At 55.4% G+C, this 62,180-nt stretch overlaps 2 protein-coding genes across 7 annotated transcripts; one reads left to right on the top strand and one right to left on the bottom strand.

Annotated features, from left to right (window-relative positions):
- Positions 1-23,723: 23,723 nt before the first annotated feature.
- LOC147373089 (uncharacterized) lies at positions 23,724-42,884 on the bottom strand. Its single transcript, XM_086402898.1, has 3 exons — positions 42,051-42,884; positions 24,878-24,950; positions 23,724-24,102 (listed from the first exon to the last, which is right to left on the bottom strand). Exons 1-3 carry the CDS (start codon positions 42,791-42,793, stop codon positions 23,908-23,910), a joined length of 1,011 nt encoding a protein of 336 aa, XP_086259024.1. The 5' UTR covers positions 42,794-42,884; the 3' UTR covers positions 23,724-23,907.
- PDGFB (platelet derived growth factor subunit B) lies at positions 39,487-60,491 on the top strand. Of its 6 annotated transcripts, none has more exons than XM_086402902.1 (7): positions 39,487-40,544; positions 48,818-48,914; positions 51,245-51,334; positions 52,473-52,681; positions 53,934-54,075; positions 58,411-58,561; positions 59,063-60,491. In XM_086402902.1, the coding sequence occupies exons 1-6, from the start codon at positions 40,482-40,484 to the stop codon at positions 58,533-58,535; spliced, it is 726 nt and encodes a 241-aa protein (XP_086259028.1). In that variant the 5' UTR covers positions 39,487-40,481; the 3' UTR covers positions 58,536-58,561; positions 59,063-60,491. The 6 variants fall into 6 exon arrangements, with proteins under 6 accessions (XP_086259028.1, XP_086259027.1, XP_086259026.1 ...); XM_086402901.1 differs by having other exon boundaries at positions 58,914-60,491; XM_086402900.1 differs by having other exon boundaries at positions 58,408-58,561.
- Positions 60,492-62,180: the final 1,689 nt, after the last annotated feature.

Below are 62,180 nucleotides of genomic sequence, written 5' to 3'. Positions count from 1 at the left end.
AGCGGGCGGGGCCAGGCGGGTGGCACAGTGGCTCCCCAGCAGGAATGTGCCAGCCTGTCTAGGAATGCAAGCATGTTGCTCCCCGCATGGCCTGCTCCCTGATGGGGGCTCCCACCCTGCAACACTCGGTGTGTAGCCCGGAATGGCCAAGGGAGCAGAAGGCCAAGGGAGGCAGGCTAGGAATTCCTGGGTCCGCATCTCCTGCAAGACAACCTCCTGGGCTTTGGAAGAGTGAGGGCGAGGGGAAGGTGGGGAGCTTCTCCATGCCATTGACTTGCTGGGTGACCTTGGACAAGCCCTTGCCTCCCTCTAGCCTCGTTTCCCCGTTTGGCAGATGGTCTCTGATGGCCCTGTAGGGATTTCCTTGGTTAAAACATTTCTCGTGGCCCAATCATGAGAATCCCTCTGCCTCATTCTGCTCCGTGGAGTGGGGACTTGGTCTGTCTGGGTCACCACTCTGTCCCCAGGCCCAGAACAAAGCCTGGCTGTGGCTGTGCTCAGGAAACGTTTGCTGAATGAAGCCGCATTCATATTATTTGGATTATTCTCTGCTTGTTGCCCCCAGGCCCTTTCTCTGCTCATCTCATCCTGCCTTTCAGCTGTCCCATCCTGTGGGTTCTCGGGGCAGTGGGTTTCTGGCTCAGCAGATTCCACTGGGTTTCAGCCAGTGGGAGGCGCTGGTGGGTGGGCAGGTGGGAGGATGGAGGAGGGGTATTTGTCCCCCCGTTCTCCTCCTTGGTCACAGCTGGTCCTGCCACAGCTGTAGCCCCTCTGTGTGTGGCCTGCGCCCTGCCTCCCCTCTCACCAGCTTGCAGACCCTCAGGCCTCCTTGTCCTTCCTCGGCTCTGGGGACGCTCACAACTCCTCGGACACTTTTCCAGGGGCTTCACATCTCATCTGCCTGTAGCTCAGAGGGGTCCCTTCCCCAAGATTTCCTCTCCTAAAGCCCCTATCTCTGTTTCCTGCCAGGACCTTGACACGTTCACTTGCTTTATCCTCCCAGCCACCAGGCCAGGTAGCTTCATGATCCCTATTTTAAGACGAGAAAACTGAGGCCCGGAGAGGGTTTATGAATGACTCCGAGGCTTGTGGCCAGAGAATGCCAAGATTTGAACCCCTGTCTCTGTTACTCCAGCGTCGAGGACTTTGGTCCTAGGCAACACATTATTGTCAGCTTTTTAGATGATCAGCTTTTTAGATGGTAGTTAAAGCTCAGAATGCTCAGCTGGAATGGCCAGCAAGTAATAAAAGAAACAGTCATGTGCCCTGACTCTTACGCGAGCACAGCCTGGAGTCCCTGGCCCACTGCCCATTCAAGGGGTCCACTTCTCTCTTCTCCCTGGCTGGGGTGAGGAAAGGAGCTGGGTGGGCGAGGAGGTTTGCAGTCAGGGCCAGTGGAGTCCAGGGCTGGGCGCTTCCTCCAGCAGGGCTATCTCCAACCTGTAGCCAGGGTGGACAGGAAAGGTGTGCAGACAGCCCTCTCCCAAGGGAACTCCCCGGCCGGTGAGTCCAAGGACCAGACAGGCTCCTGCACTCCGGAGGTGGCTGAGGCTGTTGGATGACTTCATGGGCCTTTCCCACCCCTGAGTCACCCACACCTAACTCACCCGCCCCTGGGCACCTTTGGAGGAAAGGAGGCGGCTGGCTGGGCTGGCGGACAGGGTGGGGCTCTATTACCTAACGGTGCGGGGCGAGATGGGGGAAAGGAGGAGGGGGTCCGCCCCTGGACACGGGGTGCTGCCTCTGTGTTGCCTCTGGTGCATCACAACGTCCCCTCGGGGGGTTCATCTAGAATCCCACCTTCCAGAGCAGGCTGGCCCGAACCGGCCACTTAAGGACTGTGGGTGCGGTTGCCTCAGTGCAAAGAATATGTCCCTGTCTGTCTGTCTGCCTGCCTGCCTCCTGTCTTGTACGCTGCACAGGTGTGAATCAGCCCAGGTGAGGAAGCTGATTCACCTTCCCCATCTGGCCCTGGAGAAAGGGCCACTTTCTCTTCCCTGGGGGTTGGAATTGAACTTCAACTTGACTGTTTTATAAAGACAGTGACTCTGCCATGGGGGATGGGGGGAGGACTCAGGGCCAGGACTTAGGGTGTCAGACCACTAGGAGAATGTCACGGGCACCTACTAAGCACCTGGCTTGTGACATCCGTTCAGCAGGCATTATTTCAGACAGTCCTCAAACCAGCCTGCTGGCCATGTCCTCATTTTGGCAGGTGAAGAAAGTGAGGCTCTGGGGTTGGGGGGAGTGACCCACCTAAGGTCACACTGCCCAGGTAAGTGCCTGTGGGTGGAGGAGGTCTGATCTAAGTCCAAGATTCCAGGGGTTTTTTTTGAGGGGTGTTGTACTGGGGGGTATGCATGAGGTGTGGGTAGGCTCTTAGTTCCCCAACCAAGAAGTCGCTAGCCCAGGGGTCTTGTCCTCGGAGGAACCCTCTTGCCCCAGGTAAGGCCGGGAGGGGCAGAGGCAGAGAAGGGCGGGGGTTCAGAGCCAGCCTCCTTTTCGCACCCCCACCCGTGTCTCTCGGTCCAGGGGTCGCCCGGGAAGGGCTGAGCTCCTCCTCCTCCTCTGTTCTGCTGTCGTTATCCTTTAAACAGCCTGATGGTTAATTAATTACCGCGACTCAGAGGGGCTCGGTCTAGTGCACTGGGTGCCTGTGACCCGGGAGCCCTCTCCCAGCCCCCAGGTGAGCAGGGGGACACACAGGCAGGGCCCGCCCAAGTCCCAGAGACAGTCAGAGGTCACTCTCACTGCTGTCGGGAACCCTGCTCGGCCCCTGGCCGAGGGTACCGCACAGCCAGCCGTCAGCAGCAGAGCAGGGCAGGGCAGGGGCTGTCGGAAGGAGGACAGACCCGAAAGGCCAGGCAGGGCAAGGAGGGCCGCTGCGCCCCGTCCTGGCTTCTGTTTCATGGGTCTGTTTGACCCCCGGCATGCCCTGCCCACCTCCGCGCCAGCTCTGAGGGCCCTCTGAGCCCAATCAGGGTCTGCCAACTGGACGGACCGTGCCCAGCTGGGTTCTGACCCCCTCTGACCCTTCGCTGGGCTGAACCTCAGTTTCCCTCGCCTACCTCGCTGCCCAGCTTGCCTCACAGGGTCACCTGGGAAGAATGACCCTCCAGTGGAAACGCTGGGGGCCGCAGTTGGTGGATGTGGAGAGTGGGGGGCAGGTCCTTGCTGAGACAGGATGGAACACATGACTCCTAACTCAAGGGCTGACCTTGGCCTAATCCTTTCTCCTTTTCCAGCCTCGGTTTCCCCATGTATAAAATGAGGGGTCGCATCAGTGAATGCCCAGGACCCTGGGGGGACTTTTAATGGGTGAATGAATGGGTTGTTGGTGCTATGCGGAGCCCCAAGCCCACTGCTCCCCTCCCTGCCCCCACCATGTACTGGGTGCTCAGCTCATTCTCCCAGGGAGGCACTGGGCTGTGAACACCAGCAGCCATCTCTCCAGTAACACGGGAGGCTCCTGATCTGGTCATCTGAGGACCCCTGGCGACTGTCAGCTTGGTCAGCCAGGGCCCGTGTGGAAGAGCTCAGTCCTGCCCACGGTGACAATTTACCTCATCGCTGAGGAGACTGGGCCTCCCGGGAAACCTGAGACGCTGACCCTGGGAGGCAAGGGATCTTGGAATACATCCGGTCTTCTGGGATTTTAGAATTGTTTTAAATTAAAATGAAATATGGGACTTCCCTGGCAGTCCGGTGGTTACAACGCCACACTTTCACTGCAGGTGGCACGGGTTCGATTAATTGGACACTAAGACTCCACAAGCTGAATGGCAGGGCCAAAAAAGAAAAACAACTAAAATGCAATAATACAAGTAAAACCAAAGTCCGTAAAGACACCTTCCGTGTAGGAAGGCACATTCACCTGCCCCCCTGCAGGGGTTGAAGAGTGTCCACTAGATTTTTGTCTACCCAGAACCTCAAATTGTGACCTTATTTGGAATAAGGTTTTTTTTTTTTTTTTTCAGATGCAATTAGAATAAGGATCTCAAAATAAGATCATCCTGGAATTGGGCAGGTCCTAAATCCAAGGACAATGTCCTTATAAGAGAAAGGAGAGGGATTTGAAAACAGAAACATGGAGAGAGGAAACAGGGACAGAACAGAGATGGGAGGGACGTGGCTGCAAGTCCAGGGTGGCGGGAGCCACCAGCAGCTGCGGGAGGGCAGGAAGGATTCTGCCCTAAGACTTTGGAGGGAGCCGGGCTCTCATGACACCTTGCTTTCGGACTTCCGGCCTCTGGAACTAAGAGAATAAATGTCTCTTGCTTTTAGCCGCTCAGTCTGTGGTTGGTTGTTACAGCAGCCCCAGGAAACCATTGCAGACTCATCCCAGAGCCCTTCCTAGTGCCCTGTCTGTCCCTCCACGGCTTCTCTCTGCTCCCCATGCAGAACTAACTTGTACACAAGAGACTGTGCTTTTCAAATAGACACACAGCCCACATCATGTCCTGTAAGTGGCTGTCACCCCTGTCCACTGTGTCTGGGGAGGGCTCCAGGTTCTTACTCCTACAGCTGACTTCATCATTTCTAGTATCTGCAGTTAGTCCGCCCCATGATTCTACACGGCTCATTTAACGAGCCCTTGCGGATGGATGTGCAGGTAGCTTCCATCTTTTCTCCGTGTGCACAGTGCCACCATGAGCATCTTTGCACTGTCTCTTTTGCACGTGCCTGATGATTTCTGGGGCACAGAAGATCCCTCAGAAGAAAAATTCCTGAATCAAAGGGTAAGCCCGTGTACAATTCTATTGGTTTTGTCAAATTGAGTTAAAATGTGTTAGAAACTTAGATACCTGAGGAGAGAAGCAATGGACATAGACTTTTCGGGTTTATCGTGTTGGATACTTCCAACCCCAGAATCGTGAGGGAGAGAGGAAAGGTCCTTGGAAAGGACATCTATGCTGGTGTCTCACTTGGGGTGACACAGGAGTGACCACTCTGAGTCCCTCTGGGGTGAGCAAGAAGAAAGCAGAGAAGATAGGGCCGGGGGTGGGGTGGGCCCTGGGAGAGCCCTGGTAGGAGCGAAGCACCTCCCCAGCCTGGGCACCCGGCTCCTCTGAGGCTGCCCCTTTCCAGCCAGGGTGCAGGGCCAGCTGGGTCCCTATGGCCACGCACACTGGTCCCTCTGAATGGAGGGCAGGGTGGGGACGGGGGAAATGGGGCCACCTGCTCTAGGACTGATCTGCTAGCTGTGGCTGGAGGTCTGGGCTCGGGCAGGGCTCAGGGGGTCTGGGATAGACAGTAGTTGCCCGCCTTGGGGCCACCTCTGTCTTCAATTTGGTGGTTTTAGAAGATGCCCTGCCCCTTGGTATCTGACAGTCTTCTTACAGAGAGGTGGGGGGAGGTGTCTGTGTTCCTTTCCCTTAAATCTGGGTTCTGGGGATGCTTGGGCAAAACGATGGAAGTGATGCTGTGAAAGACCCAGGCTGTAAGAAATGGCAGCTTCCACTACCCATAACCCGGGTTGCTCACGCTTGGAACTCAACCACCATGCTGTGACAAAGCCCACCAGCTCCATGGAAGGGCCATGTGGAGGAGAACAGAGGCCCCCACCCCCACAGAGCTAATGGATCCTCCAGTCCCCTATTGAGTTGCCCCATGCCTCCCGGAGCAAAACTGTGCCTTCCCCGATGAGCTCTGCTGAACTTGCAGATCTGCTTGCTCTTGTTTCAAGCCATCAAATTTGGGGGTCATTTGCTACACAGTGACAGCTAACTGAGACACCCCCACAGCCAAGAAAATCAGCACCAGTGCCTGAACACAGGCTTTGGGGTCAGTCCCATCAGTCTTATCCCAAGATCTCTCTCAGCCTCTGTTTCTTCCTCTGCAAACAGTGGTTGTAATAGCACTTGCCTTGAGAGGTGCTGAGAGGGTGGAATGAGATGAGGGGTGGAGGGGCTGGCAGAGTGCGAGCCACGATGCGTGGCAGCTTCTATGGCTGTTGCCCATTACTGTTATTTTCATAGGCACTAGAAAATGACCCACTCTAGGCTTCATTAAAATAGTCAGATCCTTCACTGATCATTCCTTTGGGGGCCTCCTCCTCCAGGAAGCCTTCCCTGACCATCCCAGGCTGAGCTGCTATCATCTTTGTGCACCTACAACCCCCTGTTTTCTCCCCACCATGACGTGGGTCCCACTGTGTGGTCATGGCCTGTTTATAGCTGCCAGGCTGGGAGCTCCTCAAGGGCATCAACAGAAGGGCTGGCAAGGGGTTGAAGAGCCCCATGGGAGGACGGTATGTGTGCACACAGGTGGGTGCCCTGGAGCTGCTTGCTGTGGCTGCGTGGCCCTCAGCCAGCCCATGCACCCTGAGTGTGCCCTTGCGTGAGTCTTGCGTGCAAGGCCTCTGAGTATTTTGGCCGGGTCGTGCTCACGAGGATCCGTGTACACATGTCTGTAGGTATACGTGGCGTGGGTATGTCTCAGTGCTTGTGCCCTGAGTGCACGCCTCTGTGCACAAGCATGTTTGTGTACATGTGCCCGTGGAGGGGCATGAGTGCCAAGTACACGGGTGTGTCCATGTGTGCGGGCGCGTGCTCCCGGAGGCAGGCTGCGGCAGTGAAAATGCTCCCTGGAGCAGCTGCTACATCCGGGTCTCACCATTCCTCATTTGGGAACTAAAAATAGCCCGGGCCCAGCCCTGTCCCAGCGGGCCGGGGGCGATGGGCAGCCCCACCGGGCACCCTAGCCAGGCTACTGCCCTCCCCCCTTCTTGGGCGACTGCCCCGCCTGCCAGTCCCTGCCTCGGGCTCCCATGAGCTCAGGCATGCCCTGTGCGGCCAGGGCAGTGAGGGGGTGGGGAGGTGCAGAGGCCCTGCCCACGTCCAGGCGCTGGACGCAACAAGGCCTGATAAGGTCAAGCGAGGCGTGGGGTCCGCCCCTCCCTCAGGCAAGGCCAGCCGGGCGGATATGAGTCAGCACAGGGGGCACTGGGCAGCCCAGGCTTGACCACTGGCTGGTGACGGGGAAGGCCCCCTGGGGTGGGCTCGCCTCCCTGGACAGGACAGGAACTGGCTAGAAGGAATCACCTGCTGGTGTTGGCCAAGCCCTGACCTCATTCTCCACCTTGAGGAACCCGACCTCCACTTCCGCCCAGAAAGCCCCACTCAGGGCCTTCCTGTTCTCGTCTGGTCATACCCTGGGTCTCCTGAGGGCTGCTCTGCCCCACAGCCTTCCATATGCCCCTTTCTCTGGAAGTCCTTACTGACCCCCAGGCTGGCCTCGGGCATCCCCTGGGCTCCCAGCTCCCTCTCTGAGTTCCTCACTCTCAGAGTCAAGCCTGTTTATTTGTCTCTGGAGCCTGAGCTTCTAAGGCCCGGGAAGCCTCTTTTCCATCTGTGTTCATATGTGGACCCCCACTTCTTCCCTTCATAGCCTAGGACGTGTCATTCTATCCTCCTCCACAGGGGAGGAAGCTGAGACCTGGCCAGGAAGTGACTGGCCCAAAGTCCCCATTTGCTGTGTGACTTTAGGCTGATGGCACAACCTTTCTGGCCTCCTTATCGGAGGAATCAGTGGGACACTAGCCTCTTGATGATGCTGTGTTGTCTAAGGGGACACTATGAATTCTTGAGGTATCCTGCCTACAAATCCCACCCTGGACAGGCTGCACTGGGGGGTCCCAGACACAGGCTCCACTGGGGTCTGTGTAGCCCCCAGCTAGATCGGCGGTTCAGGGGTAGAAATGCTTCTGGTTGGAATCCAGATGGTTTCCAGACCTGGGGTTGAGCCATTCCCGGAAGGAAACCAGCCGCTCTAAGCCCGGCTTGATGGGCAAGAGCATGAGGGTGTGTCTGGGGGCCCGGAACTGCCCTCGTAACTTTCAGGAAGGAGTCTGAAGAAGGCGCCAGGGGTCTGGGGCCTGGGTTGGGCCAAGAAGACCTCAGACGGTGGATCTTCAGTGGACAAAGGGAAAGGGAGGAGCAGGGACGCCGTGGGAACCTGGGCCCTGAGCTCTGAGCCACCTTCCACAACTTCTGGTCCTGCAGCTCAGTTTCCTCATCTGTAAAATGGGGTCATAATAGCCTCACCTCCCAGAGTTTTTGTGAGGACTGAAAGGCTCGCATGCTCAGGGCCTGGACACATATAGCAGGCCTCAGGGGGTAGCTCTCCTTTTCCATCCTCTCTAGCTCCCAGGGAGCTTGCCCCCGACCCCAGGACACCTGCAAATCCCCCTCCATGCTCCAGGTTCAGAGAGTGACAGGAGGGAAAGAAGAGGGGACAATGGAAACAAATAAAAAAATGATTCACTTGCTGAAGGCTGCTGCTCACGTGTCCAACAATTAAAATACATCACAGGAGTGGAGTGAACAGCTCCCACTCCATTCCCTAGTCCAGTTTCTAGAGTCTTCCAGGGATGACCTAGGCAGACACACGTCAAGAAATGTTCACATGCTTTCCTCTGCCTTAAACACACGCCCGTCGGTGGCCTAGCTCTTCCTCTCCTGCACCTTGGCGAGTGGCCCCGTAGGCCCCTTGCAGAGCTTCCTCGTTCTTTTCTTGCGGCCCTGCCTGCGGGTGTTCCAGCACTTGTTCAACCAGACCACAGATGGAAGCTGGTCTGCTTTCCCTTTCTCTCTTTCTTCCTCTCTTTCTTTTTTCCTCCTTTCTTTCTCTCTTTCTTCCTGTTTCTTTTCCCTCCCTCCCTTCTCTCTCTCTCAGCAAGGGGACAGTAGAATGGAAGTGTTTTCCTTTGGGAATCAGGGACGGGAGACGTGGGCTTGAGTGTGGCCTCTGATTCCCATCCCTCAGGGGGTCTTATCCATCTCGCTTCCCCTCCTTCAGCCTCAACTTCCTCCTCTGTCAAGGGGTGGTTGCTTCTATCAGTGAGACAGCATCGCGAACTGGTGGCCCACAGGCTGCATCTGTTTACGGACTGTCTTGCTCCCCTCAATTTTGCCCAGATCTAGAGATTTCGCATTAAAACACAGATATCTGGCTTCTCTTGAAAAACAAAACGTCTGGCAAAGGCTGCCTATAGTCAAGTAGCAGCGGCCTCCTTTGGACGGGCGGGGAGCTCCCTTAGCCCACATGGCTCACTGACCTTTCTGCCTGCTCCACAAGCAGGTTTGTGATGTTGGGGTTAGAGTCCTGCAAACATGGTGGTGGCTTTGTGAGCTCCCCGAGGGCATGGTCCTCAGTGCCCAGCACGGGCTCCAGCTTTACCTCTTGCCAGCTTCTCAGGCTGTCTGGGACTTTGTAGCCAGAGCCGTGAGCAATCCAGGCCTGAGGCCCCAGGCCTTGGGTGGGAGGCTCCAGAGCGTCTCCCCTACCAGAAGGGAAGCGGAAGCGCCGGCACCACGTCTGTCTGGGATGGGCTCCAGGCTCCAAGCCAGGCGGCTGTGTCCTGGGAGGCGGCAGCTGAGGCTTCTTCCCTAGGCTGGAGCCGGAAGCTAGGCTACGGGCACCTGGAGTTCCCATCTCCTGGTCCCCAGGATGTGGGTTCCTGCGCACAACCTCCCACAACTTCCTCTTCCCCACCTACAGGCAGTCACATCCTGTAGGGGTGGGCCAGGCCTGAAGGGGAGGCAAGGACGAGGGTGGAGTCCTGGTGGGACCTTGGGGGGATCCTTTCTCAGGGGCAGTTGAGATCTCTTCTTGGTCGCAGGGTACCTTGGAACACAGTTTGAGAACCACTGGTGGAGCCCTATAGACAGATGGAAAAACAGGCCTGGAGAGGAAAAGGGTGGAAGGGCCAGAGCCGGGGAAGCCCTTGCTGTCCCCCTTTTCTCCAAAGTCTACTACAGACCCAGGCACATGAAAATGTAGCTAATGGTGCCCTAACCCACCTTCCCTGGAAAGGCTGCCCTGACAATGTCTTCCCAGCATACACACACATACACACACACAAATGCCCACCAAGTGCCTGCTTCGTGGTGTTGTAAAGAGCAAAAGAGATGATCGCGCAGGGAACAAAGCTGCCAATCCTAGCTGCTACCACCTGTGAGTCTAACCAGATGCTGGACAGGCAAGCTTGAGTATCTCATTTGTTAAATAGCTTTATTGAGATATAATTTACATACCATAAAGTTCACCCATTTAAAGTGTGTGGTTCAGTGGTTTTTAGTATATTTACAGAGTTGTGCAAACATCACCATAATCTAATTTTAGGATTGTCCCGCAGAGCAAACTGATACCCATCAGCAGTCACTCCCCGTACCCTTTGCTCCAGCCCCACAACCACCACTCTAGTCTCCATGGATTTGCCTACTCTGCACACTTCATACAAATGGAATCATACAGCATGCGGTCTTTTGTGATGCTCTCACTTAGCATCATGTTGTAGCATGTATCAGTACTTCATTCTTTTTCATGGTTGAAGACTATTCCATTACATGGATGTGTTCCTTTTGGCTCATCCATTCACGGATGGACATTTAGCTTGCTTCCGCTTTTCGGCTATGAGGAAAACCACTGCTACCACCATTCCTGGACAAGTCTTTGTTATGGACATGTTTTCATTTCTCTTGGCTATATACTGAGGTGGGGAGTTTCGGTCTCAAATGGTAACTCTTAGTTCAACATTTCAAGGGGCTGTTCAACTGTTTCTAAAGTGGCTGAATCATTTTACACTCCCACCAGCGATGTATGACAGCTTCATTTCTCTATATCTTCACCAACGCTTTTTCCCCATCTGCCTTCGATTATAGCCATCCTTATGGGAGTGACGTTTTAATTTTTATTTCTTTAACCATTAATCATGGTCATCTTTTCACGTGCTTATTAAGATATGTTTTGGGGAGAAATGTCTATTCAAATGACAGCATCTCATTTAATCCTCACTAAAATGTCATGAGATCTGTACTATTATTGTCAGCTCCTTGATGTCAGAGGAAAACTGAGGTTCAGAGGAACTCATGAGAGATGGTAGGGCAAAGGCTATGAGCCCTGGGCCCTTACACTGGGATACCACGTCTGGGGAGGAGAGCCTTGTGCAGCTCAGAGTCATGGAAATGGAGGGCACAGGCAATGAGGGCAATAAGGAGGCCTGAGGAGCCCCCCTGGGGCTTCAGGCTCAAAGAAATGAGCCCTGGGACTTCCCTGGCGGTCCAGTGGTTAGGACTCCGCGTTTGCACTGCAGGGGCACACGTTTATCTGCTCTGGGAACTAAGATGCTGCGTGCTGTGGGTGCGGTCCAAAAACACAAATGAGCCTGTAGTCCTCCTAATGTCTTGCTCTGTCTCATTCTGGGGCCTTGGACATCTGCCTCAGCCTCAGTTTCCCCATCTACCATTTATTCTGCCATGAGCATAAGATTTGCTGCTACAAGTGAACTCCTTGAAAGCAAGATGGTGGGGAGCTTCCAGACCCCCAGGTGGCTCACCCTCCATTCACTGGCCTGCCGGGGCCAGCTGAGGGCTGGGGTCTCTATTCTGGGTCTTGGGCCAGCCTGCACTCCTGGGGCCCAAATGCTGGGAGGTTCTGGGCTGCAGGGAAAGCCTTGCTCAGGCTGGGGGTGGGCGGAGGGCAGGCAGGCAGTGCCTGGGCTGCTGGGCTGTGGGAAGCAGCACGCTTGTCCCTGGGTGAGCGCGGCCTCCTCCCCTCTGTCCACCTGCTGTTTGCACCTGGGTGAGGGGGTGAGGCAGGAAGCTCGAAAGGGGGCAGGGCTGGGGTCAGGCTGGTGAGCACACGAGGCTGAGAGGCCCTCCTCTGGTAAGAAACCGAAGAGTGACTCGTTCACTTGTCCATTTATTCATTTATTTAATTTTATTATAATTTTTTTAAATTTAATTTTATTTTGGCTGCATCTCAAAGCATATGGGATCTTAGCTCTCTAACCCAGGATCGAACCCATGCCCCTGGCCTTCAAAGGCAGTGTCTTAACCACTGGTCTACCAAGGAAGTCCCGTCATTCATTCCTTTATTCATTCATTTGAGTGTGTGGGGCGGGTCAGAGCGGGCTCCCCGGGGGAGGTATGGGTGGAGCCAGGCTTTGGGAAGAGTGGCTGCGGCCCTCAGGTCATTTTCCAGGGGACACTGGAGACTGGGCCCCCTCCTGCCCAGGAGCTCTGGCTGGCTTATCGCCTGCCTGTCTCGGGCGGCTCTTCCGAGCGGCTCCTTGGGTTTCAGCCCCAAGTCTGTGATAGTGGGGATGTGGGAGACCCAGAGGGCAGGTGGGTGGCCCCGCTGCGAATAGGGCTCCGGGCATCCCGACTCCCCCGGGTTATCTCTGGCCTGGGACAGGCTGGGAAAGTGAGAAGCTGTGTTTATCTCCTCCACTTCCCTCTGGAGATAGGGCTGCCTCAAAGCCCTCTTGTTCTGCCCCCTTCACACCCAGCGGTCTCTTGGGAAGTGAGGGGGGTGGGGGGCTCCCTGGCAGCACCGAGGCTGTGGTGGGGGGGCCAGAAGTGAGGCCAAGTAGACTGAGCACTGGGCGGGCAGCAAGAGGCTGTGAGGGGTTTCATGCTCACCAAGCATCTACTATGTGCCGGAGCAGGGGAGAGATTGATACGTGCTCACACCAGGGGGGCCCAGGCAGCGGCCAGTCAGCTGACCAGGGCAAGCAGGTCCGAGGACCCCCTTCTAGGACAGGTGAGACCCGCTAGTTACTAGCTCATGAGGAAGCCTGAGGGCTGGAGGCGGGGGTCTGGGCAGTGCAGGGGGGCATTTGGAGACCTGGAGCCGAGGCTGGTTACTGGTGGATTTGGGTGTACTTTAGGATTTAGCAACCTGGAAGGTCCCGGTGACTCCCCAGCCTATACGGTGTCGAGGTGAGGGGCTCAGGGCAGAGACAGCGGGAGATAACGTCTGCTCGTCTGTGAAGTGACCTGAGCATGGCTCATCCTGCACAACCGAGGCGGAAGCAAGGTCTCCGAGCCGGTGGCCGCAAGTGGTGCCGGCGCAGACTAGGGCGGCCGACTGGAAATTTCTGTTTGACCATTTTTGACAAAAACGACCATTTCCTGTGCTCAGGCAGTCGTGAGTACTGGTGAATGTAGGAATTCAGGTTTCTCAGGCCTTGTTCCAGGTACTGGAGGCACAGAGATGAGCGAGGACGGCCAGACCCTGTATTCAAGAGCCTAGGGCCAGTGGGCAGACAGGTAATTGCGGGTAAAAGGTGGCTGATGGCTCCAAGGAAGGCGTGGCAGACAGAGTAACTGCGCCCGCGCCCCCCACCCCCACCCCACTGCCCAGGATAGCCAAGTCCTAATCCCTGGAATTTTGCCTTTGGGGCAAAAGGAATTCTCCAGATGTGATCACGAGATGGGAGGAGATTAGCTGGATCATCCATCAGGGCCCAATGAAATCACCAGGGTCTTTGTCAGAAGGAACAAGCTGAACTGCACACTTAAAAGCAGTTGAAAGGACAACTGTTACGTTAGATCTATTTTACTGCAATTCTAGAAAAGTAATAATGTAGTAGACCCCACGTCATCGAATTGTATACTTTATTTATTCATTTACTTATTTTGACCACATGGGTGGGGGTGGGGCTTGTGGCATCTTACTTCCCCAACCAGAGAGTGAACCTGTGGCCCCTGCCGTTGAAGTGCAGAGTCCTAACCACTGGACCGCCAGGGAATTCCCTTGGAACCGTATACTTTAAATGGGTGAATCGTATGGTATGTGAGTTACATCCCAATAAAGCTGTTTTTAAAAAACCAAATGGAGGGACAAAATACCCAAGTAGCACTCCTCAAACATGTCGAGATCAGGAAAGACTGAGGAACATCACAGACAGGAGGGATGCGGGTAACAGAATGTCACGTAGGATCCTAGGCAGATTCTGGAACAGGGAAAGTACATTGGTGGTGAAGCTGGTGACATCTGAACAAAGTCTGCAGTTTACAGGGCCGTATATACGTTAACCATCTCATCCTCTGTCGTCCCTTCTCCTCCTGCCCTCAAGCTTTCCCAGCATCAGGGTCTTTTCCAGTGAGTCAGTGCTTTACACCAGGTGGCCAAAGTATTACAGCTTCAGCTTCAGCATCAGTCTTTCCAATGAGTATTCAGGGTTGAGTTTCTTTGGGATTGACTGGTTTTGATTTCCTTGCGGTCCAAGGGACTCTCAAGAGTCTTCTCCAGCACCACAATTCAAAAGCACCAATTCCTTATGGTCCAACTCTCATATCCATACATGACTACTGAAAAACCAAAGCTTTGACTATACGGATCTTTGTCAGCAAAGTGATCTCTCTGCTTTTTAATGCACTGTCTAGGTTTATAATGGCTTTTCTTCCCAACCTGTAAGATTAAAAATTTATGTTGCTTTAAGTCATCACATTAGTGGTCATTTGTTACAGCAGCCACAGGAAGCTGATACCGAGGGTAAGGACAGATAATAATGACAGCCACAATAATGAACACTTAGGAAGGGCCCAGCATGGTTCTTGAAGCACTTCACATGTGTAAACAGTTGGTTGTCAAGCACTCCTCAGTAGACGGACCGTTATGGTATTCCCACTATACAGATGAGGTGCCTAAGGCACAGAGAGGTTAAGTAACTTGTTGAAACTCACACAGCTGGGACAGCAGAGTGGGCTTCTACGATGGCAGCTGAGTGTATGCATGTAGCTGCTGCCCTCACTGCCTGGCTTCACCCTGGGTGTGAATTCTGACCCCGTTTGGCCCGTGTTGAGACCTTTGAAAGAATTTGATTAATCTCACAACCATCCTATGGAGTAGATGTTTTTGTCATTCTGTTTTACAGGTGAGGCAACTGAGGCCCACTGAGATGGAGCCCCTTGCCCAAGTCACAAGGACAAGGCTGGGCAGCGTTTCCTAAAGATGCTGCTGCTTCCAACTGGGGCCTTGGAGCCCCTTCCTGCCCCCTTCTCCACATTCCCTGTGCTCCCTGAAAGGGAATGGCATCCTCGTTAAATGTCCCCACACCCCTGCATGCCAGAGAGGGACATCCCGGCCCCATTGTTCAGGCCAGGAAGCCACCCCCTCCTTGATGGCCAGGAGAGGCAGTCTCTGGGGGGAAGAGTTCCTTCCCAGAGAGGTGAATGCTCCGGGAGCAGGCCCTGGCTGGGTCCAGGACAGAAGGCATACACTGGTCCTTTAAGGGCCAGGCCAGGGGTCACTGAGTCTCTTAACCTTTTCTAGCTGGGTGGACCTAAGACCAAGGGCAGCTGCTGACAGCAGCTGGGGGAGGGGAGAAGAGGCTATTGTTTAAGGCATGGCCTCCTCCTTCTCTGAACTCAGTTTTCTCAGCTGTAAAATGGGAGAGAGGGGCTGGGACTCTGTAAGCCCCTGGCATCCTCTGAGCCCGTGACCCCAAGGGTGCCTGCTTCCTGTTCATTCATAAAACAGAGTGAGCACCTATTGGGGCGCTCGCACCATGACTTTTCCAGTTAAATCTCACAGCGACTGGGAGTGAAGCATACCATTACAGTTTTTTATTTTTTCATTTTTTAAATAATTTTTGTTTATTAATATTTATCTGTATTTTTTGACTGCGCTGGGTCTTCACTGCTGCACGGGCTTTTGCTCAAGTTGTAACGAGTGTTGGCTACTCTCTCATTGAGGTGTGCGGGCTTCTCATTGTGGTGGCTTCTCTTGTTGAGGAACACAGGCCCCAGGGCGTGCGGGCTTCAGTCATTGTGGTTCCGGGGCTCTAGAGCACAGGCTCAATGGTTGTGGTGCACGGGCTTAGACGCTCAGTGGCATGTGGGATCTTCCCGGATCAAGGATCGAACCCATGTCTCCTGTGTTGGCAGGAGGATTCTTTACCCTGAGCCACCAGGGAAGCCTTACAGTTTGTTTGAGAAGTGAGGAGGGGATTCCCTGGCGGTCCAGGGTCTAGGACTCAGTGCTTCCACTGCCTTGGGCCGTGGGGGCTTCCATCCCTGGTTGGCAACTAGGATCCCATATGCTGTGAAAGTGAAAGTGTTAGTTGCTTAGTTGGGTCCGATTCTTTGCGACCCCACGGACTGTAGCCCGCCAAGCCAGCCAGGCTCCTCCATTCATGGGTTTTCCAGGCAAGAACCTGGAGTGGGTTGCCATTTCCTTCTCCAGGGGATCTTCCTGACCCAGGGATTGAACCCAGGTCTCCCGCATTGCAGGCAGACTCTTTACCATCTGAGATACCAGGGAAGCCCCATATGCTATGCGGTGTGGCAAAAAAAAAAAAAAAAAAAAGTGAAGAAACTGAAGTGCAGAGAGGTTAAGGAGTGCCCAAGGTCATCCATCTGGGGAGCTTAAAGCTGGGATATGCACCCAGGACTCAGACTCCTTGGGCTGTCGGAGGCCACTAGCCATCCTCTCTGGTCTGTAGTCACCATTCACTCTTGCTTTCTCTCTAACCTGCACTGAGGGGTGGGAGCTGTATTAGGGATTGGGGGTTGAAGAGTGAGCATCAGAGGGTCTGGCTTGTGAAAAATTTTTTTTTTTTTTTCTGGCTTGTGAAAATTTAAGAACCCAGATGATGCTGGTGCTCCAGTAACTCCTACCCTGCCAAGCCCTGTGCTTTCTCTGGGATGGACCAGGGCTCAGGAGCCAGTTGCAAACTGCCCCTGGGGTCAAGGAGGGCTTCCTGGAGAAGATGGCATCTCAGCTGAGCAAGAGTATGCATTAAGCAGGCAAAGGAAGAGGGAGAGGACCTTCTGGGCAGCGGGAAGCCCAGGTTCAGAGAAACAGGAAATCTCCAACCTGCCTTGTCAGCTCCCCTCCCCCTCCCCCTGGCCTATTTTCTCAGCACTGCTTCTTGGCCTGGGGACCCCTCTGAGCTTCCCCTGGCCGAGGCATGGCTGTTTGTCCACCTGCGGGTCCTTCTGGTACCTGAGAGCTTCTGCACTAAACTGTTAGCCAGGTGCGGTCGAGAGCCTGGACTTAGGAGCCCGACCACCCCATTTAGACCCTGCCTCTCGCCTGTAGCTCCATCACCTGCCTTGAGACTTGTCCTCCTTGTTACTGTCTCAGTGTTATTCACGATTGTTACTGTTCTTAGTCCCTCCAGCCCAGCTCACATCACGAAAGGCCCATGGACTGCACTTGTGCAGGAAGCACAACTGAAGAGCCGAGCACGGCGTGGGGCCAGGTGGCCGGGGGCGGGGTCTGGGCCGCAGCAGTCCCCAGGGACCATCTGGGACTCTGGCCCTGCCTGGCCAGGTCTGCAGAGTATTCAGGAGATGCCAGCAATCCAAGAACTCTCCCAATTTTTAAGGGAAGGCCAAATTTTAGAAAACAGTTCGGGGTCGAGAAAAACTGGGCTGGATCCTGCCCTCGGGGCTGCCAGATGTCACCCTCTGCCTCCTCAGCGCTGCTCCGATTCTGACAGGCCAATGAGCACCTTTTCTCGTTGGCACAGAGCCGAATGCCAGGGCAGTCTTCCTGTTGGCTCTCTCCCTCCATGCCTTCGGGATGGAAATGTCTTGAGGGCAGGGGTTTTGTCTGTTTTGCTCACTGCAGTATTTCGAGGACCTAGGCCGGTTCCTGGTGGCTCAGAGGTTAAAGTGTCTGCCTGAAATGCGGAAGACCGGGGTTCGATCCCTGGGTCGGCAAGACCCCCTGGAGAAGGAAGTGGCAACCCACTCCAGTATTCTTGCCTGGAGAATCCCATGGATGGAGGAGCCTGGTAGGCTACAGTCCACGGAGTCGCAAAGAGTCGGACACGACTGAGCGACTTCACTTTCACTTTCAGGCCTGTTCCTGGCATATAGGAGGTGCACCTCTTCTGCTGAATGATTAGAGGAATGCCTGATGGTACAGGGAGGTGAGGTACCAAGGAAGGATGGTGGGCAAAGCTGATTGATTGGCTGAGTGACTGTGGACACTTCACATCACCTCTTGGGGCCTCTCTTTGCTCTTCTGTAGAATGGATGGTGCTTAAGGCCTTTGGAAAGCAATTCGACCCAGTGTGCCAGAAATCTATATGACTCACTGACCCAGTAATTCCATTCCAGCCAAGGAGATATCCCTAAATATGGAAAAAGGAAAGCTTTATGTACAAAGATCTACCAAAATACATTATTTGTAACGTCGAAAAACTGGAAATAACGGAGATATCTGACAATAAGGGAATGGCTAAATAAACTATGGAACTTCCACTTGACAAACTATTAGGCAGCCAATAAAAATGAGGTTCAGAGAAGAGGAAAAAGAAACGGGGTTACAGGGAGTGAAATAACCAGAAAAGTGCCCGTGATATAATGGCAAGTCAAAAAGGCAGGATACCACCGTTTTGTTTTTTTTCTTTTAATATACAGTATGACCTCAGCCAGGTTTAAAAAAAGGTTCCAAACAAAAAACTATAGAAGGAAATCCATCAAACCTTAACAATGATTGTCCTGGGTGGTGGGGCCGTGGGTGGTGATTTTTCTTCCTTATTTTGACTTTTCTGCATTTTTCAGGTTTTCATAAATGAACATGTATTGTTGCTTCATTAAAAATGAAAAAGAATGTGAATTGGGAATTGGGAGTTGATGCAGTCTAAAGTCTACCCAGGTCTCTGAGAGGGAAGGTCACAGTCTCCTCCGGGGAATCAGAGAAGGTTCTGGGCTTGGGGTTGGCAATCCAAGTTCAGAACCAGGGGTGTGTGTGTGTGTGTGTGTGTGTGATGCTGGGCAAATCGTTCCATCCCTTTGGGCTTCAGCGATGTCCCCTGTCAAATGGGGCCCGGTCCCTCACTTTACAGTAGCAAGAACAGGACAAGAACATGGCTTTCTCATGCCTTCTGAAACTCCAACTGAACGAACCCAAAGGTACCCTTATTAGCAGTTCCTGGGAAGGCCAGTTCTGCTTCCAGTCACCTTGGGAAGATGTCAGCATCTTTGTTTGGAGTCCTTGGGAGTATTTTTGGCCCCCCAAGGTACAGATGTTCCTGACTCATTTTGGAAAGTCGACCGGGGGTAATTTCCAGAAATGCATCACTGTGTGGAGGAGGAACAGGGCCAGGGACTTAGAGTCCTGGGTTCTTGTCCCAGTTCTTCCTCCACTGCTGTGCGACCTTGGGCGAGTCACTCAGCCTTCCTGGCCTCAGCTTCCCCCTGCCACAGGCTCTGGACACAGCAGTCACTAAGACCCCTAAACTCTGTTCACCCGAGGCCCTCTCACCCCAGCCCTTAGGGGCAGGGACGCAGGACTCTGAGAGGCAGCCCCTTAGTGGCTGGGATCCCCAGAACCTCCCGTGTGTGGCCTGTGACCTCATTTCTGGCCCACCATTCCCCGGGAGAGTGTGGGGGTAGGTGGGTGGGTGGTTTGGGGGGACATATCCCAGAGAGTGTCTTGAAGCTCAGTCCATGGGGTGGGATTACCCTCAGTTTCCCTCAGTGCCCACTGTCACATTTGACCCCTCAGAGGGTCCAGCAAGGGGAGGAAGGGCAGAGGCTGCTTTAGGGCTGGCGGTGGGTGTACAAGAAAGAACACCTGTGTACGCACAGCCAAAATATACAAGTGGTGTGCACCAGTTCTCAGCCAGCGGTGACAGTCACCCCGTCCTTGATACCACAAGGAACCCCAGAGCCTTAGTCCTGGATACTCCCAAGCCTCCTGCTCTGACACACAAGAGATGTGCAACAGACCTGTCAGCCCTCAGGCGCAGATCAAGGACATCGGCCCTGATTACTGTCTAATTAACTTGATGGTTAATGCGTGTCCAGTGCTTCCCATAGGAGCCACTACTGTGAATCTTCAGACCCGTTCCGTGAGATAGGCCCTGAAGCTCTTCAGCACCTATAGATGGGGGACTGGAGAATCAGAGGGGTTAAGAAACTCCCCCGTGATCACAGCTGGCATGGGCACAGGGCCAGGATTTGACCCCAGGCCACCTGGCTTGAGTTCACACTCGTGATCATAATGTTTCGAGACCACTTAGCCTCTTCCAGCTGCGGCTTTGGCAAATGCGAAGCTCAGCACAGGTCAGTGGCTTCCCAAGGTCACACAGTACATGTGTGCAAAGCCCAGACCGGCTCCAGACCTCTGGCTTTGGGGGATGGGGTCTTTACACTTGAACTCGAGGGGATCTGTCTGTCATAGTCATCTTTGACTTCCGTGGCCAGCACGATGCTCAGCGAACAGGCCAGTGGCTAATGTGCCAAGTGGACCCGGATAACTTCCCTGTTTGTTCATTCATTTATCCATCTGTCCACTGAGATCCTTCTTGATGCCAGGCCTATGCCTGGCCCTAAGGTATAGAGATGAGCAAGACCTCTCTTCTGCTCATAACCCAGGGACCTCCAGGAGGCGGTAACAGCTGAGATGTGAGGAGGGAAGAAAGGGTGTTCTGGGCCCAAGGAATGGCTGATGCTTTTGGGGAACCCCCAAGTTGTCTGGGAGGGTTGCTGAAAGGGAAGGAGAGCAGGCTACCAGGGTCCGACCCTACTAGGGGGGGCGGTCAGTGGGTGGGGGAGGGGTGAGAAGGCAGTCAGTCGGTCAGCCGCTCCGACCTCCGCCATCCTCTCTGGAAGTCCAAGAGGGAGTGAGGAGGGAAGATGCAGTTTCGTAAAGGATGCGGTTCCTGCCTTCCCGGGTCATAACTAGAAGGGGAAGTGGCGGCTGGGCGGGGGCTGGGCTGCAGCTGAGGTCACAAGGCAGGAGGGGTGGTGGCGGAGCAGCACCCTAGCTCGGGCCTGGGGGGCTGGTGGGCAGTTCTGCAAGCGCTCCTCCGTCAGAGGCAGGAAGGGGAGAGGGAAGTGGACCCAGCACCGGGGCTCCTCTGACGGCATCTCCCGCTGCTGCTTCCTCACTTCCCACTGGCCTTGTTGCTGTTTCTCCAACGCATCCCACTCCTTCCTACCTCAGGGCCTTTGCACCCGCTGTCCTTTCTGCCTGAAATGACTCTGTTCTCTCATTCATTCGCCTCTTAAATATCACCTGCTTGACCCCTCTGCGCTGCCCTGCCCCCTCCCAACCTCCTTCCCCATTGCAGCACCACTTTCAGTTCAGCTCAGTCAGTTCAGTCGCTCAGCCGTGTCCGACTCTTTGCGACCCTATGAATCGCAGCACGCCAGGCCTCCCTGCCATTTAATCAGCTTGTGCTTACTAATTTATTGTTCTTCCTCTCAGGACGTAAGCTCTGTAAGGACAGGATCTTGGTCTGTTATGTTCATCCCTGAATTCCCAGCTCCAAGCACAGAGCCTGGCACACAGTGGGCCCTTGACAACATAGCACTGGGCATTCACTATATGCCAGGCACCATCCCGTGGGCAGTTACTCATTTAATTCTGAACATGCCATGGGCAGTGGGCCAATCCTGGATTGGTGGGGCCTGAAGCTGAATCATTCTTGAGATCTGTAAGGAAAATGTGATTAAGAACATGAAATAGATGATATCCCTTACATGCAGAATCTTAAAAAAAAAAAAAAAGGTACAAATGAACTTCTTTGCAAAACAGACTCACAGACTTAGGGAACGAATTTGTGGTTACCAGCCGGGGAAGGGTGGGTCGGGGGAGGGAGAGTTAGGGAGTTTGGGATTGCCATGTTCGCACTGCTGTATTTAAAATGGATGTAGGGGTGGGAGGGAGGTCCAAGAGGGAGGGGTTGTATGTATACATAGAGCTGATTCACTCCACCGTACAGCAGAAACTAACAGAACATTGTAAAGCAATTATATGCTAATAAAAATAAGTTAATTTATTAAAAAAACTAAAGTGGATAACCAACAAGGACCCACTGCTTAGTACAGGGAGCTCTGCTCAATATTATTTAACAAGCTAAATGGGAAAAGACTTTGAAGAAGAATAGATACATATACAGGTACAACTGAATTACTTTGCTGTTCAGTTGAAACTAACACAACATAGTTAATCAACTTTGCTGCTGCTGCTGCGCTTCAGTCGTGTCCAACTCTGTGCGACCCCATAGACGGCAGCCCACCAGGCTCCCCTGTCCCTGGGATTCTCCAGGCAAGAACACTGGAGTGGGTTGCCATTTCCTTCTCCAGTGCATGAAAATGAGAAGTGAAAGTGAAGTCGCTCAGTCGTGTCCGACTCTGCGACCTTATGGACTGCAGCCCACCAGGCTCCTCCGTCCATGGGATTTTCCAGGCAAGAGTACTGGAGTGGGGTGCTATCACCTTCTCCATAATCAACTCTACTCCAATATAAAATTTAAAAAGTTTTTTAAAAAAGAACAGGAAATAGGAATGTTGCCTTGGATGGGGCCATGCAGCTGAGGGGTGCTGGGGCTTAAAGCTCATTTGTCACAGGGCAAATGTGCTGCCTCTGGGGTGGAAGATTATTCCTATGTTACACGCAAGGACACTGAGGCATGGAGATGAAGTAACTCGCCCCTAGGCTTGCAAGGGGAAGCCCTGGGATTTGAACTCAGGAAGTTTGGATTTGAAGACTCCAGAAGGTTTTGATGCTTTAAAGCTTTTACATTTGTTGACCACATAAATGACTGGCTAGCCTTCAACAAATGATTTACCTTCTCAGGCCTCAGCCTCCTCATTTGGACCATGAGGATGTACCCCGGATGGGCAGAAGGGCAGCTCAATGCCTCTTCTTTTATCTTCTGAACTATCAGGGGTTTTGGTTGAGTGGAAGGATTCTGGAGTCATTCATTCACTCATCCATTCTTTCGTTCATTCAATAGACATCAAAACTCTCCATGCCAGGCCCTGAACTAGGCAGTGAGGACAAAGCAGTGAAAAAAAAGTTGATCTTAGGCTTCCCTGGTGGTCCAGTGGCTAAGAATCTGACTACCAGTGCAGCGGATATAGGCTCAGTCCCTGGTCTGGGAAGATTTCACAACCTATGGATCAACTAAGCCCATGCGCCACAACTACTGAGCTGGAATGCCCTAGAAGCCATGCATCACAAGAGAGAAGCCACCGTAATGAGAAGCTTGCACACTGCAAGGAAGGGTAGTCTCCACTCGCCACAACTAGAGAAAGCCGGAGCCCAGCAATGAAGACCCAGTGCAGCCAAAAATTAAAAAAAAAAAACAAAACAAATAGAAGAAAACAACAACAGCAAAACAAAGTTGCTCTTGGCGGGGAGCTCCTGTGACAATGAAGGCACACGCGAAAAACGGAGACGTAAGTTATCACTTCCCTGGTGGCTCAGATGGTAAAGCGTCTGCCTGCAATATGGGAGACCCAGGTTTGATCCCTGGGTTGGGAAGATCTCTTGGAGAAGGAAATGGCAACCCACTCCAGTATTCCTGCCTGGAGAATCCCAGGGACGGAGGAGCCTGGTAGGCTACAGTCCATGGGGTTGCAAGGAGTTGGACACGACTGAGCGACTTCACTTCACATCATTAGGAGGTAGAAATTCAATGGAGAAAAGTGAAGCAGGGAGAGGATGGGGAGTTTTGGGGGCACATGGTGGTCAGGGGGGCCTCATTGAGTAGGTGGCATTGGGGGTAAGAGCCGAAGGGGTAAGGGAGTGAGCTAGGCAGACCTCAGGAGGAAAAGCAATCCTAGGCAGAAGGAATCACACGGGCAGTGGCTCTGGGGAAGGGCTGAACTTGATGAGTTTGGAGAAACAGCTGAAGTGGAGTAAAGGAGGGGAAAGTTGGGAGGGTTGAGGTCAGAGAGGTCGTGGAGGCAGGTCATGTAGAGCCTGTGGGTTGCTGTCAAGACTTGAGGGAGATGGGAGCCACAGGAGGGCTCTGAGCAGGTGTCTTGGCTCCATGGGTTCACTCTGGCTGCTGTGTAGACCACAGACTGCAGGGTCCAGGGCAGAAGCAGGGAGACCAGTCAGGAGGCTGCTGAGTGGTCCAAGCAAGAGGTGATGGGGGGCCCAGATTAGGGTGGTGTGGGTGGAGCGGTGAGAAGCAGCTGGATTTTAGAGTATTTTGAATCATGAGTCCCACAAGATTTACAATGGGTTGTGTTTATTTTTTTTTAATTGAAGGATAATTGCTTTACAAAATTGGTTCCATTTCTGCCATCCATCAACATGAGGGCTGTGTTTTAATTAGCCACATAACCAACCAACCCCACACTTTACGCGGCTTAAAACAACAAGAATCATCTTACTGTTTTTCATAGTTTCTATGGGTCATGAATTTGGAATGGGCTTGGCTAGATGGTCTGGCTTGGGGTCCCTCATGCAGCTGCAGCCAGTGGCTGCAGTCGGCTGGCTGGGCATCTCTCTCCTCCTCCTGTTCTCTCTGGGCTCTTCTACTTGGTCTATGTGGGCTGGTTGGGCTTCCTCCCAGCATGGTGGTGGCTCAGTGCTCCAGAGGTGAGTGTCCTAGGAGAACCAAGTGGAAGCTACATCGCATTTTCTGACCTCGCTCAGAAACCACAGAGCTTTGCGTCTGCAAATTCCAAGGCTCTCTAGATTGGAGGAGGGGGAACACAGAAGGATGTGTCTCTCCATGGGGGGAAGGTCGAGGTTGGCTGTAAGGAGAGCATGTCACAAATTGAAGAAACTGTATTTGCATGCTGTCACTGTACAAGACCGAATCACTCAGCCTCTTCACGCCTCCGCATCCTCATATGTTAGAGGGAGCATTGGATACCAGCTACATCCTAAGGTTGGGATTCCTTCCACACGCACCACGCCTCTCACAGGGCTGGGCCCAGGAACCAAGACCTACCCTCCCTCCTTCTCACCAAACATGTTGGCTCCACTCTGTGCAGCCTGGAGAGAAGAACCTCTCCGTGGAAAAGATGCAAACAGCAAGGCTTGGAGTGACTGTGCCTCTCTGTGGCTGTTAACTCAGTGCCTTCTGCTTGGGCTGCCCTCCTCCTTGTGTGTGCACAGGTGTGCTTACGTGCACACCCACGGACTCAGGTGCCTCTGAGCGTCTTTCTCTCTCCAGGCAAGCCAGCAACACCCCCTGAAGTCCTGCTTCATGACGGTCCCCTCGCCCTCTGGTCAGCTGCTCCAGCAGGAAGCCTTGACTCTGCTGCTATAGCCGAATGCTCACCTGGCCCTGAGGGTTCCTCTCAAGCCCTCCACCTTTCTTCCACCCTTCACCTCCATCCTGCCGGGCCCCTCCACCCTCCTCAGCCCTCCTTACCAGGACCCACGCAACAGCCGGTGTCAGCTCCTCCAAGGCAGGCGTGATCACATCACACACCTTATGCGGCATCCTGGAAAGTTCAACATTATCATACTAGAAGGCAAGCCAGTGCTTGCCTGGGGCCAGGGGTGAACGTCACTAAGGAGGGGCTGAAGGAACCTTTAGGATGAGGAATTAATCTCGGTCCTGATGGAGGTGGTGCTTACACCACTGTATACATTTGAGTTTGACAACTGGCGACTTCCATTGTGTGTGCATGACATCTCAGTAGAGCTGACAACAAAACCATCCATCCACGTGCTTGTTGAGCACCTACTGTGTGTCTGTCACTGCTCTAGGCACTGAGGCAGCAGACAAAACAGACCAAATCTTGGTCTTCCCTGGTGGCTCAACGAGTCAGGAATCCGCTTGCAATGCAGGAGGTGTGAGTTCAGTCCTTGGGTGGGGAAGATCCCCTGGAGGAGAAGATGGCAACCCACTCCAGTATTCTTGCCTGAAAAGTCCCATGGACAGAGGAGCCTGGGGGGCTACAGTCCAAAATGTAGCAAAGAGTCGGACACGGCTGAGCGCGCGCACACTCACGAGTGCAGGCAGAAGGCAGACACAGCAACTACGGGGGCTACACCAGGCAGAACTGCTATGGCGACTGTCAAAGCAGCCTCAGGGGTAGGACAGACAGCCCGCGTTGAGGACGGCAGTGACCTGTGTCCCTCTCCAGCACCCTCTCCCAGACGTCGCCCTTTGAGGCTGCTCCCCACTGGCCAGGGGCGGGGCTAGACTGTGGGAGTGGGGTCCCAGTAGGAGGAGATGCCAGCAGGAAGATACACACGTGTCCCTCTCAGCTCTGCCACACATGTGGTTAGAGCTGATGTGAATCAAGCACGTCCTCTCTCAATTTTTATCTCAATCTTCCCAAGAACTCTTTGAGACATGTACTGTCTTGATTCCATTTTAGATGGGGACTAAGCGGGTAGTTGCCCCACCTAAAGTCTGAGCCTGATCACGGAGACCGGGGATCTGCAGCCAGGCTGTCTGGCTTGGCGTCTGTGGCTTTTCACCCAGACCAGTGGGCCCTGGGAACAACTGTTTTCAGTCTCTCCTGCCCATCCAGAGGCCCTGCGACCCATGCATCTGCAGCACCTCAGAGCTCACAATCGTCTCCCAGCCTGAGATGGGAGGAGGGTCGGTTAATTATCCCCGTTTTGCAGAAGAGGAAACCAAGGGAGAAACGTGGTTCTGGGTCTCTCTCAAGGTCACCTGGGGGTTGATGGTGTGACCAGACCTCGCGTCCCTGACTTCTGATCTGTTGGCCTTGCCCTGCCCTCCAGGAGTGTTGCTGCCAGTCACTCCCAGTTCATGTCCTCCTGCTGAACAGACTCGGGAATTTTCTGGAGAGCTAGGAGCAGAGCGAGGGGTGAGGGATCAGTGATGGATCAAAGGCATGGGGCGGGCAGGGGAGCCTTTCCGAGGACGCAGAGAGGGCTCTGGGGTGGGACAGGGATCGGAGCCAGTCCTCCGTGAGGAGCCAGATGTCCTGGGTTCCACAGGGAACCCAAGAATAGCAGCTGTGCCTCATCTAGGCCTGTCTGGTGGGGGTGGCTCATCCCAGCCTGGGTGGGGAACAGGGACTGTGAAGGACTCTGGAATCCGGACCCCCGAGGGAGAGCAGGGTCAAGGCCAGGGGCGAGAGGAACCCGAGCAGTCCCTGTGCCCCTGTCTGTGCGAGGGCCGTGTCCTCTTGGCACCTGTCTGGGGGTGAGGAGTGCTGGCCCAGGAAGTGTGGCTTCCAGCCCATCCTTGCTCTCTGTCCTCTGCAGGAGGCCGTGCCCGGCCAGGCATTGTTTGCGGGTATAAAAATAAAGGCATCTTGGCCTGGGCCCTGCTGGCAGAGGGAAGGAGGGGGCAGCCCTGGCCCAGGCCTGAAGGGCATCTGGCTGGAAAAGGAGCCTCACCCAGCTCCACCACCAGCAAAGCTGGGCATGTGGGGGGTCCCCAGAGAATCTCCAGCCCCTTGGCTTCTCTTGCCACAAGAGGCACAGGAGCGTGTGCGGGTGTCTGGGTGCTGGCTGCCCTCTCCCCACTCCAGTCACTCAAGTCTGTCTCTGACCTTCACCAGAGGCTTCCAACAACCTGAGCCCACTGGGGTATACCAGATTCCCCAAGACTCTCTTTCCCCTACCCGCTGGTAACAGTGACAGCCATAGCTCGGTAACCTGGTGGGGGAAGGCACCGCTATGGTTTATTACCATTGGATAAGTAAGGCAATCGAGGCTCAGAGAGTTTAGTAACTTGGAAAAGGCCACACAGCTGGTCAGTGGAGGAGCCAGGGCTCAACTGAGTTCTGTCTGACTCCTGAGCCAGGACCCTAACCAGGGACCGCACTGCCCCTTGCCGCTCCCGAGCTCCACCTCTCCTGGTCTCTGGTCCCGTCACAGCAGAGAAGCTTCCTAGTTCCCCACAGTGGCCAGGGAATGCGGGGATAGGGCAGCTGATCAGGAGCGGGGAGCTGGGGGGGGATCCAACAGACAAGGAGCGCTGGAGGGTGCCAGGCACTGGAAGTGGGGTGAAATAAAAGTCACTCAGTCGCGTCTGACTCTTTGCAACCCCATGGACTGTACAGTCCATGGAATTCTCCAGGCCAGAATACTGAAGTGCATAGCCTTTCCCTTCTCCAGGGAATCTTCCCCACCCAGGGATGGAACCCAGGTCTCCCGCTTTGCAGGCAGATTCTTTACCAGCTGAGCCACAAGGGAAGTCCAGGAGTTGGGTGATGGGTTCCTTATTACATTCTCACACGAAGTCCTTGTGCAGGGGGAATCATGTCTATTTTGCAGATGAGGAAACCAAGGCCCAGAAAGTCTACCGCTGTCAAGATAAGATTTGAACCCAGATCAGTTTCTGTCCAAAGTGCTGTTCCTCGATCCTGGTCTAATAGGAATCTCACAGAGCATGGTCTCCCCTCACCCCCAGCTGGGATTCAGGGTAAAGCTAGGGGATGTGGGCTTGGAGGGAAGAGTGGGATGCGGGCGCCGTTCCTAGGGAACCAGCTTCCTTGCTCCTGGAGGGATGGTGAGTAGAGAGTCAGAGGGTCAGCAGTTCACAGAAGCTAGGGGTTGGAGGGCAGCTCCAATATGAGATGTCCCCTACCTGGGAAGCGGCAGGCAGGGACCAGCCCTCCCCTGGCTCCCGGCAGACAGCTCCCCATTCCAGACAAGATCCGGTGATCCCCCATCCACCCCCGTGGCCCTCACCGAGGTTGGCACGCTGTTGCTGGCACCGGAAAGTGACATTCCAGAGGCCCCCCCACAACTCCCTGCCAACCCCAGATTCTTGGCAGAGCAGGAGAGCGGGGGCTTCTGGGAGGGGAGAGGGTTGTGGTGGGAGGGGCCTGGCCATCCCCCAGGGACCGTACATCTCCAGTTGGCTCACCTCTACCCCAACTGGATCCTGGGTACGGCCCACGGCTCAGCCTACAGACTGGGAGAGCCAGGCTGAGGGCAGCATCTCAGACAAGATGCTCTCTTTAGGTGTCAAAGTCCCTCTTACTAACTCCTATAAAAGGTTTTCCAGGCAGAGCACCAACATGCTGTGTGACCTTGGGCAAGGCAGATACCCTCTCTGGGCCTCAGAGACCCACGAAGACTGAAGCAGGTGAATCTCGAAGATGTCCTCTAGCAAATGGTTTTTATTATACCGAGATGCTACAGCTCCAACATCCTCTCTGGTCTCTCTGCCCTCCCCCTCTACACAGCAACCATAATTCTCTTAAATCTTCGAGTCAGGCACGTGACTCCCTCGCTCATCACCCGGGGGGAGGGGACCGCCTCTCGCACGGGAATGTCACCCCGCTTCTTCCTCACATAGCCCCTGCCGCCTCCTGATCCCACGCCTCCCCACCCTACCCCTCCTGGGATGGTCTCCTGGCCTCCTGACAGCCCCAGCCTGACAACCTGACCAGTTTCTTCCCTCCAGGCCATCTGCCACCCTTGCCTCTCCTCTGGCCTGGGGGGCTTGGCCCCACCCAGATCTTCAAATAGTTCATTCTGATCATCCAAGACTCAGTTCAAATGTCACCTCTCGAGAGGCCTTCCCTGGCCCATTTCTCTGAACCAGGGCCCTCCGGTCACGTTTCACGAGCCCATCTCTTTGATTTCTTTTCCGTCATAACATGTGTCATGACAGAAAGGATCTTCGTCATTTATTGTTTACTCCGTTGATTCTTGTTCTTCCTCTGATCTGTTTACTCCAGGAGGGCAGGGTTACCTCCTCTTCCACACTGGGCCCAGCACAGAGCACACATTCAACATACCTTTTTTTTTTTGGCCATGCCCCACAGCATGGTGGATCTTAGTTTCCAGACCAGGGATTGAACACGTGCCCCCTGCATTGCAATCTCAGAGTCTTAACCACTGGACCACCAGGGAAGCCCCATCAATACATCTTTTTTGAATGGATGATGATGAAACTCTGTGTTTCTTCCAATATGTCCAGGCCTCTGGGTTGTCAATGGGAGCTTCTTCCCTGGGTGCTCACTGCTCTCTCCCTCCATGGTGGACTTCCCCAGCTCAGGCTGGTGGTAAATTCCTGGGGACTCAGCCCTAGGCAAAGCAGCCTGAGGGGGAAGGAGGGAGGGAGGAAGAGAAGGAGGGTGGAGGAAGAGAAGGAGGAAGGAAGGACTTATGATCCCTGGTCTCAAGGCATCTCATTCCCCAACAGCAAGAGCACAGCGCTGGACCTGGAAACCCCCTCGGTCTAGCTGCTGGGGCAAGCGGTTCCGGGGTGACCTCATCGCCTTGAAAGGAGGGCAGCAGGGGCAGGAAGCAGAGGACGCATCAGATGGGCTAAATTTAGAGCGTTTGATTCAGCCCAGGCAGGACAATATTCCTGGAGTCCCCATTGTTTGTGACGGGCCAGAGGGCAGGCGGTCCACTGAATGGCTGGGTCTGAGCCATGCCAAGCTGTCTGGGCCTGCAGGGGTGGGGGGCGGTGGTGGGGTGGCCCCCGGCCTGCTGGAGGAGAAGCCAGGCCAACAGTCAGCAGGGCAGAGCTGGGGTGAGGGGTGGCGGTGGTGGGGGTGCTAGGGGTGCTACCCTTGGGATTAAGGCCAAAGGTAAGAAGGAGGGGGCCTCACAGATGAGAAGAGGAGGCTCTGGGTGGCCCTGATCATAGCCGTTCAGCTGTGTGATGCTCTTCACAGCCAAGACACCATCGGTCCTCCCCACAGCTCTGCCATTTTCTAGTCAGGGGTGGGGCTCAGATCTAAGGCATGAGTTGCTGACCACCACGCAGACGGCTCAGGTCCTGACTCCCATCCTGGATCCACAGCAATCAGCTGTGCCCCAGCCCGCACCCTCCCACCAGGACAAGTACTGTGTGCCTTCACTCCAGCGTGGCCCTCTCCCCAGCGGGCCAGGCAGCCACAGGGCTCCGCCTGCGCGCAGGCTCCAGAACCTGTTGCCATGGCAACATGGGGTCCAGGCCTGCCCTGCTCTGGAGAGGAGCCTGAAGCTGAGGACTTCCTTGGGTGAGCAGGTGTGTGTTGGGGCGGGGGGTGGCCACGGCTAGGGCTGCCTTCTGACCCTCATCTGCCAGAACCTGGGACTGAGCCAGCAGCCTGGCCAGGCTGCCCCGGACTGGTCACACTGGCTAAGCCGGGATCCTTGAGGGTGTCCTGTTTCTGCACCCACGCCTCATGTCCACCCCGAGGTCAGGCAGCCAGAGGAGGAGGACGGGGACTGTCCTTGGTTCAGAGCCACCCTGGTGGGGGAAGGTTCAGTAGGCCAAGTGCCCAGGAGCCTTGGGCTCCTGTCTAAGCCCCCATCGCCCACCCTGCACATCCCCTGGAGGCCCAGGAAACTCCTTGGGCCACCTGCCTTGGAGATGGGGGAAGGGGGACCAGAAGTTCCAGCAGACCTGCTCTTCTAGCTGACTGGGACAGGAGAAGGGAGAGGACCCCAGGCTTCAATGCTCAGAATGGCCCCTGGCCTCCGTCCTCTTCCCAGCTCAGGGAGGACCCCGGGAATGAAGTCCACCCAGCCCACCCTGCCCCACGTTCCAAATGGGTGAGCTGAGGGTCTGAGCTAGGAGGAGGCTTGTCTGAGACCATGCAGGGGAGAGCAGCTTCCCCCATCCTCCTGAGCTCTGCCCACTGCGGGTCTCCAGGCACCAGCTCTCTGCCGGCAGCCCAATGCCCTGCCCGGAGTGGCGGCCCAAGGCTGTTCACTGCTTCTCTTGATTTCACATCATGACTCATGTTATCATGTTCTCAGGAGCTGAGTAACCACCTGAGTTATTTATACCCTGGCTAAGCAGGCTTCCTTCCCTCCTCCCAGAACCCAGGCTGGGAGGACGAGTGGGGGTGGGGAGGAATCTGGGAGGGGGACGTGGACTGGGAAAAGGCAGCTGAGGTCCCCCTCCCCCAACCATATCCCCTCCCTTAGGGTACCACCCCCATAGAGCGCCCAAAAATAGCGGTGCCTGTCCCAGCACAACAGGATGGGCCTGGATCTATGGCATCGATTTATAGGTATTATGATGGTTTGGGGAGGGGGGAATTCCTTTCCCGAGCGAGTCACCCGTCTGGAAAAATAAAGAAGGAAAAAGCTGAAATTTTTTCCTTCCATCAAAACAGGAAGGAGCTGGGAGAGGTGGGGGATGGACGGAGAGATGAAGGGTGGAGGCCGAGATGCACCCTCCACCCTGTGGTGGTCTTCTGGGAGGGGAGATCCCGGCCGGGCACCTGCACACAGGGCCCCAGGGGCGCTAGGAATGGCGCCACGTCTCCCCTGTGTGGGCCATCCCTGCTGCCCCAGGCATTTTTGTCCTCTCTGACCCCCGGGCCCATGTGCCTTCATGGACATAGCACACAGATGCTGATATGCACAAGACCCGTGTCCCTCTGGTCCCCTCTCACACCCGAGTCAGATGCCCATCCCCGCAATCCCCTCCAAATCCCACGGGAGAAAAGGTCTTCCTCTGGGTGAATGGGACTTGGGGAAGGGTCTGCCTTTCTGACCTTTGCTTTTCCCTCCCCTTGAGGACTGCCCTGGAAGTCCTGTGATTTCAGTTCAGATCTGGCTTCGCTCCAACTCCAAGGGGCAGGGCGAGCTAAGGGAAGTCAATTTCCCTCTCTGAGCCTCAGTTTTCTCATCTGTAAGGAGGGTATGGTCTTCTCCGTGGTGCTTCCCTCTGGGGCAAATTTCTGGGACCAAGTTTTCCAAGTCAGGGGACTGATAACCACAGCCCCCGTTTACTCGGCATGCTCTCGGTGCTAAGCACCTACATCCAGTCACTAGATTAACCCCCCTGACCAAATAAGGTATGTTCCAGAATCACCCTCATCTATGGCCCAGAGGGCAGGGACCACCTGAGGGCCACACGGCTGGGATGTGGTGGAGGTTGGTTGTGAACTCTGGGTTCCTCAGCATGGTTCATATCCAAGGAAAATGAAGGAGCACCCCAAAGAGGAGGGGGAGGAGGGGAGGGGGAGGGGGGAGGAGTGGGGACAGGGGTAGAAGGAGGAGGGGGTGGGGAGGAAGGGGGGAGGGGGAGGGGGAGGGTAAGAGGAGCAAGGTGGCCCAGCTTCCCTGGGTCTCACGTTCCCACTGGGTCCATCAATGACAACCCCGTGGCTACAGCAGGGATGTGCCCGGTGACAGGCAGCCTTATGCCCGCTGCGTGGTGGTTACTATTAAGACGATTAGTCACTCCCGCCGGGCTGCCCTCTGTTTGCTTGTTGACTTATATAAGCACCACCCGAGGGTGTTTGCACAGTTGTCTCGGTCTTTCTGTCTTTCGCCTGCCTGCCTCAGCCTGTAAGCCCCTCAAGGGCAGGGGGCTCCAGAGAGGTGAGCTGACAGTGCAACTCCCGATTCTCTATGAGGACAACTCCCAGGCACCACACAGGCCACGTCGGCACACACTCCCCACCGTCAGGTTGTGTCGGGATCCCACTCCACAGGTGAACACGCTGAGATCTTGCACTGCTCTCCTCCATGCCCAGCGCCAGATTGGCCCAGGACGGCCACCCCAGCAGGTCCAGCCCTGAAGCCCAATGCACTGGATGACATCTGACTTGGCTGCCTCCTGATCATGTGAATTAGGGAAGTCACGTGATCTCTCCAGGACTCAGTTTTCCTGTCTGTAGAATGGGGATAATACACTTTGCTCTCCCTGGATTGTCAGGTGGTTCAGGGATTGAGCCATGAAATCACAATGTTGGAGCCTTCTGGACCCATGCTTTAGAGCAGGGATCCTCAGACTGTGCACACGGCTCACCAGGGTCTTTCCAAAATGCAGATTCTCACTCAGCAAGTCTAGGGTTGGCCTGGCACTGTGCATTCCTGACAAGCTCCCGAGGATATGGCCGCTGGTTTGTGAGGTGGGCCACACTGCGGGAGGTAATGGTGCAGAGCTAGACCTCGATGCAAACTGAGCAAGTATGTGGTGCCAGGCTCTTTTGTATCGTTTCTGCTGTCCAATCCTCAGAGCAGCCCTGCAAGGCAAGTGTGGCTATCTCAGTGTCCAGATGAGGAAAGTGAGGCTCAGAGAGGCCAATGCCCTGCCCAAGGACACACAGCTAGTAACTGGCACCCACTGCAGGGTCTCAAAGGCAGACCTGCAGGGCTTACCTAGCAGGGTCCTTGTCCATCAATCTTGAGTATTGAAGCCACATCAGACCTTCTCCCAAAGGGGCACTTCCTAATGGCAGTAGGGGGAGATGGGGTGTGGGTGGGTGAGCTGAGGCAGAGAGACAGGACGACCAGGACTGGACCACGTATACCTCCCATGCGCATTTCCTTTCTCGAAGCCTCTAGGGTCCACTGCCCAGTACGTGGCAGCATCATTCATGACAGCGTGACGTTTCTTTAGCCAGGGGTCCAGACCAATGCCCACCAGAGGGCCCTCCCTAGAGAGCTGTGGAGCTGGGCCAAAATCTGAGGGTGACTGAGGGTGGGGCCCAGGTGGGCTGGGCACTTACATGTCTTCCTCTTTGCCTGGCCTGGCAGATGGGTGTAGACATCCAGAGAGTGATTCTGGCCCCGGCTGCCCAGGTTCAAATCCCAGTCCTGCCCTTCCTCATCCCTGCCCTGGTGGAACTGCACCAAATCTTGGTGTTCCCATCTGTAAAATGAGGTGATCATGGCTCCTCTCTTGGGGCTTAACTAAGTCAGTACACCCGAAGGGATTGGAGCAAGCTGCCAAGGAAGTGAGTGCCACGTAGACATTTGTTCTCATGAATGTTGATGAAAAATCTCTGGCTTTTACACTGCAGCTGGCTTCCCATTGACAGGTCCATTATGTTTCCTGCAGTGACAAATATACTCCCCTGGAAAGCTGGTGAGGGTTTGTCTGCTGTTGTAGGTGTACCCCACCCAGGGGGCTGTCTGCTACCTGCCTATCCCATCCTTTCCAGAATTCCTAGTCAAATCTTCGGCACGCAGCGGCCAGGACACCCTGGTTTGGAAAGGGCTGGCTAACCCAGATCGAGAAGGCGGCTTCCCACCCTGGGGTGGTGGGCGGCGCCTGGGGGCCCACTGCCCCCCGCCCTGCCCAGCCTCCTTCATCTGGCTTGTGTAATTTGTTTGCTTTTCTATGTGTAAAGTGACATGAAAATCTGGGCAGCTGTGATCCAGGCCACACAGGGAGGCATCATGTATCAGGGTGACGGCAAAAGTGTGGGCATTCAAATTCTGGCACGGTGACTTCCTTGCTGGGTGACACCAGGTAAGCTAGTATCTCTCTCTGACCTTCGGTGCCCCCTTCTCCAGGTATGAAAACTATGATACGAGCACCAGCCCTCTGGGAAGTGGGTAAGGACTCTGCCCGTCGTGTTCGTTTGCTGCTGAAAGGGTGACCTTTGCTGTACTTCTCTCAATGCTGTCAGTTTAGGTAAAGCTCTGGCTCAGGGCGAATGCTCCGGAAGTGAGGCTGTCTCAGTGAGCAGGGTGCTCCAGGACCAGCAGGTGAGCAGCAAAAGGTGCAGTGAGAGCAGACCAGGTGCCAGACGGGACTTGTCTCCCAGTCTGTCTGGCCCGGGTTCCCTCACCCTGGGGGGCTTTACTCCATTTCCAGCCAGCTTCCAGGACAGGTACATCAGAGCTGCCCGTCCAAACATCCTCTTCCTTGTCTGGAGACTGGAGGAGCTAAAAATGCATTGCCTTGGCCCTGGGAAAACAAACACGACGCTTCCCTTGCCTTTGTCTACAGGACACGAGGTCCAAGGCTGCGAAGGCAGTGTGGTGGCTGCTCCAGGCTTCCCTAGGCCTGCGGGGGCAGGGGCAGGGGGTCGGGTATCTGTCTGTCTGCCTTCTTGGGGTCTCTCCTGCCTCCCTCACCGCCTCAATGGCCTGAGCCTCAACCAGGGTGGGAGGTGTCTAACAGGACACATGCTGTGGCCTCCCCAGCTGTGGGCTGCTAGCCCTGCCTCTGGAGTTCACCGGTGGGTGTGTGTGTGCACACACGTGTGCAGCTTAGAGTGCTAATAACGCACACAGGGACAACTGATGACACTGCTGGACCGCCTGCTCCTGCTCTCAACACTCAAGATGTCTTAACTCATTTGACTCTGTGAGGCAATTACGATCATCATTCACGTTTTACAGATGAGGAAACCAAGGCTCGGAGAAGTGGGATGACTCGTTGAAGGTGACGAGCTAATACGTGGTAAAGTGGGGCTTTGAACCCAGGCAGTTTTTGCTGGGAAGCCTTGTCCGCTGCCCTTGCTAAGTCTCAGTTTCCTCATCTGTGAAATGAGCACGCACAATGTAACACTTCCCTCTCCAGGTGATCGTGGGGGCAAGGCAAGGGCAAAGGCCTTGCCATCAGGGAGGCAGGGGACTGGCCAGTGAGGGGGTCTGGGGGAGCCGATGGCAGCTACAGGGTGCAGGAGCAGAGGACACACTTGGCCATCACTCAGCTCGGGCTGGGGTCTCAGGCCATTTGTGGGCTGGTCTTGGACCGTCCCCAGCTTGACGCTCCAGTTCCTCTTCCATCAAGCTGGGAAAAGCTAACTTGCCTGGCAGAGGTACTTCCAGGGCTCCCTCTGCAGAGCAGGAATACCCAGGACACACCGTTCCCATCCTTCTGGACTTGAGGGCACCTGAGGGTGGGCTTGAATCCAACTCCTCCCCCAGCCCCTGGTCCCCACTCCCATGGTATGAGATGCTTTCAATGGACGAGGGTTTAGCTTGCTCTAAACACAGTCCCCAAAGCCCCTAGCTTTGGGCAGGCCCCCTCCAGCACCTATTTGAGGGCTTCGGCTGCTCAGTTTTCCACTTGGGTCAGACCTATTTGGGGTGAGGGGGAATGAGAATTATGGGAGTGTGGCCTCCACCTATCATAATTCACTCCCAGCCCTCCTGGAAAGCCTGGTTCCTCAGCGGTCCCAGTGCCAAAGATGGGCTGGGTTCTTCAAGGGGGTGCCCCTCAGATATCTTGTGCACCTCAGTTTAGAGGCTCATGTTCCAAGCTCCCTCCCCAACTTTTTCCACCCTTCAGATGGAAGCAACAGGCCAGGAAGAAACAGGTAAGATGTTGACTCATTTATTTGTTTCTTCAACAGATATTTATTGAGCAACTACTGTACAGCAGGAGCTGAAATGGGTGTAGTCTAGTGCCAGACCCATAAAAGGGCAACGACAATGCCATGGGGCAGGGGGGGTTCCCTGGTGGCTCAGATGGTCAAGAGTCTGCCTGCAACACAGGAAACCTGGGTTCAATCCCTGGGACGGGAAGATCCCTGGAGAAGGAAATGGCTACCCGCTCCAGTACTCTTGCCCAGAGAATCCCATGGACAGAGGAGACTGGTGGGCTACAGTCCATGGGGTCGCAAAGAGTCAGACATAACTAAGTGACTAACACATCCACTTTCAATACTATGGGGGACATGCTGTGGGAACCCAGAGTAAGCACCAAGCCTGAGGGCTTCCTGGAGGAGGTGTTGGTTAAGCCCAGCCTATCAAGAGAAAAAGTAGGAGGTGTTCGTCCCCCTCCCTGCCACGCCCATATTGATATGGTGCTTGCTGCAGGAAAGGGCTCTGCTCAGCATGGCATTCAGGTCCATGTGCCATGTGGTCCCTGCTGCCTCTGCTGTGGTCCCCGTCTTGCCACTTCTAACCAGTGTGCAAAGGCATCTTAGGTTGGAATGATTTATGCCTCCCTAACTCAAGAGGCTGGCGGTCCCAGAGTGCCAGGGCTGGCTCTCCTTCCCGATTCCATTCCCGAGTGTTTCACACAGGGCCTGCATGCAGTGGGTGCCCAACGATGCTGCTCCCAGTAGCCTTCTCCCATCACATCCCCCTTCTGAGGCTGAGCTGTGTGCGCTCCCTTTGTGCTCCTACAGCACTCTGTATTTAAGTCAAAACTCATATTGGTACAGCACTCTCAGTTGGCAAGGTGCTTTTTCAGGGGTTTGTGTGTTTGATTTGGTGTGTTTTGTTTGGTGTTTGTGTGTTTAAAGCTCATCAAAGCCCTGTGTAAGAAGTGCCGTTGCGGTCATCGCCATCACCTGCCGGGACACGGCACAGCGTGGTGGTTTAAGCAAACGTGTGAGCGCAGCAGCCGGATGACCTGAATTCAAGTCCTGACTCCACAGCTATGTGACCTTGAACTCTGTGGTTATGTGACCTTGCTTCACTGACTCCATTTACAAGACAGAAGCAAACATATCTCACTGGAGCACTGAAGATCATATGCAGAGTAATAAGAACACTACCAGCCATAAGGACACCTCAGTCATAATGGTAGCTATTGTCAATTATAAAGAAGGATACAGAAGGTCAAGGTCAAGGTCACCTAGCTGTCCAGTGGAGCAGGGTTTTATCTCTAAGTCTGCAGACTTCAAATCTTGGGTTTGGGGATTATCTTCCCATCTTCCCCACCCCATCCCCCTTGTCACCCTGTCTCCTAATTTATCTGTTCGTGCCTCTGTCTGTCCTTCCACATGGGGCTCTTCCAGAGCAGTATCAGCACCAAGCCGTCTCCCCAGTGCCTGGACGGTGCCTGGCCACGGGGGACTGTGTTGAAGGAATGACGCATTCCATGTACCAGGCATCCTGTTCTGTGCTTCCACATGGATTATCTGTGCCTCCAGACCACTCTATGAAGTAGATAACAATTCTTCTACAACTGTCTTCAGCTCCAATAAAGCACTTATTGGTCTGGATATATATGAATACTTGTGAATTCATCACACCCAGCCAAGACGACAAATGTTTTCACCCTCCCCCTCCAAAAATGTCCCATGCTTCTTGGAAATCCTTCCCTCCCTCCAATTGTAGATTTCTCTCCAGTTTCGAGATAGGGAAGGAAATCGAGGGACTGAGAAGTTAGACTTTCCAGAGACACTTGGTCAGCAAGTGGCCACACCAGTATTTGAACCAAGATGACCCGTCCGCGGCCAAGCTGCCTTGGCGGTAATGGGAAGAGGGTGGGAGTGTGTGGCGGTCTGTAGAGACACCCCCCCCGGGAGGTCCTCCCTCCTCACCGCCCCTGCTCAGGCCCAAGAAGACAATCTAGGAAGAGATGGTCGGTGTGTCTCTCAGAAGGGTGTGTGCACATGTGAGGAGCAGGCTGCCACCCCATAGGGATGTTTGGGTACAAAGGGCAGACGACAAAGACAGCACAAGGAGACCAGATAAAGGTGTCCTCAAGCCAGGAGCCGGGTGATGCGGTGGGCCTGCGGGCCTCATGGTGGGTGCTGGGCTCCGCGTGTGAGCGTGTGACTCTGTGACTGACCGTGTGACTGCTGAAGGCAGGGACATAGCAGCTCCAGGAGCTGGGGGGGCGGAAGGCGTTAACCGTATGAATGCTGGCGTGGGGTGGGGGTGGGGAGACCCGGCCTCCAACCTGGGGGCTGAGGGAGGTAGTAAACATCAGGGTGATTGGAGGAGCATGATGGCGGCCCTACAAGGATGCTGCAGGGTTGTGGGGTTTGTGTGACTTTGCAGTTCAACATTTTCAAATTCAGCCAATGCCGGCAGCGCCTGTTGTGTGCCAGGCAACCGGCTAGGAGGAGATGAGCGTATCAGGCTTTTGGCTGCATGGTTCGGGCTGCAGGGTTTGTGTGATCACCTTGTGGCTCGTTTGGGGCTGGGTGCTTTTTGCCCTCTCCAGGCATTAAGTCCTCACAATCCACCCACCCCACTTTGAGGCGAGATGGAGGAGCACAGAGAGGAAGTGACTTGCCCAAGGTGACCCAGCTACTCAGCGCCAGGCAGGATTGCAGAGCCTGAGTGCTTCAGCACCACGCCTGGGCTAGGGCCGCAAACCTCCAGTCTTGGAGGTGCCGCCTTGGAATCCTGCAAGCCAGCGGCTTGGGAGACACCCTGGCCCCCAACCACGTGGGCTAGAAACCAGGCCACAGACACTGCTGAGGGGCCCAGCGTTTGATGGTCCCTAGTTCTCCCTTGCCAGGGACCGGATTCCTGGGCAGAGGGGAGGCGGGGCTTTCGGAGACCCCTAAGTTCCCCCTCCTCGCCTCAGGCCCTCCTGGAGCCTTCCCCACCCTCCCGTTACTGACTCTCGGCCAGAAGAGGAAAAGCTGTCTCCACCCACCTCTCGCACTCTCCCGTCTCCTTTATAAAGGCCGGAACAGCTGAAAGGGTGGCAACTTCTCCTCCTGCCTCCCCTTGCGCCCGCAGCCTCCCCCGCTGCCTCCCCGAGGGCTCCCCTCTGGCCGCCAGCGCCCATCTTTCATTCCCCAGATAGAGATATTTTGCGCGCACACACAGACACACACGCGCAAAAAGGGGAAAAAAAAAAAAAAGACAACCCACCCTCCAGCCTCGTTGCAAAGAGAAAGCCGGAGCAGCCGCAGCTCGCAGCCCGCAGAGGACGTCCAGAGCGGCGAGAGGGCGTGCAGACGGACCGACAGACTCGCGCCGCGTCCACCTGTCTGCCGGGCGCGGCCCAGGGCGCAGCGGACACGCCGCGCGCGCGGAGCAGCCGTGCCCGCCGCCCGGGCCCCGCGCCAGGGCGCACACGCTCCGGCCCCCCCCACCCGGCCCGGGCGGGAGTTTGCACCTCTCCCTGCCCGGGTACTCGAGCCGCCGCTGCAGAACCAACTTTGGAAAAAGTTTTTTTGGGGAGACTTTGGCTTTGAGGTGCCCAGCTTTGCACTTTCCGACTTCAGGGACCTTTCCAGAAAATGTTGCAAAAAAGCTAAGCCGGCGGGCAGCGGAAAACGCCTTTAGCCGGCGGAGTGAAGACAACCATCGACTGCCGTGTTCTTTTTCCTCTTGGAGGTTGGAGTCCCCTGGGCGCCCCCACACGGCTAGACGCCTCGGCTGGTTCGCGACGCAGCCCCCCGGCCGTGGATGCTCGCTCGGGCTCGGGATCCGCCCAGGTAGCGGCCTCGGACCCTGGTCCCGCGCCCAGGCCCTCCCCAACCCCCCAACGACGGAGTCCGGGCTGGGGGCGGCGGCGCCCGGGGGCCATGCGGGTGAGCCGTGGCGGCGGCTGCAGCGGCCTGAGCGCCTGATTGCCGCAGACCCGAGCAGAGCCCACCTCCCTCCCCAGCCCCCGCCCCCCACCCTGGCCGCGGGGGCGGCGCGCTCGGTCCACGCGTCCGGGGCCCCGCGGGGCCGGGCCCGGAGTCGGCATGAATCGCTGCTGGGCGCTCTTCCTGTCTCTCTGCTGCTACCTGCGTCTGGTCAGCGCCGAGGTGAGTTGCGACGGCGGCTGGGGCTGCTTCGCTTCATTCATTACCCCATCCCTGCCTCCCGATCGCCCCCTCCTTTCGCTGCAGTGAACTTTGGACCCGTGGGCTTGGCGGCGGGCGTGAGGTGACCTCCGAGGGCTGCGACGCGAGGTCCGGGGGGTGCTAGGCTCTAAGGGGAGGGGGCAGCCGTGGCTTTCTTTTCCCTGGGGGGATCTCAGATCTCCGATCTTTTAAGCGTCATGGGAGGAGGTGTGTGTGGTCCTGTCCCCCACCCCTCCAAGAACCCGAGAATAAGCCCCTTCCTAGCCCAAGCAAGAGGGGTGGGGTGCTGCCTAGGCAGCAGGCAGCGCGTCCTCGCGAGCCCACTTCGGTTAAGCTTAGGTCCTGCCCAGGACCCGGCTTGCCCCGGAGGTGAGAGCTCGCGCACCAGCGGCAGCCACGCCAAGCTTCGGCGGGGGTCTGCGAACTACCCCGGCTCCTCCTCTCGGTCGGGGCGGGTGCCCACCGGGCCGTGCAGGTCTTGCCCGGCCCCAGAGTGCAGTGCCGGAGCCGCTTGCAGTCTTGGGCGCGGTGGGTGCAGAGAGAGGTTTGGGGCACCTGGCCTGAGGGGCGGAATAGGGGCTCGTAGGGAATCCAGCCCCGGCGGCGGTGTGTGCCTGAGGCCGCGCCATACCTGCGCCCGCACCCTGCGAGAGGACGCACCTCTCTTCCCCCGATCGCAGGGTGCGGAACACGCCGCCTCGAAAAGCCCCGCAGCAAGGAAGCTGGGATAGGGAAACGTCTGCGGGAGCTATCAGATCGTACGGGTCCCCCGCACCCCTCCCAGCCTCACGTAGCAGTGAGTTGGCAAGTCTACCCGGAATCCAGGTGGGAAAGGGGGCGGGGCAGGGAGGAGGCGCGAGGTGCCGGGGAGGAGAGGGCGACGGGCCGCGCGCCGCGCCTGGGTCCCGTCCCGCCAACGCTCGGCCGCGGCCGGGAACCCGCACCTCGCCCGCTCCCGGGGGGAGGACCGGCCGCTCTCGGCCTCCGACGAGGCGCAGGAAGGAGGCGGCGGCGGCGAAGGGGTTAAGGTGAAGAGCTCCGAGGCCGCGGCCGGGCCTTGGGCCGCCGCCAGCGCAGGTTGTTTTGACCACGGAGGAGCCGTCGCCGTCTCCTTTTGTTCTCGGGGCTCCTCGAGGGCCGCCGGCCGCCCGCCCTGGGGCCCCGCCCTTCCGCGGCCACCCGCCCCCCCCATCCCCGGCGGCCAGCACCCGGGAGGGAGGACACGGGGCTCGGCCCGACCGCCTGCAGGCCCCTCCCGACGTCCCCTCCTCTCCGCTCCCGCAGCCCCCCGGGCCGCGGCCAGCTGTTGGGGAGGGGGGCGCCGGCCGGCCCCAGCTGCCGCCTTGCCTCGCCGCGGGGCCTGGGGGGCTGGGCCCGGTGCCAGGGCGTCCTGGGAACGGCGGCAGCGCCCCCGCCTCTGCTCTCCGCAGCCCACCCCGCCCGGCCCCCCGACTCGCGCTCACTCACCCCACGCATGCACACTCTTGGCCGGAGGCGATGCTGCGCTCCGGCGGGCGGGCGGGTGCGCAGAGCGACGGGCACGCACTACCGCGGCCGGGTCGCGCGCCCGCCGCCGCCGCCACGCCCGTGCACACGCGGGGCACACGCGCGCGCACCGCATACACACGTACGCACGGCCCCCGAACACGCAGCTTCAGCACACGTGCGCGCACACCCACGCACGCACACAGGCACGCAGGGCTCGTACACCCACCCTGTACCAGGTTCCCACCCCCGCGCAACAGGTGGCCCTGGAACCTGGTCACCTCTGCAGCCACCCCATTTCCTTCCTGGGTCCGATGAGGGGATGGAAACAGGAACCCTCCCGTCAGGTCCTGGCTCCACAGCACGCGCTGGTTTTTGCCCGACGCCCCTCGAGCATGACCCCTCTGTAGTTGCTTTTTCAAACCATCCTCAGGTGGCCGAAAAAGATGTTGGTGTGACTGGGAGCGCTGTGATGTCCAGAGCACTTCTCCCTTCACATAGGCCCGGCTTTGACCCTCCATCCAAGACTGAGGGCCCTGAACCGCTGAGGGGGTTTCCCACCCCTGCCGGCTCAGTCGTCTTTCCCTCCCCAGCCGGCTCTGTCGTCTTTCCCTCCCCAGCCGGCTCTGGGGAGGCTGGGTGACAGCTGGAAAAGGCCTCTCCAGGCCTGCCCTTTCCATTTCCAGCTTCATCCAGCACCTCCTCCTCCTGTTCCACAACTCCATGGGGGTGTGTGCTTGGTGCGGAGGCTCTGGCCAGGAAGCTGGTGCCTCTCTCCTCACTTGAATCACAGCATCCTTGAACGTGGTCTTAAGGAACTCACGGTTGTGTCGTGCTTTGCAGTTTATGAAGCACTTTCCTGCAGAGCCTGCGTAAGCCTCAGGAGGCTCTGAGGGAGGAGACCTAAAGGGAAAAGGGAAAACCTAGTGACATGGGAGCCAATCCAGGAGGGCTTCCTGGTGGAGGTGGCCTTGAGGTTGGTCCTGTCCGCTGTATGCCAGCAGTTGGGAAGGAAGGGTAGGGAGCTCTGAGGTGGGGCCTGGTTGAGGGTCGGCTGAAGTCCATAAGGTCTCATCTCCATTAGCTGAGCTGGCTTCCGGGAGGGTGACACTCATTGTCATGTGATGCCTCTGGCCTCAGCACCCTTCTGCCGAGAAGAAGTAAAGGGCCCACAGACCTTCATCACCCAGCTTCTTTCTTATTTGCTAATGGCCTTACTTAGTGGGAGACTGACTTGCTGGAATCTCCCAACCCTAGAAGTGTCTGCAAGCTTAGGATCAAACAGAATTTGAAGGCTCTGGTCCAAGACCCGAACTGTGTGTGTGTGTGTAAGAGAGAGAGAGAGATTGATTCAGCAGAAGTAGTAAAGAAATACTTGCCATGGGCCTCCTAAGACCCTCTCAGAATCTTCCCTCATCCCCCCCTTCTCCATTGAAGTACCCCTTCTAGTGCAGTTACCTTCATTTTCTGATTTATTTAGTTGTTTCTTACCCATTTTTCCTCACTGGAGTGTAAACTCCACTAGAGAGCTTTTGTCTTGGTCACCACTGTCTCCCCTGCTTAGAATGGTGCCTGGCCATGATGGATAATCTGTAAATATTTGTGGAGAGGACAGTGAATCCTTGAAGGGGGAGGGAAGGACCGGACATGTATCTCAGGCTTGCTAAGTGCTTTATAAACACGGCCTCATTCCGTCCTCACCCAGGGCAGCCCAGTACAGCTCTCCTGCTCTCCAGCAGACATCTTCGAGTCCCCCTGCACCATTCCCCAGTCTTGAGAGACAAGCATGTCTTTCTTTTCCGTGTCTTGGGACTTAGACTGCCAAGATTGGACAGAGGGGAAGAAACAGAAGGAAAGTGAGATCACAAATAGTTCTGGGTGTTTTGAGCTGGGCCTCAGTTTCCACCATCTAAAAGCACGCGTGAGAGAGGGAAGACTAGATTAGCTCAGAGTTTCTCAAGAGCAGCAGAATTACCTGGTCTCTTGAAAATGCAGATTCCTGGGACCCACTGGATGCTGGGAGTTGGGATCAGGGTGGTGGTCGTGGCTGGGGGCAGTGATTGCAGTGGACTGCCAGGATTGTAACTGCTGCTCTGGCCTCTCTCTTCCCAGTCTAACAGTTTTTCTGCTGGAAGGAGAGGAGGGAGCCCACTGGGGGGGGTGGGGGGGGGTGCTGGGCTAACCGTAATAAGGATGGGGGAGAGGGAGGGTCCCAGGAGCAATAGGGCAGGGAAATGCTGGTGGGAAAGGCTGGTTCTAAAAGGCTTCTATGGTCTGCCCAGAGAAGGCTTCTTCAAAGGGCTTGGCTTTGGCATCGAATCTAAATCAGGCCTGAGACTCTCAGGCAGGCGGGTGCTCTGAGGCCTTCTTCCTCTGCCAGCCACTGACAACGCCCCTGGTTGCTTGGGCCAAGCCCTTGTCGTCTCCCACAGCGGAACTTCAGGCAGCCTGGGGAGTGTGTATCTGTGTGCGCGCTGAGGCCCAGGCAGAGGGTGGGGTCCAAGCCCCTTTAATCTGCCAGCCTGGCTGGGAGCAGGTAATTCACCTGGCCTCAGCCAGCTTGTGCCCTTCCTACCTCTGCAGCTGGCGTTGGGGGTGGGGTGGGGTGGGGTGGGGAGGAGAGGAGGCTGTTTGCTTTGGCTCCCTAGGAGGCTGGCTGTGCCCCAGCTGCCTTCTCTCGCCACGCCCTCGCCCTGCCAGGAACCCCAGGCCTGAGATCTGGGGCAGCTTTATCAGGGTGCCAGGCCTCCTTTCCCATTTCCGAAGGGGAGCTTCCCACCTTAAGGAGGTTTCCAGAACCTGTGCTCAGGAAACCCAGACTCTGGGCTACTCACCCTCCCACACCACGAGGAGACTCTGACCCCCGGCAGGTGCCCCGAGTCCCCCCCAGGGCATCGCATCCTGGAGCTGACCACAAGGCGAAATGTCCCCACCTCTCAACCACCCCCAGCCCCGGAAGGGGCTCACCCACCAGCCTACAGGGCCCCCCCGGCAAGTGCCAGTGTGGGGCTCAGGTGTCATTTCCTGTGGTTCGCACAGTCACATATCTCCCCTGGGTGGGCAGCTTTCCACCCACCCACTGTTATCCTCAAAAATGTCCTGCACTGTGGCCCCACGCATGCGTGCTACTCACTGCTGCCCTCAAGGAGCCGCACAGAAGGAATGGACGCGGACCACAGCGGGGCTCATTAACTACCCATCAATCTGTTGGCTGCTCTGCTAGGTCTGATTCTACCTCCCAATAACCCCGGCGAGGTATTGTGAGCCCCATTTAAAAGATAAAGAAGCTGAGGTTTTAGGTTGTTAAAAGACTTAACTCCGGGACTTCCCTGGTGATCCAGTGGTTAAGACTGTTCTTTCACTGCAGGGAGCATGGGTTTGAACCCTGGTGGGGAAACTAAGATCCAGTATGCCACAAGGCCAACAAATAAATAAATAAAATACTTACTCCAAGAACCCAGGTTTCCGTGACAGCTGAAGCCTTTGCCTTTTTGTCTACTACAGAGCTTCTCCGTCTCTGCACTGTGCATGTTTGGGGCCACAGAATCCTGTATTGTGGAGGCTGTCCTGTGCATAGAAGGATGTTTAGCAGCTGCACTGGCTTCCACCTACTTGATACCAGCAGCATTCCTCTATTTGTAACCACCAAAAATGCCTCCAGACATGGCCAGTGTCCCCTGGAGGCCCACTCGCCCCTGATTGAGAACCACCGCTCATGACACACACAGGGTAGGGAGCCGACAGCAACCGAGGAGCACCTCCGTGGTGTTGGGAGAGGGGGCTCTGCTCTGCCTCTTAGGAGTCGTGTAGACTTGTAGCTGTTTACTTCATTTTTCTGAGCCTCAGCTTCCTCATCTGGAAGATGGGAATAAAAGCAGCACCAGCCTCTTGGGTTTGGTCATTGATACAGCATTTAGTTCAGTGCCTGCCTTGTGGTTAGCACTTCACAGACATTAGCTGTGGTGTTAGTATCAAATCCAGGAGCTCTCAGGGCATTCTGGGCATCTGGTGGCCAAATTACAGAAAGCACATGCAGGAATCACCTCTCTGCTTAGGAAAAAAGTAGACTCTTTAGGAGGCAGGGTGCTTGGGGAGTGGTCCTCCTGGTGGATGGGGTGGGAGAATCATGCAGAAGGGAACCCCAGAGAGAGGGGGAGAGTCCTTCATGCATTTTACCAGCATTTATTGAGCACCTACTGTGTGCTTCTCCCACTTCCCCAGTCTCTCTCTCAGGCTGGGAGGTTTGCTTCCATGAGATGGCATCTTCTTGGCATCATTAGCCGAGTCAGGAGCATCTGCTAGGCTGGTTTGGGGACCTGCCTGCTCTGCCATCGCTGGCAGCTGCAGCCGGTGCTCTAGGGGGCAAGGAGATCTTGGTATGAGTGCTATGTGCCATTCGGGCCTGGGCGTTGGGCCCCTCTCCTGGGGAATTATGAATCATTACTCCACAAGAAGCCGAGGAGACCTGGCTGGGTACCCCACCCTTGGCTTCCCTCTCCTGCTTCTCTAGCCACCCCCAGGCAGGATGAGAACTGAATCAAGTGTCTTCAACCCCTTCTATTCATAGATGAGAGCCAGGACCAGAGAGGGGCGGTGGCCAACCTGAGTTCACGGGACGGTCAGTAGCTGTGGAGGGGGAATCCAGCTCTTTGGACTACTCACTCTGAGACAGACAGAACCCTCAGGCGGCATGGCCTGCTTTGGGCTTCACTGGAGATCAGCCCGTGCTTTCCCTTGCACGAACTGGGTCCTGTGTTCACATCTGGAGACCAACAAAGGCGTGGTCTCTCTGGGTGGGAGGAGGCAGGGCAGGCTGGAGATGGGAAAAGCAAGTGCGGGCCAACCGAGTTGATATCCTTTCCATCTCACACGCGTATCATCTGGTTTCCCGGCTGTGCAGTCGTGGACCCGAGCTTCCAGCCAGGCTTAACTGCTAGACCTTCATGCTTCTCTGCCGACAGCCCTAGGCACCGGGCAGGATTATACACTCCACGTTCAAATGAAGCAACTGAGCTCAAGGCTCTTAAGGAATTTGCTTTAAAAGCATGGCCGTGCTCCATCCTGGGTCTTCTGGTTCCAGGGCTGACTCCAGTGTCCAGGGCTGCAAGTGATGAGGAAATGGAGCTTTGGGGGAGGCTAAAACCTCATCAATCACCAGGCTCCTAACAAACCTTTCTGGGACCATCCCTGGGACTGGCCACAAGGCAGGATGACCTCCTTCACCTGTCAGGCAGGGAGAAGGCAGCTCTTTCTCAAGACAGCCTGTGCAGAATCCCTTAGCACTCCAGTCCTTGGAACGTAGGGAACTAGCTGGAGCAGGAGCACCTCTCGTCTTAATCTGGGGAAACTGAGGTGGGAATTGTATAACCTAAGGTCAGGCAGTAGTAAGCCTGGTCTGCTGATGCCCTCCCTGGGGCTCCTCGCACAAGACAGGGCCCTTCTGTGTGCTTGCACGTGCACGTGCGTGTGTTGTCTGCAGGGATGTGAGTTCGGACCTGCAGCCGATCTTGCGCAGAGCATCATCTTTGCCCAGAGATGCTGATGGTCAGAGTCTGCTTTTCAGCCTCTGTTCTGCCATCACCTCTTTCTTAAGACCTTTGCCGTCAGCCCCTCAGGTCTCCTTGGACCGTGGGGGACGTGGCCATGACCTTCCTATGAGGGCTGCTGTCATGTTATTGTGGGACCTGTGATTTCCCTGGAGGAAGCCCAGCTTCAAACAGGGCCTGTTAAAGTGCTTATTAAGTTTCAAGTGTTTTTGGTGGCAGGCCAGAGGGCTCTAAAAATAGGGTTTGGTTGGGCATGGGGCACGGGTGAACTTTCAGGTTTCCTGGCCATAGCTGAGGATTCCCTTCTCTCCTCTTCTGAGTGAGAGACTAAACAGATAAGACAAGTACATGTGGCCTCCTGAGACCATCCAGCTCTTCAAGCACTTATTAAACACCTTGTATACCCAGGAGGCTGGGAGTACGGGCTCTGCCATCATAAAGACTTAGATTTGAATGCAGCTTCTGCTGATAATCAGCTATAGGACTCTGACAAAGGATGTCACCTTTTTGAGCCTCTTTTTTTTTTTTTGAGTTTTTTTTCTTTTTAACTTATTTATTTTAATTGGAGGATAATTACTTTACATATTGTGATGGGTTTTGCCATCCATTGACATGAATCAGCCATGGGAGCCACTGCTTTTCCATCTGTCCAGTGGGGATAATTCGATCTCCCATGACAAATGCTGTCTGCCTTTAGCTGTCAGGTGTGGAGGGGAAGCAGAGAGAAATCAGATTGTTGGAGCCTCCGGAACCTGTAGTGTGATGGGGAGACAGGTGTGTGCGTGTGTGTGTGTATGTTAGTCGCTCAATCATGTCTGGCTCTTTGCGACCCCATGGACTCTAGTCCACCTGGCTCCTCTGTCTATGGAATTCTCCAGGCAAGAATATGGATTTCAAGGGGAAACAGATACATACGGTCAAATCTAACTTTAAAGCAAGCTGGGGTCTGTTTGGGGTGAGGGACACAGATCTGAGCTGGGTCTTAGAGACTTGGTCCCAGGGTTCTGTGCTCCTGGTTGTCCAGCCTGGAATCTGCCCTCACCCCACCCCACAGGCCTTCATCCTGGCTGTCCACTTGCCCTTGGCCAAGGGGCCCTGCGGGAACTTCCCATGGGAGGGAGTGTGTGTGTGCTGGGAGGAAGAGGGCCATGGCTGGAAAGCCCTGGCTCTCAGCTCACTTGGCCCCTCGTCTTTGCCTGGCAGGGAGACCCCATTCCCGAGGAGCTCTACAAGATGCTGAGTGACCACTCCATCCGTTCCTTCGATGACCTCCAGCGCCTGCTGCATGGAGACTCCGTAGGTAAATTGAATCCTCACCCAGTGCTCTGGCCCTTCGCTGAGTCCTGGGGAGCTGCAAGGGGCCGGGCAAGGACACGCCTTCTTCCTTGACATCCAGAGGACCAGAGGCCCGTGGCTGCCTGGGAGGGCTTGGCCACACCTGTCCAGGGCAGGCCTGAGTAGGCGGGAGGTTGCTACCTGGGACGTGGGGCATGGCAAACGAAGCTGGTACATGTGGCTGGTACATGTGGCTCTGGCGGGGGTGCAGAGGACGGGTTCCCAAGAGGAGGGGGCGGGGAGAAGGTGCCCAGGGCATCTGCTGAATGTCTATCCAGGTGTAGACTCAACCAGGGAGGATGGGGCGGGAGGAGCCATCTCCCTGCCCCTCTGGCCGAGGGCCCAGTCTCCCAAGGTCTCCTGGGGACACCTGGCTTGGACCAATGGGCAGCCCTGCCCATGCCCAAGAGCGCTCCCAGCGCATGGGCACGTGCTTGGTGGCACACACGTGGCGGGGCTGACGGGCTGGGTCGGGAATGTATTTATAAACGCTGTCTTCAGAGCAAATTCCTTTCTATTCTAACCTCTGGCCTGTTCCCTGGAGCCCTGGTCGGCACCCCCCCTGCACCCCCAGCTCCCCTTCCCTCTGGGGTTTTGTCTCTTTGTCACTTTGTAATCCTTGCCCAGACTGCTATCTACGGGGGACAGCATTTCCTGCCTTTGTTTCCTCTCCCCGTTGGGCCCCTGGCTCCCTCTCAAAAGCATTCTCGGGCCCTTTCAAACCCGCCTATGCCGGGGGCTGGCGAGGCACGCGGGAGGGGGACCCAGCTGGGCCCACCTATTGTTCACCAGGCCCCCCACCCCACGTCTCCCACACCCCTCACCCCATGCCCGACTGGCCAGCCCTGGTCAACACAATGGGGCAACTGCCAAATTTAGCCTTTCTGCTGTTTCTTTCCAAGGCCCTTGGCCCCCACCCTCGGGCAGCCCCTACGTACCCCTGGTGGGGGTCGGGATCTCCGAGATGAACCTTTCAATAGTGGGCCTGTTTCAAGGCAACCATGTGGCTATTTTTTTCCTAATCAACTTAACCTTTCCACAAAGCACATCTTTTCCCCATCTCATCCCCACCAGGGACATTCCAGAGATGGTAGAGAAAGGAAGGGAGTGAGAAGGACAGACAGACACGCTGACGCAGGAGCAGCAGATTAGACGGAAAGGCACCAGTTAGGGCACGGTCTCCTCTGAACAGGACCCCCCGGGAGCCTGCACGGATGAGCGAGGGCTGGGGAGACAGAGGAAAAGAGATGAGGTGCTGTGTGAAGCGGGCAGGAGCTTGTCCTCCATGTCCTCGTGGTTTATTTGCTGACCCTTGAACCATCGGAGAGGTAGAAGGGGCTGCCCACAATTCAGCATGGAGCTCCGAGTCCTCTGCAGCCCTCACTTCCTGCAGCGGCTTCCGGCTGCCATTGCTAGAGAGAGAGATGCCTTCAAGGCATGCTGATGACACCGAGGTGAGGCTGCCATTGCTAGAGAGAGAGATGCCTTCAAGGCATGCTGATGACACCGAGGTGAGGGCCGCACAGGCTCGAGAAGGGAGCTGTGGTTTGTGACTTTAGGAGTAAATGGACAGCTGAGGGCAGACACGGGGCACAAGGTTAGAGGGAGAGATATAAACACAGTGAAAGACTGGGGCCTAGAGAGAGACTCGTGCCTGAAAGGGGGCAGGGCACGGGCGCCCCTACCCCAGCAGACCTGGCTCTCCACCCTCTCTCGGTCTTTGGCCCCCACCCCCACCCCTCGCCTTCCCTCTCTCTCTCCCGCCCAACTGCGCCATTGTCCGGGGCTCTGGAGGGGCTGTGTCCAGGGCATGCTGGTCCCCCCTGGGGATGCTGGGAATTTCTCCATTCAGCACTTCCTGTGGGAACGCTGGGCGGAGGGGCACTGGAAACTGGCCTTCAGAGCTCTGGGTCCTCACCCTGCCCTGGAGGCCAAGGAGGGTTCTCTTACAGTAGCAAAGGGGATGGGTTATTTTTAACTCCATTGACATGGGTTCTGTCCAAATATGTGGTGGAAGGGCCGGGAGTGGGGCTGACGATCCCTTGGCGATGCAGTCAAGGGCCCCGCCACCCTCTGAGCCCTGCGGCTACCCTGGCGTTTGTTTGCCTGGCGGGGCCCCTCCTCAGAGCTAGGACCCTCGGGTGTACAGGGAGCCAGAAGGGGACACTATTCCCCGGAGCGGTGGTGGTCCAGTGGGGGTGGGGGAGGGGAGCAATCCTCCCACCTGTCCTGGAATCCCCATCAGATTCCGGCCTTGGTCCGGCAGTTCTCAGTGTGTCTGACCTCCTCCTACAGATGAAGACGGGGCTGAATTGGACCTGAATTTGACCCGGTCCCATTCTGGAGGCGAGCTCGAGAGCTTATCCCGTGGGAGAAGGAGCCTAGGTAAGACTGAGGGTGATGGCCCCTCAAAGGTGGGAGCTGGGGACAGAGAACTGGGGACATGGCCAGCCAAGGCTGGAGGGCCGGCTTCTTCGTCCTGACGCTTGAGAAGGCGTGGAGCTAAAAGTGTGTAGCCATCCTTAAATACCCTCTATCCAGGAGATGAGTCATCATTCTCCCCTCCCCCAACACACACTCTTTTCTCGGTATAGTTCTTTCAAACCCTCATTTGTTCATTAGTTCCACCAGGGAGGCAGATATTATTGACCTCATTTTACAGAGTTGAAAACTGGAGCCCAGAGAGGGTGAAGAAGCAGCCTGAGGTCACACAGCCAGCAAGGGGTGATGCGCATCAGGCAAAGGAGGATATAGGTCACTGGGTCCCACAGCAGCATTTTTAGGGAGGCAGGTGCCCATTCCAAGCCCCTCCTCCTCACTGTCTGCCTACGGTCCCCAAACGCTGTAGACTGAGGCTGGGGCCCTGCCATATAAGAATCAAGTGGCCTGGGTTTCCTTCCTTACTCTGTGAATTTGGGCAGCTAACTTAGCTCTCAGAGCCTCAGTCCCTCTGTATGTGAATGACAGATGGCGGTTGCCCCAGCACTGACTGTCAGTCTGCTGCAGGCCAAGTTTCACTCCCATTACTTGTTCAACTGGCAAGTGCAGGGTAGGCAGAGTTATTGTCCCATTTCACAGATGGGGAAACTGAGGCTTGAAAAAAGCAACAAGATAAGACTATATTACAGTGTAAACAGCAATGTAAGGTAATACACAAGTAAGGGCCACATACTGGGCAAACTTATAAATGTGTGAAATCGTAGAATAAAATGGTGGAGGAACTGACATGTAGCACAGATCAGCACTCTCAGAACGATCTAACTTGACCCTTATAGTGGTTCTAGGGTGTAGATCTCCTCAACCCCATTTTGGAGATGGGGAAACTGAGCTCTCGAGCCCATCAGCAGCCTGCCCGAGGCCCATGGCTGGTAACCTTCCAACCCGGGGTTGCAGGAGGTGGGACGGGCCTTGCCTGCTTCTGAAGGCGAGCAGTCCTACAAGGGCTCGGCCCTGGGCTTTTCTACCGGCCAGGGGGCCTCTGGACAGGTCCACCCCCGCTGAAGGAGGTCCCTGCTCCCTCCAGGTTCCCCGACGGTCGCCGCAGAGCCAGCCGTGATTGCGGAGTGCAAGACGCGCACGGAGGTGTTTGAGATCTCGCGGCGCCTCATAGACCGCACCAATGCTAACTTCCTGGTGTGGCCACCCTGCGTGGAGGTGCAGCGCTGCTCCGGCTGCTGCAACAACCGCAACGTGCAGTGCCGCCCCACACAGGTGCAGGATCGGAAGGTGCAGGTGCGCAGCCCTCGCCCAGCCCGGAATGGGGTTGGGGGCGGGTGCAGAGGCCTTCCCGGAGGGCTCCTGGGGTCTGTCCAGAGAAGGCCGACAGGCGTGGGGAGGCCCCCCAGGCTGGGGTGATCATGGCCACAGACAAGCCCCCAGGTGGATAAAATCGCCAAATGTTCCTGCAACAGACAGGTGCCTAACATACCGGACACTCAGGATCTTCTGAGCAGCTGTTCAGCTTTCCCCAAAGCTCTCCCCTATACAGGGATCTCCATTTTCTTTCTTCCACACAGAGAAGGGCTCATAGGTGCCCCAGCATTTTTAGCACCCACTTATCTCCCTTCAACAAGTCATGTCTTCACCAAGGGGGGCACAGAAGACCCCCCTCTCCAGGCAGCAGGCCCTGCAAGAGCTGGGGCAGCCCCTAGCAGAGAGTCAGAAGGCTGAAGCCTGCCCCTTTGCTGGAAAGATTGGGTATACACTGTGATTCAAGGGAAATTTTAGAGCAGAAGCCGTCCTTGGAGCTCCACAGGGCAGGGCAGGGCCAGAGAAGTCTCTGATTCACGTGGAAAGGTTTCCGCACCCCTCTGGCCAGCCTTGCCACACAGCAGCTGCTGGGTGGACGGCACACCTCCCCAGGGCCCAGGACCGACAGGTGACCCCTATCTCCTCTTGCCAAGTGTTCTGCCTCCTCACCATGCTCCCCGCCCCTGTGGTCAGCCACGGCCTTTTCTTGTGTCCCCCTTCTATTTCAAGTCTGGGCCCTGGGCCCAAGATGGCCAATGTCACTCTCCACCCCGGCGTCCACCGCCATGATATCTGCTGTCCCCAGCCCTGCCAACTCTATGGATGGACACCTGACAGCTGACCTCCCCCTTCCCGCCTCCCTCCTGGATAAAGCCTCCCCCTGCTTCCTTCCAGACAACCATCTCCCCGCCTCTGCCGCAGCCCCTGACCTTGGCTGGCGCTCAGGGAATGAGGATACCACAGGCCCCACATTCAACCCGGAAATGCCTTTCTCCCTCTCTGGGGGATCCTAAGGGGACTGCCGGAGGCCAGGTGGGGAGGGCTTGTTTTGATGGAAAAGCTATGAGGGCAGAGGGCAAAGTCCTGCCATTGTTCAGGCTGAAGCGCCTGCCCTGCCGCCCTCTGGGCTTTCGAGGAAAGATGACCTCAGGGGATACTGAGCAGGCAGGCGGCTCCCTCGGGCCCCTGCCCATGTGGTCCCCTTCAGAGGCACTTTGGGGGTTCTGTCCTCCAGGTGAAAAAGATTGAGATCGTGCGGAAGAAGAAGATCTTTAAGAAGGCCACCGTCACCTTGGTGGACCACCTGGCGTGCAGGTGTGAGACGGTGGTGGCTCGAGCCGTGACCCGAACCCCGGGGAGTTCCCAGGAGCAGCGAGGTAACTGCTCATCCAAGGTCTGCCTCTCATTGCTCAGCCCCGCAGCCCCCTTCTCCTATGGCAGCTGCTGGGGACACTCAGGGAGAATTGGATCAGGCATGCCCCTGGTTAAATTCACCTGAAGCTTTTCATAGCGCTGACAACAGTCCAGAGTCCTCCCCTGCCTGAGAGGGCTTATGCGAGTATGTAGCCCCCAGCTGGCGCTCTGTCCTTGTTTCCAACCAATGCCCCTCACTTATGCCAGCCCAGCCAGGGTGGTCTTATTGAGTGGCCAGCTAAGTTTCTGCCTCAGGGCCTTTGCACATGTCCGTCTGGGTGAAATTCACATCTCCTAGCTCTTCCCAAGCCTAGCTCCTATTCCTCACTTGGGTCTAAGGTCGGAAGTCACCTCCTTCTAGAGGTCTGCTGGCCTCCCCGTCCAGGGAAGCCCCCCTCCCTGTCTTGCTACCACAGCCCCCTGCTTTGTTTATGAGTGCATGAAACGGTGGGAGGAACCATGACCTGGATAAGAGAACACCCCATGCATATATCATATCCAGATATTTGACAACTTGTCCTGGAAATGAAAAATCAAATTAATTCCTTGTAGCCTTCCCCCCCCGCTTTTTTTCCCTTGTAGCCTTGATGAAGGAATTAGGGGCAGTGGGGGAAAATCACCAGAGAGATTTTAACTACATGTACTTCCCCGATGGCACTATTGGTAAAGAACCTCCTGCATGCAGGAGACATAAGAGATGCAGGTTCAATCCCTGGATCAGGAAGATCCCCTGGAGAAGGAAATGGCAACCCACTCCAGTATTCTTGCCTGGAGAATCCCATGGACAGAGGAGCCTGGCGGGCGACAGTCCGTGGGGTCAAAAGAGTTGGATAGACCAAAATGACTAAGCATGCATGCATGCAGTTTGACTTGAATTGAAATGGACTAAAAAATGATCTGGTCCAATTGCCTCCTCTACATTATATGGAAGAGATGCCTGAGGCCTAGATAGGCCGAGGTCTTGCCCAAGGCCACACAGCCAGTTTCAGACAGGGGCATAACTAGAATTCAGGTATTCTGTTTTGTTCTTGGCTCTTCTCTCACCCTGACAGCTGTCACTGGCTCATTTCTTCTTTTTAAGTATTTAAAAATTTTAGAGCTAGAGATGACCTTACAAGTCCCTCCTTCTGTGTTACTAATAGGGCTGCTGGAGCACAGAGAGGTTAAGGGACTTAATGAGGGTTGCACAGCAGCAAAATTGAGCCTGGAACCCAGGTCTTGGAACGTCTAGTTTGGGGTTCTTTTGACTGTATTGTGCTATCTTTTCTTCCTCAGAGAAAAGTAAGGATTATATGAGACTCATTAAGTTAATAGGATTGTTGTTCAGTCACTGAGTTGTGTCTGCCTCTTTGCAACCCCAAGGAAGCACACTGGGCTTCCCTGTCCTTCATTATCTCCCGGAGTTTGCTCAAATTCATGTTCTTTGAGTTGGTAATACTATCTAACCATCTTATCCTCTGCCGTCCCCTTGTCCTTTTGCCTTCAATCTTTCCCAGCATCAGGGCCTTTTCCAGCGGGTCAGCTCTTCACATTAAGTATTGGAGCTTCAGCATCACTGAAGCTGAAGTGAACATGTGAACAGCATCACACGTTCCAATGAACATTCAGGGTTGATTTCCTTTAGGATTGACTGGTTTGATGTCCTTGCAGTCCAAGGAACTCTCAAGTCTTCTTCAGCACCACAATTTGAAAGCATCAATTCTTTGGCACTCAGCCTCCTTTATGGTCCAGCTCTCACATCCGCACATGACTACTGGAAAAAACCATAGCTTTGACTATATGGACTCTTGTCAGCAAAGTGATGTCTCTGATTTTTAATATGATGTCTAGGTTTGTCATAGCTTTCCTTCCAAGGAGCAAGCAAGCGTCTTTTAATTTCATGGCTGCAGTCACCATCCACAGAAATTTTGGAGCCCAGGAAAATAAAATTTGTCATTGCTTCCACTTTTTCCTGTTCTATTTGCCATGAAGTGATGAGACCGAATGCCATGATCTTAGTTTTTTGAATGTTGAGTTTCAAGCCAGTTTTTTCACTCTCTTTCACAGTCATCAAGAGTCTTTTTAGTTCCTCTTCAATTTCTGCCGTTAGAGTGGTGTCATCCACATATCTGAGGTTGTTGATGTTTCTCCTGGCAATAGTATTAGATAAGCATTAAAAAAAAAATCCATGCAAGTGACTGTTTTGATTTTCAGTAACTTTCTTTGGTTAGGGGGCAGGACAATCTCACTGTCATTTCTTACTAACAAGCTCCCTGAAGGCAGAGCCATGTCAGCCTCTTCCTCCTGCTCTCAGAGCCAAGCTGAGGCAGGGATGCCCTGGGAAAGGGCGATAATTTGACAGCTTCAAACTGACGTGCTGTACATTACTTGTAGAGTAACTATGGAGAGTGCTTTCTATTCAGGAAAAATTATATTCTTCTTTATGTTTAGAATGGGGTTCTCTTCCCTGCCTTTGTCTCATAGGATTTTCTAAACCAGTTTCTTAGGAGGCATGTTCAGCCACTTGCTATGTAGGTCTTGCCATTTTAGCTTCAGCACTTTGGCCCTGGGGGACAGTTCGGCTGGCAGTATGGCTCATGTGATGGTCAGTGTCAGGCCTCCTGGGCTCAAATCTCTGCTCTGTCACTTATGAGCTGAGTGATGACCTTGAACTTGCTCAGGCTTTGCCCAACCTAGTGCCTGCTGATGGCTCGGTCTCTGGCCCTTCAGTGGCCCCCCTGGGCAGCCTCCCTCAAGAAGGATCTGAGACCCACCTGAGTCCCTAAATTTCGCATTTGCTGCAGGGATAAGTGCCTCATGGGGACTTGTGTCTGTGAGGTGGAAGGTCAAGTGTTGGCCCCCAGAGAGCTGGATGAGCTAAGGGGGAAACTCCGAAGGCTCCCAGGAAGAGGTGGGCCTTGAGCTTGGCAGAGAAAACTTTCATTTCCAGGCTGTCTTCCTAGCAGCCCAGGAGGAAGAGAGATAGAAGTGAAGTGCTAACCTTGGTCAAGACTTTTAGGCACAGTGATTTACAGTCCAGTGATTGAAAGCATGGATTCCAGAGGCAGATCCCTGGGTTAAAATTCCAGACTTTCTGTCTCGGTTTCTTCATCTGTTAACTATTCACATGTCTGTCTGCTGTGAGGAGGAAAAGGCTTAGAACTTTGCCAGGTGCATGGTAAGTGTTAGCTAAGGGTTTCTGGTGATTTCCACGCATTATCTCCTAACCCTAGGAGGCCAGGGCAGCTGTTCTGTTTTAAAGGTATGGGAATTTAGGCAGAGAGTGTGCATGGCTTTCCTCAAAGCTTCCAGCTAACTCCTGGCAGAGCCCAGTTCGGATGCCGGTGGTCTGGCCCACCTTGCTGTGCTGGTGGTGAGGGCCAGGTAGACCACAGTTGCAGTGGGGGAGAGGACCAGGTCCCTAGTGGGAGGTGTGCTTATGCTCAAAGCCTAGTGGCTTCCACATCCCATGACCGACCAGAAGGGGCTGAAGTGGGTAGGAGGAAACCTCAGTAGGAGGTCAAACTGGGGAAGAAAGAAACAGGTGAATGAGAGCAGCTGCTGTTTTTGCTGATCACTTCTTCTCTAAACTTAGTGGCTTAAGACAATGGCCATTTTCTGTTCTCTGGTCTGTGGGTTGCCTGGGCTCAGCTGGGTGGGCCTGCTGGCATCTCTTATGGTTGCAGTCAGTTATCTGGAGGCTGCACTGGGACGGCTGGGCCTCTGTCTCTCTGTCCCTCTCCCTGAAGTCCGGGGCTTCTCCTCACCCCATGGCCTCCACGTTGGGATCCCCAGCAGGGGAACCAGACTTCTTATGTGGAGGCACAGGGTTCCCCAAAGTGCAAAGGTGGGAGCTGCCAGGCCTTCTTGAGGCTCATGTCTGAACCTGGCCAGTACCAGTCTGCCTCCTTATATTGGTTAACGAGGTCAAGTCCAGGCCAGGTTCAAGGGCATGGAAACAAGGGCCAGTGTCGGTTGGATAATGACAAATAAATTGAGGCCAGAACTCATCTGTTCCTCTCTGTGTTGGCCAGCATACTATTCCTTCCACTAGTCCTATGAAGTGGACAGTGTATTATCCCCATTTCACAGATGGGGAAGCAGAGGCGTAAAATGGCTCAGTCATTGTTCCTCAGGTGCAGCTGGTGAGCAGTGGAGTTGGGATCCAAACTTGGAAGGTCTGGTCCCAGACTCCCCTCCCCTTAGCCTGCAGGATCTGAAGAGGTCTGTGGCAGGCCTTGATCAAGGGGGCATTGACATGCCCCGACCTCTGCCGGTCTCATCCACCTGCTAACCAGACCTTTCTTTCTCTCAAGCAGCCAGGACACCCCAAACTCGGGTAACCATTCGGACGGTGCGAGTCCGCCGGCCCCCCAAGGGGAAGCACCGGAAGTTCAAGCACACGCATGACAAGACGGCACTGAAGGAGACCCTCGGAGCCTAGGGGCATCTGCAGGAGAGTGTGGGCAGGTGAGGGCCAGCACTCTGCTCCTTCTCCCCGGCCTGGGCTTGGGCTGAGGCAGGGGTGAGGGAGAGAAACAGTTCCCCTACAAAATCCAGGCTCTAAGCCATGATCCCCTCTTGCCAGTTATCAGTCAAGTTTTTTCATGGGGCAGGTTGGGTAAGGGGCTGGGGGAGGCCCTGACTCAGCTGTGTCCCAGTACATCTTAAAGGAATTGGGAGATCTAAACCTCATACTTCCCAGTCCTGAGTGCTGCTGGAAATCAGGGACAGCTGGTCAACCCTGCCCCTGGTTGCCTGTGAGCGTGGGATGGAGCCCCAGGCTGTCTCTGACCCCCATGTCCCTCTGCTTGGCCTACAGGGTTATTTAATATGGTATTTGCTGTATTGCCCCCATGGGGTCCTTGGAGTGATTATATTGTTCCCCTCGTCCGTCTGTCTCGATGCCTGATTCGGACGGCCAATGGTGCTTCCCCCACCCCTCCACGCGTCTGTCCACCCTTCCACCAGTGGGTCTTCCCTCAGTGGCCTCCAGCGTCTTGCCAAGAAGCTCGAGAAGGAAACGAAGGACTTGGACTCCATCGCTGTCTTCCTCTCCTGACCTGGCAAAAATGGGATAGAAGTGCAAGAGAGACTGATGGGGTCGCTGTTGGGAGAAAGGGGCTTCCTTCCCCAGTGCTGTGGACTAGCCTGAAACCCTGCACGTGGGCCTGAGGACCTCTCAGCATGGCCCACCTGGTCCCCAGACCCCCAGCCAGCTCTGATGCGAGCACCCCCAGGCCGGCCAGGGTGCTTATACTCCTGTGGCTGAGACCACGTGGGGAGCATAGACTGGAGAGAACTCCTCCTGCGGTGCCCAGGCCCGGTCGTCTCCCCTTGGTCACCTCTGCTCACAGTGGCTTCTTTTCATTTAATATGTTTGAATTATTGGAAGACGTGGACTCCTCTGGGCAGGTGTGGCCAGAGCACCAGGCAGTCAAGTGCTCTCTCAGACGGGTTAGGGATGAAGTTTGCTTCGAAGGTGGATGTAGGTGGTGACCCAGGCATCCACCGCCTCCTCCCACTTCCCACCCCAGTTCACTGTTTCCCATTTCATCTCTCTACCTCCATCCTGTGTCTCCTCCCTTATCTGTGCCACCAAGGGGCTCTTGGACCCCATATTGAAGCCCCAGATAACCCCAGTCACTGTTCTGTAGGACAGAAAACCAGGGGCCAGAGGGCAGCAGGGTGCCTGCCCATCGTATCCCAGGCCAGCCAAGACTGCCATGTAAGGTTGTACAGGGTGTGCACTACACAAGGGCACTGCATGTGGGGATCACAGTTCACACACACCATAGACGTGGTCAATTTGTGTATTTATTATGACAATTTTTTGGCAAATGGAGGGATTCTTTTCCTAATTGACACGAAGGTTCTGTGTGGACTGGCTGTGTCTATGACCCAGCCCACGATTTGGAGTGGTCAGACAGGAGTAAGCCCTTGGTGAGGGGCAGGGAGGCAGCATTTGTCCATGTGGCCTCCATTACCCCAAGTCCTCAGCTCAAGCAGTCTTCCCTTCAGGCAGGTGTGAAAAGCCCAAGAGAATGTCTCCAAGGGACGGGGCAACCCTGCTCCATGCCCCTGCTCACGCCCCTCCTCTTAGATCCTTTTGAGTTCCGGATCTGGTGGCTCCTCCCAGGAAACCAGCTCTTGGGCTGGGAGTGGGGGAGAAAAGGGAAAAGATCCCCAGGGCCCCCTAGGGGTGGGGTCTGACCTCCCACCTCCCTATCCACCTTCTTCTGCACTTTCCCCTCTTCCCTGCTGTCTCCCAAATCTGCTTTCTTCAGTTTGTAAAGTCGGTGATTATATTTTTGGGGGCTTTCCTTTTATTTTTTAAAATTTATTTATATTCCGTATTTAAAGTTGTAAAAAAAGAAAATAACCACAAAACAAAACCAAATGAATCCGCCCGAGATCTGTCTGTTGGCACTGCGTGTGACAATTACCCTTTCTGCATTGGCAGGATTTGCCGACAGCTTGCGGCGTGTTCCTCTCGCTCCCGGAGGCTCAGGCGCAAATTCACGCACACGCACACATACTCACGTTCACACATGCTTATGCACACATGCCAGCCTACTGCTCTGAGGGAGGCCTCCGGGAGTGGGTGAGAGCCAGGCAACCCACTCTGTACAGCTAGGTCCCACTGCAGCTTGTGATACCTGGGCCCCACCTGCCAGCCCTGTGCCCGTCACTGGCAGTGAAAAGAGGTGAATTTCTCTAGTCTGAGGGTCTCTACAAAGAGATCTCTACGGATTCTCAGCATCACGGGGTGGGATTGGCTGTGGGATGGGAGACCCACTGTGGGGAAGGCTGGAGGAGGTCCCTGAGGAGTGTGGGGTTTAGAAGGAGCACAGCTCAAGGTTGGGACTGGGGTCTGATCTTGGTTCAGCCCTTAGCCAGCTGTGTGGCCTTGGGCAAGTCATAGTCCCTCTCTGGTCAGAGCCCCATCTGAAGCACAAGAAGATGAGCAGGAGGCTTGTGGTCTCCTGGGTTCACCTGTGGGATTCTGTGCTTCCCCTCATCCCTGAAGACTTGGGTCTGATTTCATGTATCTGGGTCTTACCTGCTGGCAGACTGTGTGTGTGCTCAGTCATGTCCTACTTTTTGGGTCCCCATGGACTAGGGGACTTTTGGGTCCCCATGGGCTAGGCTCCTCTGCCCATGGATTTTTCCAGGCAAGAATACCGGAGTGGGTTGCCATTTCCTTCCCAGAGGATCTTCCCGACCCAGGGACGCAATCTACATCTCTTGAGCCTCCTCAATTGGCAGGTGGATTCTTGACCACTGCACCACCTGAGAAGCCCTTTGGCAGACTGGGGCTGACAGGGAAACCTAGGAGGTGGAGAATCTGACTCATCATAAGGACAATCTAAAACTAAAACCGTTTTGCCCCTGTAAGTAGCGAGTTCCCTGTCACTGGAAGTGTGTAAGTGACAAGTTGGCAGCTTGGTGACAAGTTGGCTGAGGTTGGACTGAATAACATTGGGGCACCCCTTGATTGATTGGTTATTTGGCTGATTGATAGACTGACTGGCTCATTCATTCATTCATTCACCTTGATCCCGTATTTTGTGTCTGTCTGTGCCAGGGTCTTGGATAGCTATTTAGTGTAGATTCATCCGGGGATTCATAGCCCTGTGCTTGCAGTGGTGGCGGTGGACAGTGCAGATGAGAGGGCCCTATCTGAAGACTTCTACCCCTGCCTGCCCAGCCTGTCTTAGAACCCTCCCCATTCCCCAGACCCCAGGGTTCTGGGTCCCAAGGCACTAGAGAAGGCTCGGGAGGAGGGGATGGAACTTAGCAGGCAGCCGGAGGGCCCAGTGTATGTGACATCTCGGCATCTGAAAAGCAGCTGTGATGTTCCATGGACAGCTGCAGGAACGTCCTGGGTGAAACAGGCAGAGCTGCCTATATCTTGCCCCTTCCCGGGTGCTCTTGCCGGCTGTGCCATCCCAGGCAGCTGCAGTGTCCAGCCTATAGGCCTCCAGGGTCCTGGTGGGCCCTCTCTGAGTTTTAGAACCACCAACCTAAAATGACATTCTTCCAGAATCCACTCTGCTTGGGACAGGGCATTCCCTTCTTGGTTCCT

Source organism: Bos grunniens, chromosome 5 (genome assembly GCF_055505025.1).
Source record: "Bos grunniens cultivar Pamir isolate PY7600 chromosome 5, Bosgru_T2T1.0, whole genome shotgun sequence".
NCBI lineage: Eukaryota > Metazoa > Chordata > Mammalia > Artiodactyla > Bovidae > Bos > Bos grunniens.
Note: the sequence above shows the minus strand (reverse complement) of the source record. Positions and strands in the feature narration are given on the sequence as shown.

Coding starts and splice junctions, on each gene's coding strand:
- LOC147373089 (XM_086402898.1), bottom strand. CDS start 42,793: ATGGAGTTGTGGAACAGGAGGAGGAGGTGCTGGATGAAGCTGGAAATG. Junction 24,951..42,050: donor CAAGAGTGTGCATGCGTGGG/GTGAGTGAGCGC, acceptor TGAACTTTCCAG/GATGCCGCATAAGGTGTGTG. Junction 24,103..24,877: donor CGGCTGTTGCGTGGGTCCTG/GTAAGGAGGGCT, acceptor TGGTTCTCCTAG/GACACTCACCTCTGGAGCAC.
- PDGFB (XM_086402900.1), top strand. CDS start 40,482: ATGAATCGCTGCTGGGCGCTCTTCCTGTCTCTCTGCTGCTACCTGCGT. Junction 48,915..51,244: donor GCTGCATGGAGACTCCGTAG/GTAAATTGAATC, acceptor CTCCTCCTACAG/ATGAAGACGGGGCTGAATTG. Junction 54,076..58,407: donor GAGTTCCCAGGAGCAGCGAG/GTAACTGCTCAT, acceptor CTTTCTCTCAAG/CAGCCAGGACACCCCAAACT.